General features: G+C 38.4%; 1 protein-coding gene and 1 pseudogene across 2 annotated transcripts; both read right to left on the bottom strand.

The window, feature by feature from the left end:
• Window positions 1-8,412: 8,412 nt before the first annotated feature.
• LOC109445264 (frizzled-5) lies at window positions 8,413-12,456 on the bottom strand (annotated as a pseudogene).
• Window positions 12,457-19,770: 7,314 nt separating this feature from the next.
• On the bottom strand, window positions 19,771-53,221 carry PDK1 (pyruvate dehydrogenase kinase 1). Of its 2 annotated transcripts, none has more exons than XM_019727444.2 (11): window positions 53,035-53,221; window positions 50,192-50,333; window positions 47,497-47,568; window positions 45,299-45,483; window positions 44,901-44,996; window positions 43,804-43,881; window positions 42,191-42,267; window positions 40,274-40,372; window positions 27,607-27,717; window positions 24,881-24,994; window positions 19,771-22,604 (listed from the first exon to the last, which is right to left on the bottom strand). In XM_019727444.2, exons 2-11 carry the CDS (start codon window positions 50,299-50,301, stop codon window positions 22,464-22,466), a joined length of 1,083 nt encoding a protein of 360 aa, XP_019583003.1. In that variant the 5' UTR covers window positions 50,302-50,333; window positions 53,035-53,221; the 3' UTR covers window positions 19,771-22,463. The 2 variants fall into 2 exon arrangements, with proteins under 2 accessions (XP_019583003.1, XP_019583002.2); XM_019727443.2 differs by lacking the exon at window positions 53,035-53,221 and adding an exon at window positions 52,378-52,719.
• Window positions 53,222-53,516: the final 295 nt, after the last annotated feature.

Below are 53,516 nucleotides of genomic sequence, written 5' to 3'. Positions count from 1 at the left end.
CCATAAATTCAGAATATTTTAAATCAAATTTAAAATCTGTTCTCAATGGTTTTCCATTTGAACCTCTCCCTTCCTTATAACCATACATGAATAATTTCTTACAACTGTATCACTAATCATCCCTACATACATAATCTACTTAGCACTTTTAACTGTCTTACTCAGCTTGCAGATCCATGTCTGTTTTCTGTATATATCACAGTTCGGTCGCATGACTTTATTTTTATTTTTATTTTTTTTAATATTTTATTGGGGAAGGGGAACAGGACTTTATTGGGGAACAGTGTGTACTTCCAGGCCTTTTATTCCAAGTCAAGTTGTTGTCCTTTCAGTCTTAGTTGTGGAGGGCGCAGCTCAGCTCCAGGTCCAGTTGCCATTTTCTAGTTGCAGGGGGCGCTGCCCACCATCCCTTGCAGGACTCGAGGAGTTGAACCGGCAACCTTGTGGTTGAGAGCCCATTGGCCCATGTAGGAATCGAACCGGCAGCCTTCAGAGTTATAGGAGCACGGAGCTCCAACCACCTGAGCCACCAGGCCGGCCCGCCCATGAGTTTATTAGACAAAAGCATTAGTGGCTAACCTCAGAGACCTATACTGAGAACGTATAATGTGTGTTTCCAATACTGGGTATAGAGAGTACACAGGTTTTTAATGGAAATGGTAACCTACACGGGCAAAGTAATATTTATGACTTATGGTTTTTGGTGAATATACAGAAAAATTATTCACAACTGAAATGGACACATTTAACATGGACACTTGCTGTGGTCCCTTCGTGATACTTTAGAATAAGACGTTTTTCTACCATGATGAATGTGCAAGTGAAATAGGTCCTTATGGTGCTTCAGTCATTAGACCTTTCCTTCCAGTAAAGTCCAGCACACACCTGCCTCATTCAAATTTGCTTAGAGTATACAGTAACTAATGAAGAGTGGATAGAATTTGAATAGCGCAGGAAACAATTTCGCCCAAGTGTATGTTCATTATATTTAAAGAGGTAACAAATGATATGGTTTTTAGGAGCCTGTCATAATACCTTTGACATCTTTGGGAACCCAATTTTTAAATAATTCTAAGATCCCCTTTTTCTCTGGAAATCTAGTCATAGCCCCTAAAGGATCTACCTTAGTGAGTTAGCAGGAAGTAGCATCCCCGGACCTGGCAGTGCAGACCTCAGCTCCCCAAAATAGCAGGAACTATGAACTATCTGAAGCAAGTGGACATGTGGCTCACCAGTGATGGGGTCTTTTTCTTAAGGTTGGAACTTTTTTTTTTGTTATTGTACCTGTGTTCTGTTTCATTGCCTTTCCTAGGCCATTTCTGGATTGTGTGACAATGACAATTACAAAGACAAAGACATGTAGAGCTGCTATGAGAAGGTCTTTCAGCGCTGAGAATATCATTGCTTTTCAGAGCTCCAGTGCCATCATCCCTTAAGGGAGAAATGAGAAGCGGTAACAACACAAGCCTCTCATCTATAAGGACTAGAGAAATATCACCTCTACTCCTCAAAAAATCTGCATAGTATTTTCCCATCGCCGCTTAGGAACAGACTGTTAGGTACTGAAGGGTTCTTCCTCCTTACCACATCCCTAAGCTGCTAGTCAATACTGGCAATCAGTTTAAACCAAAAAGCTGCTGAATAACATCTGTCATTCCAATTCTTTGCAAGCACTACTTATTAGCATGTTTGGGATAATTTGAGGAAGTATCGGTCATTGATTATCTACTTCTATTGGATCCATGCTGCATCTTACCAGCTATAATGGTGCTTCTCATTTTCTGATGATTTTCCTTTGTTAAATAAATGCATCAAAATATATTTTCATAAGTCCAACCAACATGGTAGTCCAGTGATAACAAGCAGGTAGTGAAATAGAAGGTGTCCCACAAGTCCTAGTGCAATTTTAAGCTTTGATACAGTGTGCTTGAACTCTCCAGGGCACTGCTGCAGAAATATAAATGCTAGAGTTACAAAACATAATTTGAAAATTTAATTGAATTTCTCTTAAACTTAATTTTGCAAATTTTCAGTATTAAGCTTTTCATCTTACACTGATGGAAACAAAAATTTTACATATTAAACTTTGTTTCAGCCCATGTATTAATATTAAGCTTTTAATCTGAAACAAAAGAGTTATTTGAGGATTTCAAGCAACTAAACGGGTCAGAAAATGGAACAACAGGAACTACAACTGTGGCTGCTATAAAAACGGTGACTTTAAAGAAGCCACAAAATTGGACTTTGAAATGCTATTGTCAGACTTACATTTCAGTTAGAAATTTACTAAATTCTCTAAGATTTCTTTACAACGAAAATCCTAGCCACTCTGCTTGAGCTATACTCAGTAAGTCCTGATAGTTTTGCTATATTTTCATGTATCTTATTTCACTCTCTAAGGTCAAAGCGTATCACTTGTTCTTGATCAACTGTTGATTAGGATAAATGATCTGATTTAGTTCAGAAGAAAAATATCACAAATCACTGTAAGATAGTTTGCACCCATTGTTATATGCTAGTTACTAAGAAGAATGCTGACATATATGAGTGGTCGAAGGTTTTTAAAAAAGTTTGGAGAAAGGACATTGCGCATAACTTTGGTGTCAAGAACAAGTTGGTAGAATAAGTAGAATCATGAAAAGTTGGTCTTTCCCCTTTGCCTTTAATTCTAAAAGGCAACACGGCCATTTTGATAAACAGTAAATTGAGTCAACTTAGGATACGAATACAAACATCACTGAAAGCAAGTACACTGTCTGATATGTTATAGGGCTAGTTATTAGTAGCGTAGTAAATTAGTCGAGTACAGTAGTTATTTTCTCAGGGCTTTATACCTGGGAAGTAATAAGACTACATAAAATAAGTGTAACATAAAAAGACATAAAAGAATATCTGACAACCTCGACTCAAATTTATTTTCATTCTTGGTTTTTGTTTTTCTTTTGGTTTTTTTTTTTGCTATTGAAATACCTCAATGAAATTTTAACTAGTCTATTGTGAACTTTAAAAGTGTTCATTCCAAGGAAAAGACAAAGGTCTGAAATAATGTTTGAGCCAAATGAAACAATTTTTGCATGTCAAAAATGGTTGCCTATCAGCAATTTCATATGGTTCATGGTAAGACAACAACCTAGGGCCCAATGTTTCTGCTTAAAGAGAAATTTCTTCCATGCTGTATCCGATTCCGCCTCGCCCTTTCTTTCACATTTCCTCTTAATTTGGTTCCTATGCCCACATATTCTTGAAATCCAGCAGCACTGAATCCTGATTCTATAACAGCATATTTCTTGGTTCATTTCTTGGTTTAGTTTCCCTATGTCTATAAATACGCTATTCCTTGATTTAAAAAATGCCGAAGCCAGTATTTACCAGAAAAGAATTCACTCTGTATTCAGGTTATGTGGTATTTTTGGAAATGTTTCGCTATGTCATGTGGGTTCACTAAAATCTTTCATCACACTTTCTCCCTAACCACATCTAAAATGACTAGATTGTTCCCTCACCCGGAAGCTGCATTCCTGAGTACTGAGTGACGTGGACCCAACCACGTGACAGCTGCCAGAGAACTATCCCAGGTAAGTGTTAGTTTCCATGCAGAATGTATAGCTTACACCCAGCATCTCTCAGCAAGTTAAGGATTAGATCACCTACAGTCTTAGCCGCTTCCCAACCTGGTCCTGGCCTGCACCGGCAGACAATTCAAAGGTGTCAGAGCCCTTCAGCAAAGCCTGTTCCCCTCATGCATAAGCGTAGTGTCTCTGGTTTCTGAGGCAATTTCCACTCAACTATTTCAAATGGGTTTGGCAGGTAAAAGAATTCGTAATGTGAGATGAATTTTTAAGAATACCAGTTTGTGGTTTAGGATCTCTAGGGTGCAGAAAGAGCTAAGAAAGTGAAGCTGAGCTGGATGGCTCAGTTGGTTAGAGCGCGTGCTCTCAACAACAAGGTTGCTGGTTCAAATGGCGACTGGACTTGGAGCTGATGGGTCCTGGAAAAATCATGCTGTTCCCCAATAAAGTCCCAGAAATACACACTGTTCCCCAATAAAGTCTTATTCCCCTTCCCCAATAAAATCTGTAAAAAAAAAAAAAGTGAAATAGTTGAGAAATTAAGAGAAACCCAGAGTCAAATGACAAAAGGTTAACAATCATTTTTTAAAAGGAACAGGTTAGGTGATTATTGTAACTGCTGGGAAGGGAGCTGAGTCATTTGAATGCTTAGAGAAAGAAACTCAGTGATTAGTATCAGAACCTAAGGTCCTGAGGAAGGTATCAATAGTATTTACTTCAAGACCTCCAAGGATTCTGCGAGCATTTTCTTAACACACCTATGACTTCATCTTACCTGTCTCAATTCTAACCTTTACCTTTAACCTCTCAAATGGTGGCCCCTTTAGCTCCTCAGTGTGGGAAATGACTCTTCCAAAGGCAGAGCTTCAGTGTGTGGTCCACCTCCCACTGCCGTTTAGGGCTCTCCCTCATTTGGCTCGGTAATCGAGTCACCTGCACCAAACCCGTATCAGAAGTCACTAGATCTCTCATATCTACAATATATATTATGTATATACACATCCACAACGCATACATACAGTTTGTAACAACATGAAGTAATATTGTCTTAAAATGATGTACCACAGACAGCATCCAGGCTGAAACAAATCCTGTAATTGTCATCAAGCTGCTAGAAGCTTTGAGAGTTCTGAGTCCGGTTACTTAGTGACTTACATCCTGCCTACCCCTCACTCTGCTTTAACGTCTTGGTAGCTTTTTCTTTCAGAACCACCCTCCCCATTCAGGCGCACTTCTTTCCCAGGATCATTTGATTGGACATTGAAGGCAAGAAAGGGGCTGCAGAGAGAGCAGGGTATTCTCAGCCACTGTCCCTCACACCAGCCCAGATTTGTGATGTGATCCATCCTGTTTGCCACAATTGATGTTAGAAAGCAGTTATTCAGGGCCAGCCAGATGTCTCAGTTGGTTGGAGCGTGTCCTCTCAACCACAAGGTTGCTGATCCCACAAGGGATGGTTGGCCGTGCCCCCTGCAACTAACAAAGGTAACTGGACCTGGAGCTGAGCTGCACCCTCCACAAGACTAAAAGGACAACAACTTGACTTGGAAAAAAGTCCTGGAAGTACACACTGTTCCCCAATAAAGTCCTGTTCCCCTTCCCCAATAAAATCTTTAAAAGAAAGGGAAGGAAGGAAGGAAGGAAGGAAGGAAGGAAGGAAGGAAGGAAGGAAGGAAGGAAGGAAGGAAGGAAGAAGAAGAAGAAGAAGAAGAAGAAGAAGAAGAAAGAAAGAAAGAAAGAAAGAAAGAAAGAAAGAAAGAAAGAAAGAAAGAAAGAAAGAAAGAAAGAAAGAAAGAAAGAAAGAAAGAAAGAAAAGAAAAGAAAAGAAAGCAGTTATTTAAAGCTTTTTGCCTCTGACGCCCCTGGGTCTTTCTGGAGCACAGAAGTGAAAGAAGCCTCCTTAGCAGGGGTAGCAGTTCATTAAAATATACAACTACATCTCCTAGCTCTGAGGGTCCCATTCTGTACTTGAGAGTGCAGGTCACGGATGCCGTTATTATGGTTCCAGATGGGATCCGTGAGGTTTTCTCCTGGCAGCTGGTGTCAGGATTGTGTAGCAGTGGCCCAGGAGGAAAGAACCTAATGAATACCAACTTGGAAACAGTATTGTCAGTGCATTATTTAAGCTTGTACATGTGCACAGTTACAGACAACACACACACACACAGGCTCATCATGTGAAATTATGACAAAGGTTTGCAAAGATAAAGCAATAAGACACAAGAAAAATTATTTTCAGCCCATTTAGACAACTTCAAAATGTGAGGAGGGAAATAATAGAAATTAAAAAGACTTCCTAAGGTCATGTCAACTGACTTACGAAGAAGTCACATTAGTTCCATTAGACAACCATCTAAGTATTCACCGCCTAATCTATAAAGTAAGACATTGCTTAAAATTGAACTGTGAAAGGAACAGCCCAGAAGCTGCCTACGTGAGACTAAGACAAGGAGAGCAGGGTTGAGAACAGACTGAAAACAGAGGCAGCTCTGAAAGTAGACCCCCAAAATTATTGCCTATATTGCCTCTCCATGGCTTAGTATCCTTTGTGTTAGCTGTCTTACTTTTTTAAGTAAATTGGTTGTTCTTTTTAGCTTTGACATGTTGCAAAAATGAAAAAATAATTTTTTAAATGAATTTAAATCACTTTCATCCACTCATCCCACAACTTTTAGATACACTGTGTACCATTTCTAGATTCCCCCACAAAGAAAAAGACGGAAGGGGGACAATCCATATTAGGCACAATGAACGAAGGCAGAACAATCTATGTACATTCTGGGAAGATATACTAAATGAGGGAAGAGGTCAAGGTGATCAGAAAAGATCCCCATTTGAAAAATTGGAGAGGATTTGGCCCTCAGACGGGGAACTATTTAAAGTTTTAAGAAGAAGCTTCTGAATAAGCACAGGAATCAGATGTGCAAAGAGTTCTCTAGGCCATGTGTACCAGGTTTGTCAACTCCACTGAAATTTTTATTTTGATTCTGAAGATGAGTGTAAAAGCAGTGCATTTTTATAACCACGAACAGTGTCTGAGAGTCCTTAAAACTGTGATACCAAGCTTCTCCCCACAGCAGTGTTTAAATTCACTATGGGAACTATGCATTTGTTTACTTCACATCCATGAAGGAAAAAATTGACCTGGGCTTAAATCTTTTCCAACTTTGGTGTAAATGAAGCACAAATGCCTAGACATGTTTTCCTAGGGAGGCATTCTCAAATATTTAACTGCTTTTCCTATTTTAGCTTCCTAAATTTAGTCCCCACTCAACCGTGGTCATTGGTATTTGCTGGCCATAGCACTGTCACCCCCTTCCCCAGTAATGACCTCATACTCTTCAGGAACGAATGGTTAAACAGATTAGGAAAGCAAACACAATTTTTTAATAGTAAAGAAGTGTGTGTGTGTGTGTGTGTGTGTGCGCACGTGCACACGCATGCACGCTCATCAATATATAAATCACTATATAAGCTTTTTCAGAAAAAGAGAAAGGAAAAATATACTGAGATGGTGGTGGGGGAAACAGTTTTCCTCCTGGTGTAGCAGTTAACTGATCCATACTTTAATAGCTTATGCAAGTGTGTTATGGGTCTCATGTGTTTTCTGAGACTGCAGAGAGCAATGTCTTGCTGCTTTTGAAATATCTGGCTATACACTAGTCCAAAGCACAAGGACACTTATTGGCACCCCTCCTCAATGCCCATGTTTGTTCAAAGGTAACCAGCTCAACACCTTATTCAAGAGTAGGTGTGATTTCTAATCACTGCTCTCCAGTCAAGGAGGAATAAGAAAAGTGAAAAGACTGTTTCAAATGATAAAGGAAGTGGGATGGAGGTGGAGCAGGTAAATGTTGGAAATTTAATTAATGCAGGTATATCCATTTTCATCCTTAAATCTATAAAGCAACCCCCTTTAGCAACTATCACTAAGTACTTCCTTCAGAAGAAAGGAGTGGGTTTACTTTTACCAAAATTATAACACAAATTGTTTTGTAAAAAAACTGGGATCATTGAAGCCTACCAAGTACCACCCACTCCTCTGGCACAGACCTGCCATCTTACCCATCTAGAATTCAAGCTTAACCAATTGACATCTCCTAGGTCCTCACTACTCCAGATGTTTATACCGGACGCTACAATGCTACCTCTAACTCATTCAAAACGCTGGTGCTGTTAAGAATGAGAATTACAAGTGCTACAGAAAAGAAACCACAACTCGCTAAACAAAGCTAGAATGTACACAAAATTGCTCGACACTCCCTAACCTGTCACTTTCGGGAGGTCCCAACCACATTATTTGCTCCCTCTCCTTGGTGTGACTTGTCAAGTCTCCCCTCAGGTAAGACTGTAAGCCGGAACAAACACCTCGGACACTTGAATCAGTGGAAGGAGAAACACGCTAAAAAAGCACACCTGTCAACTTCCCAGTCATAGCAATCCAAAATTTCACTGGTCACATTTTTTTTTTTAAAGACACAAGTACAGGAAATATTTTTTTTTCCAATTCAGACCACACAGTTCAAAGGAACCTAAACCAAGTGGAACTTCATTATAATGCCAACCTTAGGATTGTAAAGCAAAGGTAAATTTTGCTGCCAAAGTGCATCAAAGTTAAAAATTAAGAAAAATACATATAAATTAAAAACAGCGTTCCCCTAAAGAAGGTAGTAAGCAATGCAAAACAGAACACATGTGAGCTGAGCCCCTTTGAGAAGTCCTGGAACAGCTACTCCCTTGAAAGGCCCCTTTTCCCCTCTCTGCAAGTTGCCCCTGGGGGAGGGGGGGGGCGTCAGCACTGTGAAGGTAAATGGAAGTGACTCTGGCAAAACTACCAAACAAAACCATCTCCGTACCTTGCTCCAGGCCCATCGCTCCACCACCCCTCCTACGCGTGTGACAGGGTCACCACTTGTAGTAGGCAGCTGCAGCCGTCCCTGGTGGCCCCGTCCCACCGTCAGCTCGGAACCCACCTCAGCACAGTCCGGGCAGCCCTGGCACGGTCGCTCTTGTGGCCTGGTTGCCCGAGGCAGCAGCAGCGGCTAGTGAAGGACCGCCATGACTCCACAGTCTTGCCGGACCAAATCCAGACGCCTGACGTAATGCCCACCAGGAGGCACATGAAGTACCTGAGCATGAGCACCCAGTCAGCACTCCCGCTTGGTGCGAGATTGGCCGGCGTTCGGTCGGACACGCGCAGGTGAGCGCAGCCTCCAGCTCTCGCGATAGCGTTGCCCTTACAGGTAGCAGGCCACCGCGACGCTGGCGGGCACTGTGAGGAGCAGCGTGAAGATGCCCATGCGGATCATGAGTTTCTCCAGCTTGTCTGTCTTGGTGCCACCCTGCTTGATGACACTGCGGATGCGCAAGAGCAATGTGAAGCCCGCCAAGAGGAAGAGTGTGCCCAGCAGCAGGTAGAGCACCAGAGGGCCCAGCACGAAGCCGCGCAGGGAGTTCAGGTTCTGGTTGCCCACGTAGCAGATGCCAGCCACCGGGTCCTCATCCATGGAGCTCAGTGCCAGCGCCGTGATGGACTTGACGCTGGGGGTGAGCCACGTGGCCAAGTGCAAGTGCTGCGCATAGCCTGAGATGGCCTCTTTGCCCTACTTCATGCCAGCCGCCAAGAACCAGGTGAGCGACAGGATGACCCACCACATGGAGCCGTCCATGCCGAAGAAGTAGACCAAAGGAAGACAACAGTGCACGGCGCAGGGCCTGTTGTCTCCTAGGGAATGTGGCTGTGCTCGCGGCTGCAGGCGACTCTGGCATGGCCCACGACCAGGCGCACCAGGAAGCCCAGTGACACGCACTGAAAGGAAGGCTGAAAGGAAGAGGATGGGCGCTCAGTGTAGCAGAAGTGTTCCGTGTCTATTAGGAACGTGGCCACCTGGCTGTAGGTGGAGACCAAGCAGAGCACAGACAGTAGGCCCATCCAGAAGGTGGTGAACTTGCGCTCGCTCATCCGGGCTGAAGAGGGTCTGGTCGCAGGGAACCGCGCAGTTGGGTACCTGGCCCGTCAGCACCTTGTTGTAGATGAGGTGCGACTCCTTCAGGATGGGCACGAAGGGTTCCCGGCACTTGTACACCGATGGGCTCCTGGCGGTGGCGCGCTCGCTCCCCAGCCCAGGACCTGGCGGGGGTGGGGGGGAGCTTGGCAGGAGCCTTGGGGGTGCAGTGGTGTCCTCGCTGCCGTTGTAATCCATGCACAGGACCTCTGCGTTTCGGCCCAGCACTGGAGGCCGTCGCAGGTCATGTGCATGGACCAGGTGAAGCCCTGCTGGGGCACGAACAGGGAACCGGCGGCCTTGGCGCCCTCGCACACCCGCGTGCGGCAGGACCGCAGGAGCTCGTGATAGTGGGCTGGCCGATGGGCGTGTACACTGAGCACAGGAAAAAGCGCAGCTTCAGAGAGCAGTGGATCTCCACCAGCGGCCAGAACTGGTGCACCTCCAGGCCCGCCTCGTCCTCCGTGTCGTGGTTAAACTGGTTGTGCATGTGCGGCAGGTTATAGCCGATGCCGCGGCACACAGGTACTGTGACTTCCTGGCACACCTGGGCCTTGGAGGCGGCCACCGCCGGGCCTGCCAGCTGCGTCAGGAGCAGCAGCAGCAGCAGCAGCAGCAGCGAGGGCGGCGCCAACGAGTCAGGCCACGCCAGGGCGTCCTTACTCCCCTCGTCTCCCTCACTCCGCGCGAGGCCAACGCAAGCAGGGGAAACCAGGGCGGTTGCTTTCCTCTCCGCCGAATTGTGTGTGGCGTACGGGCTGGCAACCTGTTGGTTTCTTTTCCTCTTCAAGAAATCTGCCCCAAGAAAAACTGTTTCGGGAAAGCGCTGCCTCCCTCGGCAGGCAGCGCTCAGCTCTTCGCTGGATAGAGCTGGGGAGGGGCAGTTAAGACTCCGATTCCAGGGAAAATACTCTTTAAAACAGAAGCTGGGGAGAAGAAAAATTGTAACCACTCCTAATTAGAGGGGCGTCGACGGCTTAGTCCCCGCAAGTGGTCTCCAAATCTCTAGGTTAGCCTCTCTCCCTTCTCTCCCCTCCACCTCCTTAACCAATCTGTTGACAACCCGCCCTGCCCCCGCCTCCTTTTCCACTGTGCCCTCCAGGCCAGCCCCCTAGGTCAGAGCGCCAAGGGGACAGAGGGCCACGGAGAAGAACGGAGAGAAGGGAAGGCGCGGGCTCTCATCTCCGCGGATCCCGAAAGAAGCGGATAGTACAGAGCCACCCTGAGTCCCCCGTCCCTGGGACACTGCTTACAGCCAAGTGACTTAGAGCCAAGCTGGCTCTCCTGGTCGGCTCCACCCCCACGCGCTCGCACCCTTTTTCCCTCGTCTGGCTGGCGTTGAACGATGCTCAGCCGGGGCGGTGGCGACCGTGGCCGACTGACCGCCGCGGTCTGACTGCCCCTCCTGCCTAGTGGAATCACCTGCTTCTAAAGCCCGTCGGAAGCCCGGACACTGCCCCTTCGCGCTGGGGCTCCGTTTGTGGGCTGCTCCTCCGAGCTCGCCGCGCCTCCCCACTGCCTGCCCCGCGGGTTCGGCCAATCCTCCCGGCGGGCAGCCGAAGAATACCGGCCAATCGCGGGCCGGGAAGCAATGGAGACCGGGCGAATGCTAATCACACCTTCTTGAGACCCCGGGCGGGAAACCCTAGCTAGAAGTCCCAAAGAGTTCTCTGCAGGCGCCCACTCACTTTCCTGTAGTGTTCTAGTTTATGAACCTTTGCTCTTAGGGCCCCTGCCATTTCTCTTCTCTGCAGCTAAAATCCTTACAAGAGTTCAGAGGTTACAATAATCACCTAACCTGTTCCTTTTTAAAAAAAGATTGTTAACCTTTTGTCATTTGACTCTGGATTCCTCTTAATTGCTAAACTATTTCACTTTCTTAGTTCTTTCTGCACCCTAGATCCTAAACCACAAACTGGTATTCTTCAAATTCATTTCACATTACATGTTCTCTTACCTGCCAAACCCATTTGAAATAGTTGAGTGGAAATTGCCTCAGAAACCAGAGAGACTGCTAGTGCACTAGGGGAATAGCCACCCAAGAGAATCTTAAGAGTACCCGGTGAGCAACCTCTTGTGCTCTTATGCTATCAAGCAGGGTGATTGACCATTTCCACTTTGTAAGTCTAGAATGTCACACTGTTTTCATATGTGTAGGTTCTTTGGTATTTTATCTTTGAAACAAGTATAGTTTAACAGTCCTTAGCTTATACTGAGGTTTATAGGTCTCCTGTGGAAAGCTAAGGTTAGTGTAAAATCTACCCTGTATTAAATCACAAAGGAAAAACGACCTGCCTTAGCTTTTTGGAATGATTCATGAGTCTATGCTTTGCTCTTTTATTACTACATATCATAACTTTTATTAGTGCTTCCATTAATATTGTCAGTTATGAGCCATAAATTCGACTCTGAGTATATCCACGGGCTTTGATAAAACTCTTTCTGAATCACTGGTTTTTCTGTAAATCATATAAAACATTTTTGTAAAAGAGTGGCAATTCACTTGGCTTTGTTTTAGCACTCAATATTTTTTAAGTGTAGAATCATAGCTGCTCAGAACTGCAGGAGGTCTCAGAAGTCATCTTTGCTCACTTTCTCTGAGTGGAGTGTAGGCAATCTGTACATTTAGTGAAAGAATCTTCTCCGTGACATCATGCTGCTAGCAAACTTATTACCTCACAACATACAGGGTTTGGTTTTGTTTTTGCTTTTTTTTTTTGTCTTTGTTTGCTTTTGAGACAAACTCTAATTATCAGAAATTTGCCTTAGGATTTGTGTGTGTTTCTTTGAGGCCCACAGAATTAGCCTACTATGACAGGTATATAACTTCTCACTTTCAGATTACCACAGGTTTCCGGGGACTTCTCTTGTTCAGGCTTCATGTCCTCAGTTCTGTTCAAGTTTCTTCGTGTGTCGTAATTTCCACAGCCACCCCTTACTTGACCCCTTGAATTTGGCCATGTTCCTCTTTTCAGTGGGGACAGTTGCTCATAGTACTACATATTGACCAGCCCTTCTGTTTTCTGGCCCCCATGTTTTCATCTTATTCATAGTGATATCTCAGGAGACTGACAAATTATTTGCTGGAGTCCAAATACAGTACCTAATTTCAAGGCCTTTGCCTGACCAAGACCAAAAAAAGGAAACGAGTTGCAAAGGAAATGAGTTGAGAAGTGCAGAGGGGAAGAAATTTATTTTTATTTAATGCTCTTAAATACTGTTTGAATTTTTTATAATAACCAATCATTTTTACAAATTAAAAAGAAAGAAAAGAACACGTTAGTGGGAAAGTATAGTGTACACTGTTGTGTTCTGTTTTTCTATTTATTTTAAAGTGGACTTTCTAAGACCACTAGCCTGGAAGACAGAAAACATGCATTCCAATGTCAGTTCTGTCATTAACCAATTTAGATGCAGCAATATACTATCCAAGAGGAAAGTGTCATTTTATTGCTTTTTAAATTACCCAAATCATCTGAAAAGATTTATAAATTACAAAAGAACATATACGAGGTCCGACAATTAAGTTCACGAACTTAACTGTCTGACCTCATATGTCATAGATACAAATTTTGTATCATAATATAATGCATCTCCGTGAACCCGCTATTCAGTACAAAACCTTCCACCTTAACAAAAACCTGCGTGTGCCTCCTCTTCCCATCCATGTAAACATTGGCCAGTTTTGCATTTATCATCCTGTCACTTTAAAAAAAATACAAGTTTGACATATGCCTAAGCAACACATTGTTTTGTTTTTGAGCTTATAGATATGGTATCATACAGTATGAGTCTTCTGGGAATTTTTCACTCCGAATTATGTTCCTAAGATTCATCCATGTGTGGAACTGTAGTTCATTGATTTTTACTGCTGTATAATATTTCATTGAATAGACTATACCAAAATTTATGTGTTTCCCATCAATGGATTTGGGGGATATTTCTCGTAGTTTGTTATTACAGAAAGTACTACCGTAAGCATACAAGTTTCTCCAGGATATATATCTAAGAGTGGAATTTTAGACCACAGGGTATGTCAATGCATGATTTTACAAGAAACTGCCAAATTGGTTTTGAAAGAAAGTTATAAATTTACACATGCATTATAATATACGTTCACCTTGATCCATTCTCATCCTTGGCTTTGTTAAATTTTTAACCTAAGGGATATGAAATATCATCTCAATGTGCTCTTCATTTGCATTTTCTTGATTACTAAGGAAATTGAGCACTTACGTATATACAATGTGGCCACCTGTGTTTTTTTCTTCTGTAAAGCCCCTGTTCATAGCTGCATACCCACCGCCTTACATTGTAGGCAATCCAAAATGAATGAATTTCCATATAGCAAAATAAGACCTAAGGAGATAGACCAGTTAAGAAAGATGTTTAACCACAGGGAATAACAGGCCCTGCTTCCCTTACATTGTAGTTCAATAATTTTTATTATGTAGCCAGTTTAGTACAACTGTTGGATAACTGATTCTTTTGCATAATTGATTTTTTTATTTAAAAAAGGGGTTCATATAATTATCTTACAGATAATTTTGCATACGATATTAGTTATCTTTGGAGAAGAAGTACTCTGCTTCTATTATTTAGTTTTAACCACAATAGAGGAGTTCTGAATTTTGTTCCAGTAGCTGAACAATGTAAACAGTAGTGCTGTTTTCAAAATATTAAGCATTTTTCAGAAAAACATGAAATACTGGATCTAATTCTAACAAATTAGCAGTATGTTTTCTACCAGAAAATGGCTATTATGAGTAAACTATAAAATTACATCCACAAAACTAAGTACAAGAAAAAGTATAAACAGCTATTCCTGTCACTGTTGTGTACTAATACCTATAAACAGATGTATCATGAGGCACCAAATTTATGAAAAATTAATAGAAGCTTAATATTGAGAAGATTCTGTCTATTCATTATCTTAAGCTTTATATAAAAATTTTCTACATCTTTCTGAATTAGAAATAGGTTATTATATAGTTTTAGCTGATAGGTGTTCACAGAAGCATGATTTTAAAACCAGCTTTCTCAAAGGAGTCCGGGTAAGTAAAGAAGTCACTGGCAGCAAAAAAGCTCAAATAGGAATTTTACTTCTATGTCTTTTCCAGCATTTCTTCTGAGGAAGCCATGGAGGTGTGTTGCTCTATCTCCCTTCAGAAAGGAATTTACCAGTTAGCTGTAAAGAGCGAATTAGCCGACAAGCTCCATCTGTTGGTGCCATCAGGCTCTGCTTCAGCTTTCTAGCCGTCCTCTTCTTCCAGGACAGGCCCTAGCCAGTGACTGAGAATGGTGAGTGTCCTGTCCATTTCTGACCCAAGTGGGGAACAATCTTTGCTCAAGATCTTCACTATGTTCGCCAGAACTGTCAGAACTGCAGCATGGTCTGAGGCTCTCCCTCCCTGCCCCATACTGACTGCTTCCTCCCCAATTCATCTCTAAATTTCATTCCAGTTATTCCTCAATAAACCTTTTGCCCTACAGTACTAACTCTCCCAGCATCTGCTTCCCAGAGTACCCAGCTAACACTTTTCTGTGACAAGGGCTTTAATTAAAACACTAGGTGGCAGCATTTCTTTTTACTAACCTGCAAACACACACACACACACACACACACACACACACACACACACACTAGCATGCAGGTAGCCCAAGACCTCTACAGGAAAAAACTATTGGTTTATCTTTTAATCAAACCTTGGGTTGATAAAGTAGTGACTGAAGTTAAGAGAGTATAAAAGCATTTCCATCATATAAAACCTTGGATTTGAAAAATGGATCAATAGCTTGAAGATGCTTTACATAAAAAAAAATTTACCTGTGCCAGTAATCAATGTAGAAAACGTCATGGTATCATTAGTTTATAATACTGATACTAATGGCTATCATTTATTGAGTACTTACTACATGACAGGAAATGTGCTAAGTATTTTACATACATTATTCCATTTAGTTCTAGAGGCTGCTATCTAAACGATATTAATTCACAAAATTAATTAATTGCTCTTAAGAGTTTTCAGCTTTAGCCAGGAAGTACATTAGCACTGGATCTGGAAATTGCTCTCCTGGCTATATAATGAATGTATTCATTCAAATGTTAATGTATAATTGTGGATCCTGGGAACCAAGATGCTATTATGATGCTTATTAGCTTAGTCCCACAGAGGGTATATCACCAGAGTAGTTATGAACTTTCCAACTACATTACTTATTTAGAAAAATACTATTTTCTTTATGTGAAAAAAAATCAGTTGTAAATTGTAGCTTGGAAAAGTATAATACAGTAAGTGTTTGAAATACCATTTCCATCCATGTATTTCTTTTAAAATCTGACTCCTTCACAAAGTTAGATATGTAAAGCATTATTCTTATCTTGTCAAGGATGGGAAAAGTTGCCTGAGAGTGGAGTCAACACTGTCGGATCCCAAAGTAGGGACCCCTGGCTATTTTGAATGGGGTTGGATTGTGTCAAATCTTTTTCCTGTGTCAATTGATACTATCACGTGATTTTTCTTCATTAGCCTATTTATATGATAGAATACACGGATACTTTAATGTTAAACCAGCCCTGCATATGTGGAATAAATTCCACTTGGTCATGGTATATACTTCTAATACACTGTTGGATTCAATATGTCAGTATTTTGTTGAGATCGTGGCATCTAAATTTTTGAGAGATATTGGTCTGTAGTTTGTGGGGTTTTTTTGTTGTTGTTTTTTTGTATTGCCTGTCTGGTTTTGGTATCAGAGTAATACTGGCCTTATAAAGTGAGCTGGGAAGGGTTCCCTCCTCTGTTATTTTCTGGAAGAGATTATGTAAAATTGACACTAATTTCTTTAAATGTTTGGTAGAATTTTTTAGTGAAACAGTTTGGGCCCAGATATTCTTTTTTGGAAGCTTTTAAGTTACAAATTAGACTTCTGTAATGGTTAAAGGACTATGCAGATTACCTAGTTCATTCTGGTTGTTTTGGTATTTTGTGGTTTTCCTCCTGGCTGTTTTGGAGAAAGAGAAAAACACTCAATGAGAGGGTCACATATAATATGAAAATCTTACCAGTAATTTGAGGAATTCATAAAGTATTTTATATTCAGGATTTAACTATGGACTTTTTAATCATGAATCTAAATCATTGCTGAATGCAATGTTGAAGGGTTGGTATTTCCTTCTTCCACCCTAAATCTGATTTTATTGGTTCAATTTTCAGATTATTGGAAGTAAATGATTTAACTTTTATGCTACCAAAACTCCAAGGTCCTACAAGTGTTTTTTACTTGACATCAAACATAGAATTTCGAAAAACCTTCCTGTGTGTTGAAATAATACTTTAGATATGTGTTTGCTATTTTTATAGCTGTATTGGTCGGGGAATAATAAGGAAGACAGAAATTAAGTATTTCAAATAGAGTAGATTTAGTGCAGGGAACTGATTATACAGATGACAGAAAACTGAAAGAACAAAAAAGGCAACCGTGAAGTAACCCAAAGATTAATAATTGCAAGAAAAAAAGTTCTCAGTCCCATCCAAGGCTGCAGAACAAAAGGGAAGACATGTCACAAAAACCCAGGTGCCACAAGGAGCACATGTGGCAAGTGCCTGAATCTCCAAGAAGGTGTGTGGCTGGTGCTCAAGGCTCTGAGGGGGAATCGGGGGCTGGCAGTGGCTGGGATACCTGACACACTGGACACCTGTTTGTCATGTGATAACTGCAGAACAAGCAGGACAACTAATCAGTGACATAGTAACCCATTTCAGAGAAGACAAGAAGAGCCACTGTTGAATAGACACAAAGCTAAAATAATATATTACAGAATTCACAGCAAAGATAGAGATGGACAAGAGATAATTCAGCTGGAAAGTTACAAATTGAAAGTGAATGCCGTGGCCAACTTGTACTCACCATCAAGAAACTGCAGGTTTAGCACAGGGCCTAGTACATTTGTGGAATGGATAATTAGATTACTTTGGGACAATACTGCAGGACAATTATGCCTTCCAGTGATGATGAGTATTTGAGAAAATGCACATACCCATTTTATAAACCTAGTATCCACGAACGTTTCCTTTTACTTTGGGTTGTTTGAATTTCTTTTGTGTGGTCTTTGTTTTATAGAGCATAGTGGATAGCTTAATGCCCACAGCAATAAACTACCAGTTGCAATAAATCAAATTCATTTCACTTAGCATGTTTCTGAGAAAATAGTTAGAGAAAAACATACAGTCTTATTTCCTTTACAGTAAATAAAATTTCAGAGTCTTTAATAGGATACTTAATAAAAGGACAGTTGTTTACACTGAAGTGTAGTAAAAGCTGTCTTTTACCTTGTTAAATTAAAGGCACTTGATCAAAGTATCACAATGTTCCCTCTTCTGAGAAAAACCAGAGAAATCTTCCATTTGTGTTGTTTTCACTGAAGAATCATCTTCTGGAAGCTCTGAGTATAGTGGTCATAGCATTACACAGAATACCACTGTAACTTTCTCTTTAAATTGAAATCAAGTGCTGTGATATGCTGATTAGAAATTAAAAGTGCATGTAGAGTGCTAGCTCAAAAATACCCATTATTAACTTTATCCCTTTTAGAAAACACAGGTTTAAGGCAAGACAATTTTTAGTTTTGCCGATTATGATAAGTCACAATAACCTTCCATGATTTGGGACTGAAATTAAACATGGAGTTTTTTCATTATAGCAATTCAAAATGACACCATTTAATGTGGTTTATGAAAATGTCCGATTATCTAAGAACCTCCAAAGTGTTTAACTAAAAATGGAATCCAATCAACTGAGAGGCTCTTAAATGATACAGGAAAAGAGAAATTTAATTCCATGATTCAGAAAAGCCATCTGAGTATGGTACTTATTTTTTTGTCATTTTAGTCCCCGTGTTTGAATCCTGTAAAAGAAGACATCTAAGTAACTATGGCAAAAATACTGTGGTTTTTTTATATTTGAGTTAAAAATGCCCTGGTCTCATAAACCTTTTGCTAAAAAAATTTCCACCATTTTTAATTTATTATAAACAGATGTCAACATTTCAACTCAAAAACTACAAAATTTCTGACAATATTCTATGTGACAACTATAAGAAGTACACTTCTACACTTCCAGAAAATTAACTTCTGGAGGAAGACAACACTCAAATAGAAGTTTCTCTGGTTTATCTTATTGGAATGAAAATTTTGTATTTTTGCTCAAAAATCTCAAATTTAACCAAGTAAAAGATAGCTGTCACTATTCCCGGGTATAAATAATAGCTTTTCAAGACAAGAGAAAAAGACTAAAGTTTTGTACCAAACCCTGGCAATCTTGTCTTTTGCTGTTAAAAGCCTGTTGTAGTGATTGCTGAAGAAACGCAAAGACTATAAAAAAAAAGAAAATTGGGTAGTATGATGTCTAATTCTTTCCAAACATGTGACTAGAACAAAAGATGCAATAGTTTAAAAATGCCGGAACTAAGCAAACCAGTGGTGCCTTCTTTTATCACACATAAAGTCCTTCACACTATTAATTATAGTATTTTTTCAAATGCATTGGGCTACACTGTAAGAAAGTTAATTATCATATATGATAGAAGTTAATCATATATGATGAAAAGTTTCTCCGGCAACAGCCATGTGTGCAAATGAGCTAACTCAATAACACTAAGCCTTTGTGTCCCCAGTTCTTGACCCTTGTTCTGTTATGGAACTTGTTGGCTTTAACAATGATGGGTTTTGGTCCCATCCCATCAATCAGGAATAAGACAGGAATCTATCTTTGTTTAGGTATGACTTTCAACTGGTACAAGCAGAGGGGTAATGCAGGTTCAATTAAGACCTTTTCTACAATTAATTATATTGTGAAAAGTTACTCAAAGAGCACTTAAATATAACCTTTCAAAAATCACACAACAGATCTTTATTTATGCAATAAGTCATCTGTGGATGTTTGGATAATGAACATCTAAGATAACTCAAACCATACAAACTCTCCCTCTGGCTTTCTCTATTAGAATAAACACATTGGAAATCTAAGTTCCAAATACTTCCTCTACTGAAGATAGTGAGATTTAGTGCAAGCCAACTAACTACAAACTATTGAATGTTTACAGAATGTTGACCCTTGGTGATGAAAGACTTTTATTTAAAAAAAAAAAAAATTTCAAAACCTAAATTGACCCAATTTAATTTTCAAAATAAGAGTTGATCCATGTTTTCAGTTTATTGCCGTTCACAAAACATTTTACAAAATAATATGGTAGACTTCCACCTCATCATCTTCATGTAAAAACTTCACAGTGCAAGAAAGTGAATGCTATTGAGCATGAAGATATCTAAAGCCAGCCAGTATTTTAAGTATAGGGCAGAATATTTTTGCGATTCTTTCTATAAAATGTTGGCACATTCACTAAATGCTCAGGTTATAAAAATCACTTAGTATCAATTCTTATCCTTCAGTATGTTTTTATAACTACATAGCATCACATTAAATGCTGGTAGACAAAATAGAGTAAAAACTCTAGAAACTTCCCAGGTGGCACAATGATTTAAAACCAACTAGGAAAAAGCTTCCCTTAAATATTTTTCTATGTAATTTTCTGTCCATTACCACAACAAAGTAAAGAGCCGTTATTATACCTAAAAAGAAGCTGAAAAAAAAAGATTTCACTTTTCCTCTGAAAACACCATTTCTTAGCTCTTAATAAAAAGGAAAAAGTTTAAGTTTTTTTTTTTTAGGTGGGGGGAGTGCTTCATAAATAAAAACATCAAGTTTTTGTCAGTTGTACAAATGTCTCATTTAGGAAAGAAAGTAGGTAACTCTGATTCAAAGGATTCTAAAAATTTTATCATTACAAGAAAAGTGTAATTTAAAGCTAAAAAATTGTAACATATTGAACTAATAAAAATCATCTATTAGCATATCCTATTGCTTTTCACAAAATGTGTAATTAAGGAACGACAGGTTAGGTAAAATCTCTTTTTCCAACATTTGGCCAGATTAGGTAAGAAGCCTTGAGCAAACCACATACCGAGTCTCAGCAGCAGCATCTGTCAAATCAGGGTTCTGGCCTAACTCTCCCTTAACATCCCTCCCAATTTACAAATTTACATAGAATTGTTAAGCTTATATAATCCTTTTGTTCTAGAATGCGGTGTTTCAACTCAATGTATTTTCCAGATAGACAAAGTTTCCCCCCTTTAAGTAGTAAAGCTGTTCTTTAAACAGTTAAAATGTTACTTTAAAATTTATTGTCAATGTATTTTCCTTTCACTTTAAAGATGAGGTCTGACTGACAACAATCTCCTCACTTCATGGTCACCCAGATTTGGCGGCTGATGGAGTGACCAACATATACAGTTTGGGCCCTGGCTACAATTATTTAGGCCACACTCTGAGTCCCAACACAAGCATGATACCACCTGCTCTGTATCTCTCTCTTTTAAAGCCCAATGGAGATATCAAAACATACCAAAGTATCTGTAGGCTACAAATTATCACACAAATGCAAAAGATTTTTGCAATAAGCCGATTGACTTTTTTCCTGATAACAAAGTCTATATATTTTTTTTAAAACTTTTATTTATTTAAGTGTGTTTTTCCAGGACCCATCAGCTCCAAGTTAAGTAGTTGTTTCAATCTAGTTTTGGAGGGTGTAGCTCACAGTGGCCCATGTGGGGATTGAACCGGCAACCTTGTTGTTAAGAGCTCGCCCTCAACCAACTGAGCTAACCGGCTGCCCCTAGGTATTTCTTATAAAATGTATGTTCTTTGTAAAGACTTACGCATTTATGGTTCTGATCCTTCTGTTATCTGGCTACTGTTCTCCAGTAGTCATTTTCTCTCCTGCTTCTAATTATGCTCCTAATTATACCAGGCTTGAGATTCAGTTTGCCATCCAAGTCTAGTAGTCTGACCTTTCAATAGGTGAAAACCAAAACCGAAAGATATGTATTATTTTAGTAAATTGGTATCATTACTCAATTTAAAAGAATGGTTCCCTAACTAGGTGATGCATCAGACTCACCCAAGAAGCATTTTGAGAGATTCCTGGGCTCAAGCTGTGGAGCCTAATTCAGCACGTCTGCAGTGGGACCCCGAAAGGCTCTGTCCTCAAAAGCTCCCCTAAGTAATCTCAACAACGTTCAGCTTTGGGGACTCACTGCTTTGCCTTCAATTTCTTCTCTAGAATGGTAGCAGTTGCTAGTTGGTTTTTAGTATAAAAATTTCCCCTTGCATTTATCACATGCACATTCAAAGTAGATTGCCCTTGATTTTGGCTTAGATCCGTAAGGAGCTAGTCATTACAATCTTTCGCAATAAAATTTTAAAATGATAAATTAACTTCAGAGCTAAGACAATGCATGAAGATACTGAAAGGTGGCTGGCTCTGTACTCACAGAACAATGGTTTCTGCTTTACCTGGAGTTAGTCACTGGTACACAGGAAGACCATCTTACCGTTGCCACTACTACATAAAGGAGGGCAGAACTCGTCCAAATAACAGAAAGATGGCTAACTAGCTAATCAGTATTCCTAAGAAAACGTTTCCAGCAGACTTAATGTAAAGTATTTTAAAAAATCACACAGCTTCCTGTAGAAACCCAAAGACTTCCAATCTTCTGAACTCTACCATAAAAGAGAAAGGTTGACTGAAACTACATTTGTTTAAAAATATGTTCAGTTAACTGTGAAAATATAAGTGTCAAATAGGTACAATTTCACCCTTCAGGAGATTTAACAGGCACAAATGGAATTCAGCTTCCATTTGTTCTACCCAAATAGATAATTGTGAAAAGGATACATGAAGTATTTGGCATAATGTAGTTCTGAACACCGTCCCTTCCAAACCTAATGCAAAAGCCACATTTGGAGTTACCAGGTGTCCCAAGTGTATCTAGGCACTGCGAAACGTTGTCATGTCTTTTGGCTCTCTGCTGGGGACACACCAGTCATCAGCCTCATGGTTGGTTTTGTAATGCTTCCAGGCAGCTTTGTTATACACTGGGAGTCTTTCTATTGATTCTGTTGACAGAGCCTGAAAGAAAAGCAGAACCTAAGTCTGGCATGTTTTTAGAATCCATTATTTGAGAAACTATACAATAGCAATAAGGTTACTACCAATTAAACAACACTCTATTGGCTTTGTATTTTATTCATCGTAACACCATCTCCATACATTGTAAAATAGAGCACATATTTATAACGTGTTATTAAGTCTTTGGCACTGCCTGGCGTGCATGTTGATTTGAGTTTGTAGCTTGCAGGAAATCTACAGCCAGCCTGGAAGCTGCTGGATTGAAATCTTACATAGGTGTAATAAACGCCACTTATAAAACACAACCTAGAACAGAAGTTGGTTAACTGAAAAAGCCATGTGACTATAACAGCATAAAAATTGACACATGCACCTTAATATACATATAATGGTACAATCACTTAATGAACTCTATTTTAATTACTTACTAGAAAAAATATTATTTTTTTCAGTATAGTCCCTGTACTTTTAAAAATTCAATGTCATATTATTATCAATAAATATAAAACTACGTCTAAGGCATCTTGGCTTTTGCATAAACCATTCTTGGCCCTGGGTTTGATCCTGTGTCTTTTCTTCCTGCCATTAAAGCCACCAATTTCAGTTACAGTATATGTGATTTCTGTATCATGTATAATTTTATGTTTCAGTATATCACTACAATTAATTCACTATTCTATTTCAACTTCCTGTATATCACTGGAACCTAGATAAACTATGTTCCTCATCTTCTTCAAGTTGGGATACTGCAGTAGGATTTCAACCTAAGACACTGGTATTCCCCAAGATGTAGAAAATAAGGAATTGGAAATTTCATTGTGATAATGTTAAGGAAGGTCTTTGACGCTGATGATTTCAATGATTCTATAAGGCTGTCATCTATTTTTTCCAAAATGGAACTAAAAACCTTTCATCTATACATTCTCTTTAAATATGCCAGAACTGCCAGCACCCTTTGATTTAGAGGCTGGATCAAAGATGTTACAATTGGTGATAAAAATATTGCCTTCATATTGCCCTTTTTAAGTTCCTTACAATTGAGATGGTTAAAAAAAAAAAGAAAAGAAAAAGAACTATTATCTTGAAAGAATTTAACCTTTTCAGATAATTTTTTTTCCAATATAAAGTCTTCGGTGCCATCTAGTGGCCAAACAAGAAACTAATCACTAAATAATTAGGCACCAACAGCCCACAGCTTAACCAATCTAGTGAACAGATGGGCAACGGTGCTCTCCATGCCTGTAAAATATACTGATCTCTGCGTAATCACAGGGAACATGCCAGGCCAGCAGGCTCAATGCGTCTCCAACCAGGTGAGCTATATAGGCTTACCAAGATTCACCTGTGCTTGTTCCCATATTTGTTTATGCAATTGCATCTGTCATTGTAAATACAAAACTTAATCAAGCATTACTTAAAGTACCAAAATAAAGGGAAAGGGTTCTTCGAAAAATAAGACGAATATTTTTGGAAAGACTCAAGAAGGAAAGTCACATAAAAATTGCTGTCATCAGAGTCAGAAGACATCTGTAAAGGACCGCATAAAAATAAAAAAGGGTGGGTGGCCGGATGGCTCAGTTGGTTAGAGCATGAGCTCTGAACAACAGGATTGCTGGTTCAATTCCTGCATGGGACGGTGGGCTGCGCCCCCTGCAACTAAAGATTGAAAACGGCAACTGGACTTGGAGCTGAGCTGCACCCTCCACAACTAGACTGAAGGACAACGACTTGGAGCTGATGGGTCTTGGAGAGACACACTGTTCCCCAATATTCTCCAATAAAAAAATTTTTTTTTAAAATAAAAACATTTTTAAAAAAAGGATTGTGTATTTGGTTTTTTCTTTGTTTGAGGACACCTGAAAAATGCACTGTAGCTACAGCTTTTACAAGAAAGACCCCTGAAGCTTCAACCTGCAGATCCGTACACAAAGACAAGACCTTGGCAGTACGTCAAGATTTGTGGGTCAATGTCCATTCCTGTGTTTTATGTTAGAATTAAATTTGTAAGATATAGAAGTTTTAATGACTCCCCACTCTAACCCAACTTTTTTTCTATTAACAACCATAGTCTTGATCATTACAGATAAGAGCATTTATTTTCCCACAGTCAAGGAGATCTTTTGTTAAAACATGATCTCGTGTAAGGTCCCATGTAAAGCCATATACTTCCACTTGAATATCATGAGGTAGAGGAAAACTTCATTACAGTTAAATATTGGCATCTTTTCTTCGAATTAAATCAATTCTTGTTCCCTCAAGAAGACTGTAGTTACTACCTTAATGTAGATCACTGCGTCTGTCCCATAGCCCTCTAGGGAATACAGCTTTAGGTCTCCTTGGAAGTACTGTGCATAAAGACGTGAGATGGGCAGTCCATAACCAAAACCAGCCTGTTGCATGAGAAAAACGAAATTCTATTTAGAAAGCCACACAGTGAGATGTTTTTCTAATGAAAATAAATGCAACTGCGTACCCCAGGGCTATCAGAGCCTGCATCTAAGAAATCTGCTGGTGATGGAAGAACTGACTCTGGGTGGTGAACACACAATGGGATTTATAGATGATGTAATACAGAATTGTACACCTGAAATCTATGTAATTTTACTAACAATTGTCACCCCAATAAATTAAAAAAAAAATGTATAAAAAAAAAAAAAAAAAAGAGATGTTAGTAAGTATTCATACTGATCAAGCTGGAACCCAGCGGAGCACTACATTAGATGACCCCCCTCTGGTCACTCAGAAGTCCTCATTCTTCTTTTTCTATAAATGACTTGTGGTGGTCTCGAAAAAGCATGTTGCTTTTCTTCTGTGGCCTGCTCTAAAGTATCCCAGCACTGCTTTGGGCAATAGCATATAAAACATGTTCTCTCTTCTCTTTTAGGAGAGTGGAAAAAGCCTCGTTGCAGCCTAACAGATAGGTCTCATGACTTCCATACCATGAATTTCCAGCCTGTGTTCTGAACCTGGAAGAGATCCATAATAGGTCTACTTTCTTCTCACTGACAGGTCACTTTCCTGCTTAAAAATCTTCAAAGCACAGACCTCCCACCCCCATCCTCAACCCATTGCCTTGAGATAAAAGTCCAAGCTTCTAAAAGGAGATTTCAAGATCTGATGAGATTAGGTCTCTGCCTCCCACTTTCTGGTTCAGCTAAACTCAATCTCCTGCTCTTCAGTTCCTCAAACATGTCAAGCTGTTTTTCACTTCTGAGTCTTTGTTCTTCCTGTTCCCATATCTGGAACGGCCTTTTTTACCTGGATAAATCCTACTAATTCTTTAATACAAAGCAAAATATTTAGATAAATGTAAAAACGGCTTTTATCACCAAGTCAGATGTTCAATGACATTCCATATTACACTTTAGTTAAGACCTTATGTGGATTCAGAAACCAGAGCGCTACTAACACATCCAGGCTCCAGCCTGACCGAACTCCACCATTTATTACCTGATTTTTCTGACTTCGAGTTTCTGTTCACCCCTCCAAATCAACTATCCATTCTCCACATTTCTCCTTTCCCTGGGAAGCTGACCTGAATGGATAATGCCAGTGAATTCCTGTGCCCTCTGCTTCCAGGGGGTCCCGTCAGTGGGGAACCCAGTAGGAGTTCAATGGGAGTCAAGTCTGGGCATTGGCTCCCCTGCTTCCTGCCTGCTGAGGTTGCTTCCCTTGGGCAGGCTGGGCCCCTTGATAGTAAGCAGCTCCTTCTGCAACCTTCCCTTCTTCCGGGTTCTGCTCATTTCTCCTTCTTTTTCCTTTGATTCCAGGTGGTGACAGCCCTACTCCTGCTAGCCCTGGATTCCAGTACTGTCTACTCATAGCTCTGCAATTTGTCTCTTTGTAAATAAGCCATCCTTAATTATCAGAATTTGAGTGAGGTCTTTTCTGTTGGGACCCTGACTGATAAGTTAATTAGTTCCAGAAATGGCCCCAAGAAAACTGCTCAGCAGGTGGCTCAGGACCCCAGGTGCCTGATCTGCTTTATCACCTCTTCTCCCACAACCACACCTGTGCACTCGTGGGGCCTCCCCTAGAAACAGTTCACAGAGACGAAAAACAGCATGGGCCTGGTCCACACTGATGGATCTACACTGCATGCCAGCACCAGCCGGAAGTGGGCTTCCCTTGGCACATGGATGCCTACCCTGGGTGTCACATCTCAATTTGAGAAGCACATTGCTGGAGCATTTTAAGTTTGGTAAGATATGAACTACATTACAATTGTAGCTACAGGATTTGTGCTGTGTAACAGGTAAAACTATTGGAATGAAGTTCTTTTAGTAACTTCCTAGAAAGAGTCTAAAACAGATCCATCTTATCCTGTGTTTCATCCCTTGACAGCACAACTCCAATGTCTATGCCAGAGAAGGTTCAAAGCCGATAACAAAAGTTCTTCCAGAATTATAGGTCAGAGATTTGGTCAAGCACTTGTCTGCAGTTTGGAGGACAAAGATGAAGTCAGTTCAAAAGCTAATCTTAATAAACCTGAAAATAGGTGATTAAAATCAACAAAAAATACCAGCAAAACAATTATGATTTGAGCCATTTCCAGGTTGGTGATTAAACTGATCAGAACTCGAGTCTTATTTCTGAGTCTGGAATATGAGAGATTTCTAATTATAAATACCTAAGGGGAAAAAGAATCAACACTGACAACTGAATCAGTATGGACCAAATACCAGTAAAACTGCTAATTTAGTCCTCACATTAGAAATAGTGTATCAAAATGCGGTTTACCACATGAAAACTACTGACATACCACTATCAAGTTTGGCAACAAAACCTTTAAAACAATATTCTTTGTTTCATGCTCTTCTATCAAAAGAAAGAAAACTAACCAAAGGCTGTTTAAATTTAGAGGAAAGTGTCTTTTTCTAATAGCTTCCCTTCTTCCTTGTGGTGTATCCTACACAACGGCTTACCTGATTTATTTCGTAACTGATGGATTTTTTGGCCCCTCACAAAAATACACTTTATTATGTCTTGATCACATACGTACCAGGGGCACTGCTCGAGACGTCTCGACACGAGGCCGGGGTGCAGTTGAGTACATGTAGTTGAAGAGTCTGTCGATTTTCCTCAAAGGAACACCACCTCCTCGGTCACTCATCTGAGATGAGAAAGGGTCATGTTCCATAAACCAAGTGCCATAAACAGCAAAATACCAATCCTTACTCAGTGCCCAGTTTAACTGCTGGCTGGAGGGTACGGCTTTTCAAAATGAGTATCATGCAATCCAAATCGCGAACATAAACATTTCTCTCACTGCTGGACTTAAACAACTCCTCTAATGTGTAGAATCCTAATACATAGTAAACTTCATCATAATACAAATTCAATGCTGCGGCTTTGGGTATCTTTACTGAAGTTGCACTAACAGTGCATAGGACAGAATGCAGCATAAACTAAGCCTATCTCAGATGTAAGAATAAATTTGTTATTCCATTCTGGTGGGCAGTTTGGCAACCAGATGAAAAATGCATGAACCCTTTGCCCCAACAATGTTTATCCTAAAAAAGTAATCAGAAAAGTATGCAAAGAATGTGTGAGAATTTCTATCACAGCACTTTGGAGAATAGCCAAAACTGGATTACAACCTAAATGGGGAATATTTAAGTAAACTAATGGACATTCTAAAACAGAATGCTATTTAGCCATTAAATATTAGGTAGAACTACATGTACTTGCATGAGAGGTGTTCACAAAATATTGTTAAGTAGCAAAAAGTTATGAAGAAGCATTTATAATCTAATTTTATAAAAATTATATTATAAAAAGTCTGTAATGATGTATAATTTTATTGTGTATGGAATTATGAGTGATTTTCTTTTGAGTTTTTAAGTTGATTAATTTTTTCAAAATTATTTTTATTATGGAAAAAAATAGTATAATTTTCATTTTCAGGGAGGAGAAAAAAACAGAACCACTTAACTGTGTTTTAATCTCATCTACCAGCCATTTCACAGCTCCCAGACAACTTTCTGGTGAGTTTATAAGGTACATAGATTTTTATATTATTCTTTTGTCATTTTCCAACTCAAATCATATGGTAGGCTGGATTTAATAATTTATTTACAGATTATCTTCATTTTGTTTCCCTTCACAGTTAACATGGACTTATTTTCCTAGCTATTGTACACCTTATACTCTAATCTACTACAGCCATTTTCCTTCATCACAAAATCTAAATTGATTCCCCTATCCATAACATTAACAGAGTTGGCATATACCAACAAATCTGCTTTCAACATAGGTATGTCGATACGCAGAGAGACAAAAAATAGTACTGAGCGATTATGTATTAAAAAGTCAACAGGCCTGATGGCTTATAGCTGAGTTTTTATATAGTCTTTAAAAATCTTTACAGTAGGACCGGCCTGGTGGCTCAGGCGGTTAGAGCTCCATTCTCCTAACTCCGAAGGCTGCCCGTTCGAGTCTCTCATGGGCCAGTGGGCTCTCAACCACAAGGTTGCCAGTTCAACTCCTTGAGTCCCGCAAGGGATGGTGGGCAGCGCCCCCTAAAGATTGAACATGGCACCTTGAGCTGAGATGCCGCTGAGCTCCTGGATGGTTCAGTTGGTTGGAGCATGTCAACCACAAGGTTGCCGGTTCGACTCCCGCAAGGGATGGTGGGCAGCGCCCCCTGCAACTAGAAAACGGCAACTGGACCTGGAGCTGAGCTGTGCCCTCCACAACTAAGACTGAAAGGACAACAACTTGACTTGGAAAAAAGTCCTGGAAGTACACACTGTTCCTCAATAAAGTCCTGTTCCCCTTCCCTAATAAAACCTTTAAAAAATAAAAATAAAAACTTTACAGTATGTATATACAGTAAGTCCTCAATGTCATCGATAGGTTTTTCGAACTATGGTAAAATGACGTATAAGGAAACCAATTTCACGATTAGACTAATTGATATAAACAAAAGGTAAAAAATAGTACTGAGCATCTCATTTAGTTATAACTAAATGATGTTGAATAAATGATATTATTCAAGGACCTACTATATATTACTTTCATAATGAAAATTAGTTATTTTAATTTTTAAAATAAAAATCTGCTTTGAAATGCTATTTGAAGACTTGCCTCTGATCTATCTCCAGTTAGATAATTACAGGATAAAAATATACAAGGACTTTATTAAGAACCTGTGTGTAGCATTATGCTTCAGATTGGTCTTAGCCATGAATTCAAAGCTCTATGAAGAGATTTATTTTAGTAAGATGAATAAAGAGCTCTGCATATTTCCTGAGTCCCATCAATCTGTTAATTATTCATCCCTTAATTTAATGCCTTGCTGCACATTTGCTGGTTACATGAGTATGAAGCATGAAGGTTCTGTAAATATTAACTAAATAAACATCATATTAGAATAGATATGAAGGTAAAAAGGTAAGATTCAATAAATATTTCCTGGTTTTCCTTAACCTTCTGGCCAAAAAGACTATCACATCCACTAGGTATAAAACAAGAAGTTGATTTCTAGCCATAGGCTAGTATGAGAAAAGCAGAAAGTGAAGCAGAAAGGACAGATGCTTCTTATTCTAGGTGAAGGGCTAGGTAAGCTAAGTCACAGGAATATAGTTAAAAACTGATAAAAGTAACTTCCTTTGCTCTGCAGCGCAAAACACAATAAACTGGAACCAATAGATTTTTAAAGCTGGTCAAGAGTTTCCAAGAGAGTTGTAAGAGATGATATTATACCAGAGGATCTGAGTTCTTTGGGAAAAGGGAGGGAGCGAATAAAGGGAGAGGTAGACGTTGGTCTGTGTATATTTAAGACAAGAAGAATGGCACTCTTGATGACAAATATATTGAGAAAGAGATGTGAAAATTAAATTTTTAAAAATCTCTGATTAAGATAACTTGAAGCAAACAAATCTTGACTCATGGGAACATTCGTAAGCCTGTGCCAAGGAAAAGGAAAGAGATTATGAAAGAGCCAGGTGGTGCGGAGTAATGTCAACAGGAAGGCTGAGGAAGAGAAGTTTGCCAATTATTTTTAAAGTTTTCTCTTCCATGCATGAAATTCCCACTTCTCAATGTCATTTAACCAAGAGTTGCCATTCCTAACTTCCTGTTCCTCATAACACTGGGCTCCCTCAGCTAGTTCACATGAGTTTCAGGTCCAAGGGAAATGAACCACTGCTAACTTGATGACAGCTCTGAAGGCAGGAAATTTGCTAACCCTGAACTCACCCAGAGCTCCTGAAATTTCTTACTCAACAGCTTTTTCAATGTCAAGTTTATAAAATCATCAACAGTGAATGAACCAAGACATTTACATTTTAATTTAAAAGGCATGTGGGTATACCATTTACATGATTTACTGAATAGGGACTAAACACAAAATCTGAAAGAATAGCTAGAGTTCTAAGACAGAAAAAAAAAATTCTTTCACAAGATTTTCAGCAGAGGGATAAAAAGTGAAAAATGTCAGTAATTTGAACAAACTAAAGAATGGGGGGAAAAACCCAGGCCTTGACCTTGAAAGACTAGGATAAGTGATGTGGATGAAAGCTCTCCTGAAAAAAATTAAAGCAAGCATTTAACACATAAAGATATAACAAGAGTAAAGGTAGTCATGTGACCTTGGATGTGAGGAGGAAAAGTAAGAGGCAGAGGCAGAGCCTCATATACATTTTTTTTTTCAAGTACCACAATGTTTATTGATAGATACAAGTATATAAAATCAGGGCATGAACATGACTTGATAAATTAAGTAGGGCTTTTATAGGGGCTTCCAGAACAGTCTGTTCAAGATCCTTATGAGCCTTTTTTTAAAAAAGAAAACAGCTTTATTGGAATATAATTCATATATTATACAATTTACCCATTTAAAGAACACAACTCAATGTTTTTAAATATATTCACAGATACATGCAAACCATCAACACAGTCAATTTTAAAGTATTTTCATTACCTCAAAAAGAAACCCTGGAGTCTTTATTGATTATTAAACAACCGCTAGTCTACTTCTTGCCCCTTTATAGTTGCATAGTCTGGATATTTCATATAAATAGAATCATATGATATATGGTCTTCTGTGATTCATTTCTTTCACTTTGCATAATGCGTCATTCTTCTTGTGGCTACATAATATTCCATTGGATGGATATAACACATTTTGTTAAGCCATTCATCAACTGATGAACATTTGGGCTGTTTCCAGTTTTTGACTATTGTGAATAATGCTGCTATGAACATCCATGTGTAAATTTTTGCTTGAAAACCTGCTTTTAAACCTTCAGAGTACATACATACCTAGAAGTGGAAATGCTGGGTCATTATGAACCTTTCTTTACACCAAACTGTCAGATTCCCTAAGCAAAGGTGTCCACCAGCACAGAATGAGTCTTTGGTGAGTGCCTAGGAGCTCAGTGAACCTGGATCCATGCAGTGATGGATGTAATAGAAGCATCTGCAGACCAGTATGCTAAAGCATAAGAACCAGAAGCAGAAAGAAGATACAAGAAAGATCATGCTGTAGCATAACTGAAGTCCCAAAGAAGAAGACGTAAGGGACTTGTTCTGAACCAAGTAAACCTAGTGGGCAAGTAACTGACACATAACTAACCAAAAAATAGACACACATTGCCATTTGCAACGATGTGGACTGACCTAGAGAACACTATGCTAAGTAAAATAAGTCAGACAGAGAAACACAGATACCATATGATCTCACTTATATGTGGAATCTAAAGAACTGAATAAATGAGCAAAGTAAACAGAAATAGTCTCAGAGATACAGAGAAAAAACTGAGGGTTGCTATACGGGAGGGGGCTGGAGATGAGGGAGAAGGGAAGGGAATTAGAAAGCACAAACTGGTAACTACAACATTGCCACAGGGATATGAAAGATAGTTTGGGGAATATAATCAATAATGTTGTAAAGATTTTGTAAGGTATCAGATAGGCACATGTCTTATTACGGAGACCACTTCATGGATGGTGTAGATGCCTGATCACTGCACTGTACACCTGAAGCTGAAGCTGAATAATACTGTATGTCAACTATTATATAATTTTATAGTCATGGGATATGGAGTTCGGCATAGGGAATAGAGTCAGTGGAATTGTAATAGATATGTACTATATCAAGGAGGCAGTAGATTGGGGGAGGGGTAGTCACTGTGGAGGGTAAAATGTCTGGCTATTGCATTATTTTGTGCACCTGAAACTAATAAAAATAAAAAAATAAACACACATTAGCATCTGGGCTCAAAAAAAAGTGCACATTCACATTACTTTTTCAGCAAACAGATGGTACTGCCATATATTTATTTGTACTTCACTCTTTTAAATGAACAGCCAAGAAAGATAAACAGAAAAAAGAAATTCAGAGATAACAGTGTACACAGTAGAGGCATATTAATTTTTTAAAAGCAGCTATCAATATCCTCAGAATGATGAAAAGATAAAACTGGAAGAGAATACTATCAAAAACATAATAAAAAATAAGAGTTCTTGAAGTGTATAATAACATAGTGAAACTAAAAATTCAATAGAAGGGAATTTAAAGTCAAGGAAATCTCATAGAATAGAATAAAAAGTTATAGATAAAAAAACAGGAGAAAAAAGATACGAAAAAATAGAGTATCATTTCATGAAGCCCAACATTCTCCAAATATGACTATCAGAAAGAGAAACAGTATGGAAGAAAGTATCAAGGAAACAGCAGAAATTCTACATTCTAATGGGCCAAGCTTAGTGAATAAGAAAAGGTCTCGACAAAGTCATGTCATGATGAAATTTCAGAACAGAGCTGAAGATCTTAAAAGCTTCAGTTAAAACAAACAAAACAACAAAACTTCATAACTAAAACTGGTCACATACAAAGGAATGGAATTGGAATAAGCCTAAGTCTTCTCAAAAGGAATAGGAGTAATACATCAGCAAAAATAGTAGAGAAAGGAGTTCCAAAAAGTCTCTGCTCCATCAAAGCACCAAGAAAAGGCAAAAAATTGTCAGACTCAACTTTGTTCAGCTCTGGAAATTAACCAAAGTCTTGCAGCAATCTTGGGAGCATACAGTCATGACAAACAACTGTGAGATTTGTGGTGTTTTAACTTGGCTTATTCCCACCACTCTCCCATCAATAATATGCAATTGGAGTGAAATCAGCAGCCCGGCAGCCACTGGGGAGACTGTCTTTTTCTGTCCCAATTCTGAGCTCCCAATGCAAAATGTCTTGCCTGCACCCACTCCCCATCGTCACAAACATTTATCAAAAATAACGAAAGGTAACTGATTAATTTGAGGGCCGCCTGCAGCAATACACAGCATTTAAGGCAAACAACAGGCTAATCAAAAAGCTCAACAGGAAAAGCAAGGGAATGAGATGTGCATAGAGGCTTAGAAAAGCTCAGGGATACCCTGAGAATCCAGAAGATCACGTTCAGGCCTAGGGCTATGCTCACGTTTAGGAAAAACCTGAAAGGGTCCTATGCGTTTTACCTCTGACCTTGAGGTTCTATATAAGCAGGATCTAAGTTAAGTAGAGTTAACGTATTCAAAGTACTGAAAGAAAAAGACTAACAACCAACAATTCTATATTCAGCAAAATTATCTTTCAAAAATGCAGGAAAAATTGAAACATTCTCAAATGAGCAAAAACTGAAAGAGTTCATCAGTGGTAGACCTGTCCTATTAAGAAATATTAAAGGGGATCCTTCAGAATGAAATGAAAGAACACTAGACAATATATTGAAACCACATGAAGAAATAAAGAGCACCAGGAAAAGTAACTACATAAGTAAATATAAAAAATAGTATAAGTGTATTTTTCAATTTTTCTCTATCTTAAAGACAACTGCACAGAGCAATAATTACAAATCTGTGTAGACGGACATACAATGTATAAGTATGTATGTTTTATGACAATAACAGTACAAAAGATGGGGAGGGTAAGGAAAAGGACTTATATAAAACAAAGTCTATATTTACTATTGAAATCAAGTTGGTATTAATCTGAACTAGATTGTTACACATAAAGATGTGAAATGTAATCCTAGGACAAACACTAAGAAAATAACTCAAAAAATATAATAAAAGAAACAAAAAGGAAGTTAAAGTAGTACACTAGAAAATATTATTTTAACCAAAAAAGGCATAGGTAATGAAGAAATAATCAAAAGAGATATTAAGATACAGAGAATACAAATGACAAAATGGTAAACATAAATCCTACATTAACTAACAGTAATTACATTAAACATAACTGGCTTGAACACTCCAATTAAAAGGTGGACACTGGCAGTATGGATTAAAAAAACATATGCTATTTACAAGAGATACATTTTAGATTCAATGGTACAAACAGGGTGAAAGTAAAATCTTAGAAAAAGATACACCATGAAAACAGAAACCAAAAGAGAGCTGGGATGGTTACACTAATATCAAAATATACTTTAACACAAAAATTGTTATTAGAGAACGTCAACTATAATTAAACATGTATATATATATGGTCATGGGATGTGACATATAGCAGATGGAATATAGTCAATGGAATTGTAACAGCTATATAGGATGTCAGAGGGACAGAGATGGTGGGGGAAAATATCCCTTTGTGAGGGGTGTAAATGTCTATTACATTGTTTTGTACACCTGAAACAAAAACAAAAACAAAACAAAACAAAAACACAATAGGAAAGTCCAGAGATTCAAGGGTATAACAATGAAGGTGACTGACAGAAATCACTTTTTTTCTGAGGTTAGTCAAATGCCCTTTTTAAAAAAGGTTTGTACTTCATTAGTAATTGTAAATAAATATTCAAATGAAAAAAATTGTTATTAGAGGCAAAGAAAGACATTTTACAATGATAAAAGATCAATACGTCAAAAAGATGTAAAATTATAAACATGTACATTTAACAAAAGAGCTCAAAAATATACAAAGTAAAACTGACAGAACTGAAGGAAGAAATAGACAACTCCACAATAATAGTTGGAAACTTCGGTTCCCCACTTTCACTAATGGGTATGACAACTAAACAGAACAACAAGGAAACAGGAGAATTCAACAACACTATAAACCAAGAAGGCCTAACGGCTATCTATAGAACACTCCATGCAACTGCAGAATACACAATTTTCTGAAGTACACATGGAACATATATTGGACCATAAAACAAGTCTCAATAAACATAAAAGGATTAAAATCATACAAACTGTATTTCTGGCCACAGTAGAATGAAATTAGAAATCGGTAACAGAACAAAATGTGGAAAATTAACAAGTACACGCAAATTAAACACCACACTCCTAAATAACCAATGGGCCCAAGAAGAAATCACAAGGGAAATGAGAAAATACTTTGAGATGAATAAAAATGAAAACACAACATTAAGAACGTTATGGGATACAGAGAAAGCAGTGCCTAGAGGGAAAAGTATAACTGTAAAATATCTAAAATCAATTACCTAAACTTCCACCCTAAGAAACTAAAAAAAGAGGAAACTAATTCAAAAGCAAGCAAAAGGAAGGAAATAATACAGATTAAAGTGGAAATTAATGAAATATAGAAAAGCAGTAGAGAAAAATCAAAATAACAAGTTGGGTTTTTGAAAAGATTATCAAAATTGACAAACTTTTAGCTAGACTGACCAAGAAAAAAGGGAGTAGACTGAAATGAATAAATGCAGAAATGAAACTGGAGACATTACTACTAATCTTACAAAAGTAAAATGGATTCTGAGGGAATACTGTAAACAATTATATGCCAACAAATTAAATAAGCTATGTAAAATGGATAAATTCTTAGAAAGACACAAATTACAGAAACTATCTCAGGAACAAAGAGAAAATCTGAATAGACTTTTAACAAATGAACAGATTGAACTAGTAATTAAAAATCTTCTCACAATGACAAGCTCAGGCACAGATGGCTTCCATTGGTGGATCCTAGCAAATATTTAAAGAATATACACCAATCCTTCACAAACATCTAAGATATAGAAAATGGGGAACACTTCCCAACACATTCTAGAAGCTAGTTATTACCCTGATACCAAAACCAGACATCATAAAACTACAAACCAATAAACATCTTTATGAATATCAATGCAAAAATCCTCAATGAACCAGAGAGAGAGAGAGAGAAAGTAAAAACTGAGACCTACCTCAAGAATGCAAAGTTGATTCAACACACAAAAATCAATAAATGTAATACACCAAGTGACAGAAAAAAAAAACCACATAATCATCTCTATCTATGCAGAAAAAGCATCTCACAAAATTCAAATCCTTTCATGATAAAAACACTTAGCAAACTAGGAATAAAAGTGAACTTTCTCAACCTAATAAATGGTATTTATGAAACACCAGCTAATGTGCTCACTTCAGCAGCACATACACTAAGAAAAACCAGCTAACATCATACTTCATGATTAAGACTAATAGCTTTCTCAAGATCAGAAAAAAGACAAGGGTGTCTCCTGTCACCACTTCTATTCAGCATTGTACTGTAGGTTTTAGCTACACCAATTAAGCAAGGGAAAAAAACTCAGATTGGAAAGGAAGAAGTTAAAATTATCTCTATTTGCAGATGACATGATTTGTATATAGAAAATCCTAAGGAATCCACAAAAATTATTAGAACTAATAAAGGAGATTAGCAAGATTGCAGGATATAAGATCAGTATACAAAAATCAGTTATATTCCCATACACTGGCAATGAACAATTCAAAAACAAAATTTAAAAAAAAAATCCATTTATAATAGCCCCCAAAAGAATAAAATACTTAGGAAAATAATTAACAAAAGAAGTATAAGATATACACTGAAAATCGTATTTCTTGTTGAAAGAAATTAAAGACCTAAATAAGTGGAAAGAGCCCTTGTTCATGAATTACAAGACTTAATTGATCTATACATTAAACACAATACCAATCAAAACTGAAGCTGCTGTTTTTTTGCAGAAACTGACATATTGATGCTAAAATTCTTATAAAAATGGAACCCATACTAGCCAAAACAATCTTTAAATAGAAGAAAAAAGTTGGAGGACTTACACTTGCACATTTCAAAGCTTACGACAAAGCTATAATAATCAAGACAGGCACAGAAGAGACATACAGATCAACGGAATAGAACTGAGAATCCAGAAATAAACCCATACATTTATGATCATTGATTTTTGACAAGGGTGACAAGAAAATTCCATGAAGAAAGTATAGTTTTTTCACAAACGGTACTGGGACAACTGGATGTCTACATGCAAAAGAAAGAAATTAGATCCCTACCTCAAACCACTTATAAATATTAACTCAAAATGGATCAAAGACATAAATATAAGAACTGAAACTATAAAACTCTTAGAAGGAAAAACTGGTGTAAATTTTTGTGACTTTGGATTAGGCAATGGTTTCTTAGATGTGACACTAAAAGCACAAGCAATAAAAAAAGGAAAAATAGAATAACTGTAATTCCTCAAAATTAAAAACTTTTGTGTTTCAAAGGGCACTATCAAGAAAGTGAAAAGATAAGCTACAGAATAGAATATTTGCAAATCTTACAGCTTATCAGGGACTGATATTTACAATAGAAAATATAGAGAGAACTCTTATGACTCAACAATAAAAAGACAAATAAACCACTTAAAAACTGAGCAAAGGATCTTAATTGATGGGTCTTCAGATACACAAAGGCCAGTTAGCACATAAAAAGATGCCTGGCATCACCAATCATTAGGGAAATGCAAATTAAAACTACAATGAGATACCACTCACACCCATTAGAACGGCTATAATCAAAAAGGCTGGGGCAGCTGGATGGCTCAGTTGGTTACAGCACGAGCTCTGAACAACAGAGTTGCCAGTCGATTCCCACATGAGCTAGTGAGCTGCACCCTCCACAACTAGATTGAAGACAACAATCTGCCACTGAGCTTCCGGAGGGGCGGCCGGATGGCTCAGTTGGTTAGAGCATGAGCTCTCAACAACAAGGTTCCTGGTTCAATTCCCGCATGGGATGGTGGACTGTGCCCCCTGCAACTAAAGACTGAAAACAGCGACTGGACTTGGAGCTGAGCTGCGCCCTCCACAACTAGACTGAAGGACAACGACTTGGAGCTGATGGGCCCTGGAGAAACACACTGTTCCCCAATAAAAAAATAAATAAATAATATTTTTTAAATTTTAAAAAAAGGCTGACAATAACAAATGTAGTTAAGGATGTAGAAAAATTAGAACTTTCATACATTGCTGGTGGGAATGTAAAGTGGTACAATCACTTTGGAAAACAGTACGGCAGTTTCTCAAAAGTTAAACATAGAGTTAGCAATAAGCAATTGAATTCCTAGGTACATAATAAGAGAATTAAAAACCTAAGTTCACACAAAGACTTCTGCATGAATGGCAGCATTATTTATAATAACCAAAAAATGAAAGCAACCCAGATGTCCATCAACTTGCTGAATGGATAAACAAAATGTGTTATAGAGTATTATTCATCCATAAAAAGGAATGGAGTATGGATACGTGCTACAATATTACACTAAATGGAAAAGTCAGTCACAAAGGACCACAAATTGTATGACTGCATTTTTATGAAATGTGCTGAATAGGAAAATACATACACAGAAATAGATTAATGATTGCCAAGGACTGGGAGAAGGGAAAATGGGGAGTGACTGCTAGTGGGTGTTGGGGTTTTTCTTGGGAGTGATGAGATTATTCTGAAATTAGACAGTGGTATGGTCACACTACCTTGTGAACAGACTAAAAAAAAATCCACTGAATTATACCCTTCAGAAAAATAAAAAGGAACAGTAGATGCCTTCAAAATTCTGTAAGATGATTCTTTTCTATGTAGAATTCCCTGTATAAACTTAAATATTGAGAAAATGGCAAGTGAAACTGGGTAGGGAAGGGAGGATAATTCCTCAGTTACCATAACAGAAAGCTACTATTTGCTGTTTAAAATTTTTTAAATTTCAGAAACAGCAGTATCAAAATACTACTTAAAAATATAGCAATAAATCCCAGAAGAAATAACTAAAAGACTACCTCTGAGTAGTGACCCACAAATGGCCAGGGACATAGAGTTTTACATTCTCTGCATTTATTACTTTAAAACAAAAATTTAAATGATTATTTAAAAAAGAGAGGTATCACTGTACTCCAAGAAACTGGGCTATGTGAACAATGCAGTGGAAAAGGCCTGGCACTCAAGTCAGAGACCTGATTTCATGTCCTGTGTCATTTATTCACTGTATAATCATGACCTAATCACTACCTTAGTTGCCTTATCTGTGCTCCTAAATAGTTATTACGAGAATCAAATGAAATAATTAAAATAAAAGTAGATTGAAAAGCATTGTTTAAAAGTGAAAAGATTAAAAAAAACAAAACAAAACAAAAGTGAAAAGATTATGTACTATCTACATAACACTACAAATACCCAATATTTCAGGTTTAATTTATCCAAGTGGGTATCAAAATGGATATTCATGACCACAATTAAATTGTCTGTCTCCAGGATTTACTTTAATTTGAATCATCTGAATTAGGGACCAGAATAAAAACAGACTCAAGGGATAATTCCATAATCTGCTTATTACCTATTAGGGATAGGATTTCCTTCTCCTAAGAATAAATTATGTCATCTAGAAATTATGTGCATGCCTGTACATCAACTGAAAAAAAACCAAAAAGCATCTTACCTTCACAGTCAAATCCTCATTACCCAACGTGATGTGGACTTGAATCGGTGGGTAAACACCTTTATCAGCGTGGTGTTCCATGGTGGCTCTCATTGCATTCTGAAATACATCAGAGTTACATTAAAAATACAACTTAAAAAAAAAAAGAGAGAAAAACTAATCATAATTTTCAACTATATATGCACTACTTGAAATTTTTTAAAAAAAATTAATTGGATGGAAATATGCCAAAGCATCATAATTCTTATAACCATATTTTGAAAATTAACTTTTGAAAAAAATTATTAAGTCAATTTTGGAGGACTTGTGAGATATTTTTATTTAAAGATTCAAACTAAATTCTGCATATTTCGCAAAACCAGATGTCTCAACACTTTTAATTAGTTTACACTAAAGCAGAAAATTCTATCCAAATACTTTTATAATTTAGTAGATAACAGGCAAACCTTATTTTTGAAAAGTTTCATTTCTATTTTTAAGAACCATTTTACTTGTCATAAATTGCTTTAAGAAAATTTTTTTTCATATAGTATTAACAGCAATGGTCTTATTATGATGTAGAAACAAATCCAATGTACCACTAGGTTGAAACTAAGGATATTTACATTCTAAAACTGCTGTGATCAGTTTCTAAAGGACACAGAGTATACAATACCAACATACCATAAGCACCAAATGATAACATGAAATGTAGCAGCAGAGTAGAAATTGGTAAGACTAGATAAAGTTAAAAAGGCACAAGACAGGACTGAATTTGGAAATAAGTGTGGCCCTGGCACACCAATCTGAACTGAGTATGCCTGAGGAGGAGATTCTATCATCTCTACCAAAGGCCATTTACGGTCAGGTTCCAGAAGGAAGTCATTATTAGCAACCTTATGTAAAACCTGTTTTATAATATGGTAGTATTTCTTTTATTAAACATCATGGGAAACGATCTCTACGTGACTGAAAAGCAGTTCTAATCATTTAAGTGCTAATTGCTTATTTATTTAACCTCTTTGCTAGAAAGCTTTTTGGAAGATATTAGATATATTCTTGCTGTCTTAGAACAAAAGAGCATTCTTGAACTCTTACTGTTCTAAGGCACTCAGTCAGTTTTTCTGTTTCAGTGTATTTTTCCTTTTTGTGATCAGCCTGAAAGCAACCTCTTCTCTCTTCTAGTTTTCTGCTGGCTGAAGACCTGGTAACTAAAGTAAGAAAGACTACAGGCCCGATTTAAGGTGACATTTTCAGCCACAGGGACCTGTACCACTCCTCATCATCAACTTTCCTGTCTACCAGCAAGTTCATTGATATATTATTGGGGGAAAAACTGTATTCTCAACATGACTAGCATAATTTTGTTTCATTTTCAAAATTTGTTGTCAAGAGCAAATATAACAGCAGAAGCCCTGTAAGTCAATATAAATGACTTTCTCAAAAAAAGAAAAAAAAAAAGAAAAGATAAAAGCATACATCAGTGGGACTCTGGTCCTTTAAGGGTGGAAAGTTGAGAATCATTCTTCTAAATATTTTGCTTTGTAAAAATATAAACATAACTTTACTGAGTACCAATAATGTGCTGCCACTGTACTGGACATTTAGTATATTATTCCCAATCTTCTTCATAACCTGGATAGTATTATCTTCATTTTACAGAAGAGGAAACTGAGGCTCCGAAAGGCTGTGACTTGCCCAAGGTCACACACACTTTAATTGGCACAACAGGAATTCAAACAAGGTCTTTCTCGCTCCCAAGTCTGAGGTGCCCATCAGTGCTGACAAAAGGCTGCTCTCCTGCAATGTGATATGACACTCAACATGACATGACATCTTTTATGAAACTGAGGAAACCCCAAGAGTATTTAACTTTCAGAGCAGATTCCTAACCTCAGGAAAGGGCTGATAAAGGTTATGTAATACTCTTTTACAAACCTTGAAAAGTTCAAACACCATGTGATAGAGATGGGATGGTACATAAACCACTTGTATTGGCTGTCCTGGTGATTTTGCTACAGAGCAGAAGAGAAAAATTTAAAGTACAGAGAGATGTGCTTAAAGCATTTTAAAGAATATACTGTGTAGTGATGAAAAGAAAACATTTACTAGGAGGAGAGTATCATCTGGGAGAGAACTGCTACACCAGTTCTTACTGTATTTCTGTTTGATCCCCACGCTCACCTAGATTAGTAACTGACGGAGACAACAGGAGTCCTGTATCATTCTTGCAATCCTGCATAATAATCTAACCAACCCACCTTCCCCTTCTTCTCTATGACAGTCTTTTGAAAGGACACCAAACCTTAAGGTCAGAATTTTACATTCCAGAAAGAAATGTTATAGTCTATAAATTCCACGATCTGACTGACATAGCCTTTTTTTTTAAGCCATTTTTTCAAATATTTCACCCATGTGGATTGTCTTCTGTTTTAGTTTAGACATTTCTATAGATATAGATTTGAAGAAAAAATTTAAGCTAGTATCAATTTATCAAGGGATGCTAATTTTACATTCAAATATTTAATAGGAGTCCAGGTGAGGCTGGACGGATGGGGCAGATAGTGTATAAAACAATCTTCAGCACTTAGCAAAGGAGTAAGATTCACCATACCCTGGGATTCTAATGCAGCCAATAAACTGGACTCTCCTCTGAATAAACTGCCCCTTGGAAACATGGATAGGACATCGGAAACTGCCCACAGTAGTTCAGGTTCTCAAGCTATCACTTGTACATTGTGGTTATTATTTACTAAATGGTACCGTTGTGGACCAAAAGAGTTAATACAGCTTTAGAAAAACACCAAGCCCATTATCCCATTTTCAAGGGGTAACTTCTTCCACGGCTCTTCCACTATTAGGTCCAGAATATGACTTAGATTTAAGCCTGTTTAATTTTATTCTTTTTAAAGGGTCATGTTAACATAGGAAATGTTTTTCCCTCTACCAAACTACCCTAACTCTAGGAAAAACAGTGAGATTCATCAATCTCCTTCCAAGGCATCTGAACCTTTTTGTCCAAAAGGCACTAAATCAGGGTGAAAAAAGACCATTAGAGATAAGCAGATTCTCAAATAAAGGAGCACTTTCCCTTTTACACCTCCAGGCTTTTTACTTCCTCAACAATAAAATGATTTACAAATCAGGAATTAAAAATCATAAAGGATAAACCTTACATTACTGAACTGCATATAAAAGTCAAATATAATTTTCTCGGCATCATTTTTTTCCCCTGACTAACCAACAAACCAAAGATAAGCAAAGAATCAACATTACCAATTAAAAAATAAGGAAAATGGGGAAGAAAAAGCCAAAACATATTTCAGAAAGAATCCAACTAAATTAATTATATAGACATACACACACACACACACACAAATATTTTTTTAACATGATTGCTCTCCCTCTGCTTTCGTATCTCATGAAGAAGTACTTTGAAAAGGACTTCTGATAAAAGTCCTTTTATATTAAAACAAATCTAAATTATTCTATCATTCCTTCCCAGGTAATCATAACACTGACCATTGAGGAAAAGACAACATCAGGCTTACCATTTAGTTCTTCAAGTTCTAGTTCAGGAGAGTTAATATAATACAAATCACATAGACGCCTAGCATTTTCATAGCCATCTAGTATGAATCAAAACAAAAAAAGCATTAAATTTACTTCTGTTTCATGCATTAAGATGGCAATAGTATTGACAAATGAAATTTTAAAACTCTACAGAAGAAAATATACTTTAATAAACTTAATTTGGAGAAAGTCTTTTTAAGTATGACATGACAAAGCCTAATAGCCATAAAGGAAAAATGACAGATATGATTACAAAAAAAAATAAAACATCTGTATAGAAAAAAGACACCATAAAGAAAGTAAAAAGAAAAACAGCAAGTGGAAGAAACTATTTATAATACAAATGACAAACATTTAGAGTCAGTGAAGGTTTAAGAAACATAAATTCTCATTTATTGTTTGATGCCTTCTGGGGGTATCAAAATTTTAAATGCATATCAAATGTTTTTAATTCTAGGAACAGTGCCTTCTAAAATACTAGCAAAAGTCAGTACATATGAAAAGATGCTCACTGCAGTACTGTTAATAATAGAAAAAAATTAAAACAACCTAACTGTGCACCAATGGGAAGATGGATTAATACATTTTTATACATCCATACAGCCATTCAAAAACCTGGGGTATATCCATATGTACTGAACATGGTATGATGTCTGTAAACTTGTAGAAAAATATACATGGAGTAGCCATTTTTCAAAAATAACAAACAATGTTAAGACTAACAATCATGTATGTGTATGAGTATGGTATAAACAGAAAAAAGTGTGAAAAGATGCAAACCAAACTATTATGAATTATGGCACCTCATCTACTCACAGGGAATTAGGAAAGGGGGACTTGAATTTTTTGAAGTAAAACAGAAACCCTCATAACATCACCATATTTTGCCTAACAAAGCATTGTGCCAACAAAATATTCATCCTATTCAGAAGGCACAACGCAGTTATTTGCAAACCCATACATTTGCTCCTAACATTTTATCTCATGATACAAACAGTTGTGTTAATAGCAATAACTAACACTCAACAATTTTGATTACTTCATCCTTTCTGAAAGGAAAAACATAAGTATTTACCTTGAATAACATCAACTACGTTGCAGTTTGGGTTTATGCTTCCAATGTGTTTTCGATGAGATGGGCTTCCTTTGTCTTTCCCACCAAACAATAAAGCTATCGAGAAATAAAATACAAAAATACAAACAAAATCAGCTAAAACATCCAAGGACCTTTTCCAGATTTGAATACTGTTTCTCTAAATGGTACCAAACAGTAGAACAAATATTTTCCTTAAACATAAACATAGCATTTTACATTCAATAAAAATACCTCCTTTGTATGGCAATCTATTTACTTTTCATAATACGCAGAAAAAGTAAAATTGAACATTCTCCTTAAAGGGAAGTTTTCTAAATAAATGTAACATATACCAACACATTTTATTTAGCTTCTTCTCTTGACTTCCGGACACTTACAGTGCTGATTGAGTAACATTCTAATTGAAATGCGACTCATGAAGAAGCGATCCAAAAAGTACTGAACATTCTGGCTGGTGACAGGATCCACCCCGAAGTTCTCCTTGTATTCAATCACACCCTGAGCCATCGTGGGAATTACATCATTATGTCGGTTCCTGATCCGTATCACAGTATCTGTAAAGCTAAACAAATCTGTCTCTCAGAACAGCCAAATATTTTGCCAAATAAATTTAATACTAAAATCTAAGTTTACACAACTATTTTAGGCAAGAAAATCCCCAATTCAGCAAAACGATCATCAACGCATGTTTTCCTGCACTTAGTAAATATATTTCAGGTCATAAAATACATCAAACCTGTGAAGCTGCAAGGACCTCCAAAATAAAACTTTTGAAATTTAATTATTTTCATGGAAGTCTTAAAAGTAAGGCTGCAACAAAACATAATCCTAAGAACGTAATGGGTTTTCTTTAACTTTTATCAACTAGGATCATCTGAGCACTCACTAGGGAGGATGGTGCCAGGGACATTCAGCATATAAGACACAGCAGATGCTGCTAGGGAACACATGCTCTGTAAGGAAGGAAGATGCATGAGCCAATAAAGCCTGTCTGTTTTGGAACTACTCCCTAGGGTTCAAAGAAAGCAAGAATCACTTAGAACAGAAAAGTAGGAAAGAATTCTAATTTCATCCATCCTGTAAGTTTAAAATGGAAGAGGAAAAGTCAACTGTTTTGTTAAAGGAAAAATTTTCAAATCATCCAGCCTTCCCATTTCTGTCATTCAGAAAATATTCTTGTATGAGAAATTTAAAGAATTAAATAAAAGACAAAAGAAGTCTTAATCATGAAGTAGCAAAATCCATCTTGTAACATACCCATCAGAATTTACACTTTCTCGAATGAGACTTTCCCATTTAAAGTCATTATCTTGAGTACTATTAGCTTATTCCAACGATGCTCTTATGGCTCAAAACATTTTTGGAATTCCTAGTTTGTAATTAGCTTCAAAACCAAACTGTTAACTCAAAATGCAAACAAAACTCCTCAAAAACAACAAACAACTCACCATTTCTAGGCACCCCTTTATTTCACCTTTCTCTCTTTTTAAAACCCAAACAGTATTATTCTGCTTGAGGGCTCTAAATTACTAACCATTTCCAGAAGGTGCTATAGAATAATGTTCATTTTTAAATAGACTGCTTGGGTCCAAATCCTGGTCCTATCATTTGCTAGCTACGTGACCTAAATGTTCCTTTAAATTACCCTCGTTGGGCACAGGTAGCAGTACCTCAACAGAGCTGTTTTAAAGATTAAATGGTATCATTTGTGTAAAGTTGTAAAGTGTGCTCCATATCTAGGCACAGAGTAAATTCCTGATGTTATTTTCAGACCTTAATCACGTTTAAAAAATGAACTGTTACCACCACCTTTAACAACAGTCAAAAACATGCACAAGACTCTGAGGCTGACGAAAGAGGTGGTCTTCAACTTTTGAGCAACATTCATTGGAAGAAGCAGGTAACTAACTACCTGAGGGGACTACTTGGGTTTATCAGTTCTGATATGTTGGTGATTAAATTGATCATATTACTTACATTATCTTACAGACCACAGGTCATAAACTAGAGACCCATAGACATGTTTTTGTAGGCCTTCAGTATTTTAACAAATTTTTACTTAGTTGCCAATCATTCAAAATTGGGAGATTTTACATTAAAAATCTAGACTTGTGGCTTTTCTTTAAACACACACACACACAAATCAGATGATCTGGGCAGCATTTCTGCATAGAAATGATCAGCCGACCTCAGGGTCCTTCAGGGGCATGCACTCTCCACGGTAACCGTCTCACCAGGCCCCTTTCACCCACGTGGCACTGCGGCTACAGTCGAGATCTCCACCGATCATCACACTGGAACTGTGTCTTTTCTTACACTGGAGTTCAGAAGAACATGAAGCGTTTCTTATTCCCAGCCCAATTTACTGATTTATGTTACTTGCCTTGCCTGTAGGGGCGGCTATAGACAAACATACTACCATATGTTTTAAAGTAGTGCGAAACTAAAACAAAAGTTAATCAATTTCCCTAAAGTGGCCCAACAAAAGGTCTAAGCTCAATGTATTTGTATTTTTCTATGACGTATAAAGGGTACAAAAACTGTGTTCAGAATAGTGTCAAAATAGTGTACTTACTCATAAATAGTTTTAGCATCTTCAGCACTTTTGTCCTTAAAATCAAGAAGCTCCTGAAGGCTCTGGATATACCTAAAATGCAAATCAATGGGGTAGGGTAAAGTTGTTCTTTTACATTTTGAAAGTTCAATATTGTGAAAATGCTCAAAAGGTATTTTTAATATTTCTTCATTTTTCATTTAGGATAGAGCTACCAATGACGGTTGAAGTAGGATTTTTATACCCATGCATATTTGAGCACATTGCCTGGCACAAATTAGTAGAAATTGTACGTTTTCTCCTAAAAACATAGGTTAAATTTGACTGAAGAATTTTAAGATTGTCTACCTCTTTTATTTTTTAAACTTCTATACTCTAAAATAGTTGTTGCATTTCTTAAATTTGCCACTGTACATTACAGTATAAATACTGATTGTCACGAGAACCGAGTCTGTCACCAATACTATGTAATCATGGGCAAATGACTTAACTTGTGTAAGTCTCGGTAAAATGCAGAGCCCAGCCTACCTTGGTCTAAGAGTCAAACTTAAATGTCTGTGCTGTAAAACCTTAATTTTAGATGTTTATGTCCAATCAACAAAGATTTGCTGGGGTGGGGGGTTGGAGAGGAGGGTAAGGGGGATCAAATATATGGTGATGGAAGGAGAACTGACTCTGGGTGGTGAACACACAATGGGATCTATAGATGATGTAATACAGAATTGTACACCTGAAATCTATGTAATTCTACTAACAATTGTCACCCCAATAAATTTAATAAATTATATAAAAAAGAAAAGATTTGCTGAAAGCCTACAATCGATCACATAGTTCTTTTAAACAGAACTGAATGAAAAAACAAAGTTATGAAAATGAAGGTTTTTAATTTGTTTAACAATTCAAGGTAGCAAATCACCTGTTAAGGAAGGAGCAAAATGAGGAAAGCCAAATGACTTTCTCAAGGTCATGCCACCAAGCACAATGGCAGTGCAGGGCCAGAGCTAAAAACACCTTGCTACCATTCAATGACCTTCAAGAGTGTAAGGTCCGCTTAACTGCCCTAACTCAGCAGGCATCCAGGGGCAATGAAAGTGTTTTAAAAATCTGTCACTCCATAGGCTGGTTTGGAAAACTGTTCCTGACAAGCAATATGGCTCTTTGCATTCCAAAGTCAAGTGATTCTGATATCTATTGTTTTGCTTTAACCCTTAACTTTCTTTTCGTTAACAAGAAAAATTATGCTACTTATTCAAGAGAGATTTGAATACTTACAACGTGTTAGGCACAGATAAGATTTCAAAGTGCTGCATATGCTATTTTTAATGAAGAATTTAAAAATATATATAGGAATAAGCTTCCAGAGAAAATTACCTGTTCTCCGTTATATTCCATCATAGTTTCTAAACAAACGCCTCTTACTTAAACCACAATTATAACTGTTCCATACTCGGACTAGACAGCACCTGATTAGCATATACAGTTGGCCCTGGAACAACTCAGGGGTTGGGGGTGCTGACTCCCAGCCCTTCCACCCCATTCAAAAATCCACGTGTAACTTCTGACTCCCCAAAAACTTAACTACTAATAGCCTACTATTGACTGGAAGCCTTACAGGTAACATAAACAGTTGATTAACACATATTTTGTATGTTATATGAATTACATAATATATTCTTACAATAAAGTAAGCTAGAGAAAAGAAAACGGTAATTAAGAAAGGAATAAGGAAAATACATTTATTGTATTTATTGAAAAAAATCCACAAGTAACTGGACCTGCGCAGTCAAACCCATGTTGTTCAAGGGTCAATGGTATATAGCAGTCATAATTCTTTTGCTTACTTTTTAAAATTGATGTGAGATCAGTTTCTCGCACAAACTATAGTGCCTACAAAAGGAAAGCGAGTATCTCCATGAATCATAATTGGGAAATCTCTTGCAGCTAAATTTTTTCCATCTAAGGCTGAACTCTGGCAAACTCTTCTGTTTGAAATATACAGTGATTAAGAGAATAATACTTTTAAATTCATAACATTAGCAAGAAAGGCTGTAGATAGGCAGCCCCGTGTGTGTGCATACTCTTCATAGTGTATTGTCATTTTTTGGAAGAGAGATCAGTTTCTACATGATTCCAGTAATTTCTAATTGTTGTAAAATGATAAAGATTTTAACTTTTGTGACTTATAAAGATACATACTTCAATAAAATAAATTCAGTTTATAAAAAAATATACATCCTTTAATACATTTCATCATTCTGACTGCACGTGGTATCGTAGAAACAAACAAATCTGGGCTTTAATCCTAGCTCCACTATGAGTGGTAGTGCCTTAGGCAAAGGACAGCCTGTAGGTGCCTCAGTTTTCTCATCTGTAAAATAGAGATAATAATGCCTACTGGGCAGAGTTGCTGAAAGGATTAAAGGTAATATAAATCCTTCACTTCAACAAATGGTAGATATTATTATAACATAACATCTATGCAGATTTAATAACATACTCATAAATCTTAAGTTCAGTGTCTGCATTTCTGTACAGTTCTGATTGTTTCTTTTATTTTTTCAAAACCAAGGAGTGGATAAGCCCAGACACACTCCCCAAAAAGGAGGAATGTTGCTACTATCTTAAGATTCTACTGAAGAGTAAAAAAGTATTTGCTTTAAGCTTCAGTAAAATCCACAACTCCATTGAAATTGGAAACACAAGACAGGAATCTTACCAGCTTTGAACCAATTGAACTGATGGCGTCCTGAGAAGATTATCTGGAAGAAGACTTATTTCTTTCATTATATTTGCCAATCTAACAGGCAATTCTTGCCGCAGAAACATAAATGAGGTCTTTTCACAAGCATTCACAGATCCTGAAACCAAACACAGTGGGAAAAGCAGTAAGTGGAAGCCATAAGGCAGCAGAAGCCAAGAGGCAGGGAGAAACACAAAGGGATTTATTAGGTTGGTGCAAAAGTAATTGCAGTTTTTGCAATTTTTAACCTTTTAAACCGCAATTCCTTTTGCATCAACCTAATATTTGGCCAGAAACATCAGAGGGATAGTAGCATCACCATGACAGGGTCAGTAAGGAAGAGGAGGCAAGGGATGAGATAACCCAGTCTCTAGGGTTGTGAGGCATCGTGACTGACCTTCCAATTCAACATTGCAATATGGCTTTGGAGAGCAATGGCGATACTTCCCCGTCTCCATTACTTCCACCCTCAGTGTGATCTGTTTTAGAACTCAGGCAACCTGAGCAAGTCTGAGCAAGGTGCAGAGTCTAATTAACAATAGGACCTGCAAAGCCTATCCTATATAACCTGTTGCTACTGTTATCATTTAGAAATGTTTCCTAACTCTAGGTTTGTAAGAAGTGAATGTCTAAGGAACAGAAATGTGACATGTGCATGGGACCACTACACTAATTACCGTAAGCAAAGAGTAAATTGTAGAGGGCTTTCAGGCAACAGAAAGCAAAAAATGTCAATGTCTATTCAGCAACCATCTTCCAGCATCTCCCCCAGGAGGTCCTATTTAATCTTCTGATTCCTGGAAAGCAGCCTGCTCCTCCCTCCACTTCTATAAAAGGATGCTGTAGATCAAATATATGGTGATGGAAGGAGAACTGACTCTGGTGGTGAACACACAATGGGATGTATAGATGATGTAATACATTCAGAATTGTACACCTGAAATCTATGTAATTTTACTAACAATTGTCACCCCAATAAATTTAAAAAAAAAAAGGATGCTGTAGAACATAATCTGGCAAGCAGGTTCGTTTAAAGTGAAACTAAAACGTCATATTATTTCAACAATGCATTTTAAATTCACTAATTTAATCTTGCTGTTTCAGCAACCAGACCACCTTAGCAAAAATTAGATTGTCAATAGCAGGAATTACCTCATTAGAAGAAAACATTTTCTTGCACAAGTTGAATGGCATACTTGTGAACAAGGCCAAAAACATCCCTTAATCACTTGAGTCATTAAAGTAAAAACAAAAACCGAAGGCTTTGAGTCAAAAATATTTGCCACTGTAAAACCAAAATTTTAAGATAAAATTGCCAACCAAGCTGGTATCTTTCAAGACCACTTGTATTCCATTAGTGACCTAACAGCATTCACAATGTAGAAGATAACTTTTTCTACTCAAATTTTATGACTTTATTAGTTTCTCCTTTTCCCCAGTGCCCCCATATGAAAAGTGAAAGTTAAAAGCCTAACTTTGCAATTCCTCTGCAATTTGTTGTATAATTTCTAGAGAAAACCAGTTAGCACCCATCCGAGAAAGAGAAAAGTGCATAGTCGCTTCTAAGGGGTGAAATGTGGTAAACCCCAGCATCTTGTACTCACGCACTTTACAAGTGCTCAAGACTTATTTAGCTGATGACGAAATGAATGTGCTATTGGTGGAAACACTCCAGCCAGGCACAAGAAAAACATTCTATGAAACACTGGGCCAGTTATAACCTGCTTCCCCTATCGTCACGCCAATTTTATGCAATCGTCATACAAAACTGGGCATTTATCATAACTCTGCAGAATCCCATCACGACTCTGGAGGTGTCTACACACTACTGCCCCCACAAGCGCTGCTGTTCGGAAGTGGCCTGGCCGCCAGCGGGGATCTGCACGTGCGCTGCAAGGCGGGCAGTCTTTCCGTCCGCGGCCCTCCGGGTTTGTTTTTCAACAATACACAGTAAAAAGGCATCCGCTGCCAGTCATAGACCCGGCCTACCCGCTCCTGCACCTGAGCATAGGGATTAGCCGGCGAGGGAAGAAGGAAGCAGCTAAGGCGCTGGGGCAGGAGGAGGTGGGGTGGGGTGGGTGGAGGGGGGCGCGTTGAAGAGAAGGGGTGCGCAGAGGCGAGAGGGGCCGCGCACAAAGGCCCGAGCCCCGGGCCGCGCTCACCGAAGTCCAAGAACTGCTTCATGGAGAGCGGGGACGGCGAGAAGCGCGCGTAGAAGTCCACTTGGCCCGGAACGCCGCGTTCGGGCGCCGGGCCGGAGCCCGAGTGCGAGGTGAGGCTGCGGCTGGCGCTGGAGCGGGCGGCGCGCGGCCCCCGGCCCGGGGCGGCCGAGGCGGCTCCGCGCAGCAGCCGTGCCAGCCTCATGCCGAGCCCCGCGGGAGGAGCCGGAGCCCCGCGCGCCAGGTGACTGCTCCGCGAGGCAGCCCGGCGGTACGTGAGGGACGTGGCGAGCCGCGGGGGCGGGGAGTCTGTCAGCGACTGTCACCGCCGCGGCCGCCGCCCCCCTCGCCGGAGTCCGGCCCCCGGCGCCGCTGGGCGGGATCCAGGGAGGGAGGGAGGAGGCGGGGAGCACGCGGGGGCTGCCTCGGAGCCAAAGTTTGGTCCCGGCGGCTCGGGGCGGAACCCAGAGAGCGCCGGTCTGGCGGCAGGAACCTGCTGGGCGCGCGAGGAGGCCACGCCACGGGTGGGCGCCTCCCCAGTGTGGGGCCGGTCCCAGCCGCCGGCCGAAAAGCCTGCGGGGACCGCGGCACGCCGGGTCGCTGAGTCGCGTTGGCAGTGTGGCTCTCCCCCTTCCCACGCTCTTTTGCAACAGATCCTACCTTCCTGCTCCTTCTGCCTCCGCCAAACACTGCCTCCTTCCAAATACCGCAGTGCCCTGCTGCGAGCGCGTTCCAGAAACTCTGCTCTGTAATGCAAGCCCCACACTTACAGGTGAAGAAGCTGAGACCCAGAGAGCTTCATGAGCTGACCCTTGTCAAGCAGTGGTACATAAATACAAATGGTGAACACTGAGGAGTGTGGCCCTAAATAATATCGGTGACAGCAGTCCCAGAAGATAATTGGCAGGCAACTTGAAGCATTATCTGCAGGCATTCTCGGCACAGTCAGCAATGTATTTAAAGGGTCCCTGCACTCCAACAGCCCATCTCTGTAACTGCCATCTTAGTGAGGGTCACCATTTGTATTTATGGTGACTGCTTGGCTGCTCCACCCTTTCCAGATTTCTAAATAGTGAATATAAGATGAGACAATTTCTAATACTATAGGTTTAATTGCATGGACAGAGCTGCAAAGGGTACCG

This window comes from Rhinolophus sinicus, linkage group LG01, assembly GCF_036562045.2.
Source record: "Rhinolophus sinicus isolate RSC01 linkage group LG01, ASM3656204v1, whole genome shotgun sequence".
Classification (NCBI taxonomy): Eukaryota; Metazoa; Chordata; class Mammalia; order Chiroptera; family Rhinolophidae; genus Rhinolophus; species Rhinolophus sinicus.
The sequence above is the reverse complement of the archived record's forward strand: the minus strand, read 5'-3'. Positions and strand labels throughout refer to the sequence as shown.

Excerpts from the sequence above, each read along its gene's own strand:
- PDK1 (XM_019727443.2), bottom strand. The coding sequence starts at position 52,579 with ATGAGGCTGGCACGGCTGCTGCGCGGAGCCGCCTCGGCCGCCCCGGGC. Across the intron at positions 43,882-44,900 it reads CGTAGTTGATGTTATTCAAG|ATGGCTATGAAAATGCTAGG; the intron begins GTAAATACTTAT and ends GATTCATACTAG. Across the intron at positions 27,718-40,273 it reads ATGAGGATTTGACTGTGAAG|ATGAGTGACCGAGGAGGTGG; the intron begins GTAAGATGCTTT and ends TTCTCATCTCAG.